Below are 71,931 nucleotides of genomic sequence, written 5' to 3' on the forward strand. Positions count from 1 at the left end.
GCAGAAAGTTATGCAGCTGAATTGGCGCAGTTGAAGGCCTTACTGGATTCAAAACAAGAAACAGAAGCCAGTGATAATAGGCTTATAGTGAAGCTGAAAAAAGAGGTAAAAGCTCTCAAGCAAGAACTTGATAAGGAAATGAGTTATGATGAGAAGTTGACAGAGAAAGAAAATCTTATTGAACAACTTAATGTAGAACTTGAATCCTCGAGGATGGCAGAATCTTATGCTCGCAGTCTGCTAGAGGAGTGGAAGAAGAAGGTTGAGGAACTGAAAATGAGGGTTGAAGAATCAAACAGGTTGGAGAGATCCGCATCAGAATCCTTGGAATCTGTAATGAAACAGCTAGAAGGAAGCAATGATCTGTTGCATGATGCAGAGTCTGTAGTTGGTCCTCTTAAAGAGAAGGTGGGATTGTTAGAAATGACAATTGCGAGACAAAAAACTGATCTTGAGGAATCTGAACGTCGCCTTCTTATCGCTAAGGAAGAAAGTCTCGAAAATTCAAAGAAGATTGAGTCTCTCAAATCTGAACTTGAGACGGTGAAGGAAGAGAAAGACCAGGCTTTGGATAATGAACAACTTGCAGCCTCTAGTGTGCAGACCTTATTAGAAGAGAAAAACAAACTTTTCAATGAATTGAAGAATTCTAGGGAAGAAGAAGAAAAGAGTAAAAAGGCAATGGAAAGCTTAGCTTCTGCATTACATGAAATATCTGCAGAATCTAGAGAAGCCAAAGAGAATCTACTGGGCAATCAAGCTGAAAGGCAAAGCTATGAAAACCAGATTGAAGATTTAAAGTTAGTCTTAAAAGGTACTAATGAAAAATATGAGTCGATGCTTGACGAGGCACGACATGAAATTGATGTTCTTATATTCAGTATTGAAAGCTCGAAGAATGTCTTTGAGAACTCAAAGGCTGAGTGGGAGCAAAGAGAGCTTCATCTAGTCAGCAGCCTGAAGAAAGCTGAAGAAGGGAACGCGACCACGGAAAAAGAAATAAATAGGTTAGTTTATCTGCTTAAAGAAGTTGAGGAAGAAGAAAATTCCAACAGGGAGGAAGAAACTCGGTTGAAAGAAAATCTGAATGAAGTTGAGGCCGAGGCAATCCACCTGCAGGAAGCTCTGAAGGAAGTAACGTCTGAAAACGTGAAATTGAAGGAGAATATATTGGATAAAGAAAATGAAATGCAGAATGTTTTTCAAGAAAACGATGAACTCCGGGCTAGGGAAGCCGAATCTATTAAGAAGGTGGAAGAGTTGTCTAAGTTGCTGGAAGAAGCTGCGACGAGAAACCACAATGACCAAGAAAATGGTGATCTTTCAGACAGTGAGAAGGACTATGATTTGCTTCCTAAAGTAATTGAATTTTCTGAACAGAATGGTCATGGATATGTTGGAGAGGACATTCCAAAGGTTGAGCTTTCCATCAATCAAGGACTCAAACATAGCTTACAAGAAGAAAGTATAACCTTGAATGACAAAACCGATGAGAAAATCGAATCTCCAAAACCTGTGGATGCGAACGGAAAACCAAAGGAAGATGAGAGTAAAGGAAATGATGATCCAGAAGAAGTAGAATTCAAAATGTGGGAGAGTTACAAGATAGAGAAAAAGGAATTCTCTTTCTCGCCAGAAAGAGAAGCAGAGCCTGAATCACTTGAAGAGGAAGTTGAGTCAAAGATAGAAGAAGATGGCGGTCGTGAGAGCTTTGATAAGATAAATGGAACCGCTGTCACAGAGAACATTGACAATGGTGGGAGCTCACCATTAAAAGAACAACAACAGTTGAAGAAGAAGAAGAAACCTTTGCTTGGAAAGTTTGGAAGCCTGCTCAAGAAAAAGGGTGGTAGCAACCAGAAATAGAAACAACATTTTCAACATTTGTGTGCATATTGATTCAACAACATTCATTTGTTTGCACTTGTTTGGTTTATGATTTTTGCTTCTATATAGAAATATAGGAATTTTACGAAATGGGCTTGTAATGTTGTTTAGGATTTCAATTTTCGTGCTTGTGGTTCTCCATGCTATGTTGGTAGCGAAGTGTATGATGATGAAGCAAATCCAGATTTTTTTTTTTACTTGAGAATATATTTTAACATTGGTTCTTTATTTTTTAATTTATGCTTACATTGTTCCTTTGTACTTGTCTCTACAACAAAAGTTTTCTTTTTTTTCTTCCCGAATTACTGGTGTTTTGGCTAGTGGAGGGAGAAAAATATTATTTATTTAAGGGGAACAAAAATATCTATGAAGAATTATAAGTAACTAATACAACACTAATAAATAAAAAAAAAGAGGTGTTTCACAATAATTGTTTTATATATTTAGTCAACTTATTTGCAGATTTATCCTCCTATTTTATCAACTTATGAATTTTGATTTTTCATATTTGTAAATTTGCAATGTTAATCCTTTACTTTTGCAATTTTGAAATTGGATTCAAGATTAAAATTAAAAGTTAAGTGACAATTTTTAAAGCATTTTAACTAAATATTTGAATAGTTTATTTTTGTAATTTATTTATTTTATTAAACTAATTAACAAAGCTATAATATTGTCTATTTAAAGTTATGCTCGACCTCACATATTTTATAAAAGAATCATATTTTTTGAAAGGCATATTCATTTTAAATAGGTTAGATTTAAACTCTGTAAAAAGTTTTTAAATATAGTTGACTATATTGGTCGGGGTGACCACATACCTTAATGAGTTTTAGTAGTTTAGGACTTGTTCACGGTGGTTAAAAGTCATGTTAGGTGGTGTTTTGGTTATAGAGAGAGCAAACTCACGTGAGGTGAGAAATTATGTATTTTTTTATGTATTTCGTGTATATTATTTGAGTTACTTTCCTCATGCTATGGATTATGGATTAGATATTTTAGAGACTCGTGGACCTAGGTTTAGGGAATTCCTAGGAGGTGGTAATCGTTCCACCTTAATTAACTAGGGGAGTCGTTAAAGGCATACTTCTTAAGGAGTCGGGGGCATGATTTTACACATGCAGTTACAGACTAGATAAACCTCACTATACACGTTTACCCTTAGGGTGAGACTCAAGTTACCTGAGGGTTATGCTTCAAGCGATGCATTATGGAGTGGACGCTTGGCGAAGGAAAAACATGTGTCGCCCCATTTGAGGTCCCTTACAAATAGATCACTACATAGTCCCCCAAGAATGAGGGCTTGTAAAGGCGAAGTGTTTTAAGCGTATCGCTTATTTCAGTTGAACCCCGTAGTTACGGGCGAGTTCTTCAGTTAGGGGGCGAGTCCCTCAAATAAGGGATAAGTTTATCAACTTAGGGGCGAGTCCATCAGTTAGGGATGAATCATCACCCCCTTGTCAGTTGTCTCATGAGCAACTTGTGTGTTAGCTTGGGACGTCAAACATTAATCACTAATATCAAAAATACTCGATTTAATGTAAGAAATGATAGTTTATCTAAGAGACATCTAAACAACAACGACCTTCACACGTGTCAAAAACATGCTAAAAGCTCTTTCAAAACTTATAGGGAAGCCGAAAGGGTGTTTTTTGAACACTTGTGCTCCAATTTATTTATAAAAGGCTTCTTTGTTCCCCCTTTTTTCATTTCTTTACTCATTTTGATCACATAACTTCTTCTAGTTTTTCTGCCTGCACAATTGTCTACAAGTTTCTGCCACGGTGCAAAAAAATACCTGAGCGTATCACACACTTGGAATACAATAGAGTCGTCACTGATTTTTATTTGTTCCAAAGGAACAAGAAAATATCAAATAAAACCTACAAAGGAAAAAGGAATGGTCGTCGCAACCAAGAGCGGATTCAGAAGACAGTTATGCAAGGGAAAGGCATTAGCACCCTTTTACTTACTGTGATTTTTGGTAAACAATCGCTAGTCACTTATTTAAGGTTACTTGCAGGATCGGCTAGTGAATCCTGGAACATAATGCTAAGTTTTCGATGTTTATGTGCTCAAATGAACTTGAAATAAGTAAACTATGCACATGATTTTGACAGTGGTCGAAATCTTTATAAAGCAAAAGCGAATGGCTAAATGTAAGAGAACACTGAATTGTAAAGGAAAATAAATTTAAATAAAAAACTTTGCATTAAGTAAAAGAGAACTGTGTTCAAGCATACATTACACTCGTAAAACTCTTTTCTCGCTACGCTGGGTACTTCAAGTTTTGTGAGTTTTTGTAGTAACTTTGACACCCCAAATCCTATCAGTAGAACCCCTATTTATATTAATATGTAGATAACTACCTAGTAACACTCTTCTTTCTACTAAATGACACGAATTTCTTGAATGCAGTTCGACTTCTACTTTCCTTCCACGTGTTTTCATATGCAGATAATTGCATTTATCGACCAACTAGATATTGTCAACGACTAAGTCTTTGGCTTTCTTCAGCTAATGCAGGGTCTTCGACCAACTAGATGCGTCGAAATGATCTTCTGTCGAAATGGCTTCGATGAATGTCCATTTTTTCTTTCATGTACAAGTTATGCTGAGATTTTTTAGAGCTATAAAAAATCTTGGCTAACAAATTGCCCCCAAAAAATGTTTCTTTTCGATCAACGGAAGATAATGATATTTTTTATATTCGACCAACCCCTTATTTCGGTTACGTCGTTGATATCATGGTCATTATGGCATTCTTGATCATTAGTCATATAAAAAATATGCGTCCCCACTAACATCATGGCTCATAGGTTCTAGGACGACGTAGGTTAATGATGCATAACCGCCTGATAACTACGCACGATGATCAACATATGTCATTACTTTGGCGCCAATTGTCAAAAAGTAAGATGATGAAGCATCTCCTCCTATCCTATATAAATATTTCTTAACATCCTTTTCCTTGTTTCAGCTTCCATTTTTTCACACACTTTTTCTTAGCTCTTACGAATCACACTCAAACATTTCACCAGAAGTTTTCAAAAAAAAAACTCTTTCACAATGGCTGCTTAAATATCCAGAAGTTCAAAGGATTCTCAAACCCTAAAAGAATATTTCCCCCAATCAACAGAATCCCCGGTCCAAACGTGGTTGGCAACCATGCATATGTCCTAAAACCCGCGTTGCATGAGGAGAAATGCCGCATCTATCAGTCTCGGGTACTTATACCTTTTTTAATTTCATGGAAAAACATACTCATTTATGGGTCCATTACTTGACCCTAAAGTGAAGTCTGCGACTTTGAAATATTTCTTTCCCTCACATTCTTGTACCAGACCCATAGTCTCCAAAACGGGTTCTGATGATGGAACTGCTGCTGATGCAAAAAACTCATATGGAAAATCCGATGTCGAAGTTCTGAACCTTTTAGATTTAGATTACATGACCAACACCTTTTGTGTTTTTCTTTTTGCTCCTTCGATAAAAAAACTGAAGATTATATCTCATGTCTAGAAAGCCCAAACCTGAAAGGAGATGGGAATTTTCCAGGTGGCTCTTCCTCGCACTATTTCTGATCAGTGTCCGATTATGATGACTATTGACAAAGGGAATTGGGGTCCAAAGCCAACACGAATTATAAAATGTTAGGTATTTATCAGGTTATTGGGAGTTTGTGAAGGATCAATGACTATCATTTTAGGTGTATGGTTGGGGATATTTTGTGTTTAAAGAGAAAATGAAGTTGATAAAGGGTAGTTTGAAACTATGACATTACAATCACTCTCAGAATCTAGAAGGCAAGATTAAAGCAGCAAAAGACCATATTTATTTCGTGGAAGTTAAAGGAGATAAGGTTGATTTAGAGGACAAGGAGATGGGAGAGTTACATTCTTTATCAGCAGAAATCCTTTCTTTATCCAATTAATATTTAAGTATCAAGTGACAAAAATCTAGATTACTTTGGCTAAATGAGGGAGATGCAAACTAAAAATTGTTTCATTGTATTATGTCCTCAATGGAATGATCGAATACTATCATGTCAACTTGAGTTAATAGGGTTTAGGTAGAGGGTGTCAATGGAGTGAGAATGTCGTTTTGGATCATTTTCATAATTATTTTCAGTCGTTAGGGGTTAATCGGCCGAGGATATAAGATCCATCTTTTAAATCTATCTCTACAGAAGAGGGGCCGATATTGACGTTACCTTTTTTCATAAGTTGGAATTAAGTAGGAAATTTGGGATATTGACGGTCTTAAGAGCCCCGGTCTGGATGGAATTAATCTTGGTTTTATAGAATATTTTTGGGATGTCTTAAAAGATGAGTTGATGCCCTTTATAATCTTGTTTCTCATTTATAATTCACTGATGATACGTTATTGGTATGGATTAAAAGTTGGGGTAATGTATGAGCTTTGAAGGAGGAGTTGATTCTTTTTAAAGCTATTTCGAGTTTAAAAGTTAACTTGCATAAAAGCATGTTGTTTGGGGTCAACGTCTTAGAATCATGGTTGCAAGAGGTAGTGAGTGTTATAAACTGTAAGCATGACCCTCCACCTTTTTTGTATTTGGGGATGCCTATCGATGGAGATTCTAGGAAGCTTAATTTTTTGTATCCACTAATTGACCGTATCAAAAGAAGGCTGTCAGGGTGAAAAAGTCACTTTCTCTCTTTCAGGGTCGTCTGATTCTTATAAAATATGCTATGTCTTCCATTCCGGTCTACATTCTTTCTTTCGTTAAGGCACCCTTAAGTATCATATCTTCTCTTAAATCTATTTTAAATGTTTGGGGGGGGGGGGGGTGAAGGAGTGAGAAAAACTTCTTCAATTAATTGGGATACTATTTGTTTGAAAAAAAATAGAGGTGTGGGGGTTCGGAGGTTAAAGGAGTTTAACTTATCCTTACTTGGTAATGTTGTTAGAGGATTCTACATGAGACGAGATGTCTGTGGTATAGGGTTGTGAGTGTTCGATATAAAAAGGAAGGGGCGATTGTGTTTTGGGGGTAGAGGTGGATCTGTTTGGTGAAGGAATTTGAAAAACATAAGGGAGGGTATCAGTTTGGTTGATGGAGGGTGGTTGATTGGTAACATTGATCGGAGAATAGGAGATGGGTATTCTACTCTATTTTGGATAGATCATTGGATAGATGGTATGCCTTTTAAGGATATATTTAGTAGGTTATTTGATTTAGTTAAGAATAAAAGGCGATGTAGCCTAAATGAACGATTTGGGATGGGGAGAAAAAGTGGTGTATGAGGTTGTTTGCTTGGGAAGAAGAGTTAGTGGGTGAGCGTAGTGAGCGGTTAACCTCAGTTGTTTTATATGTGGAATTATAATATTGTTAGGTGTGGACTTTACATCCATGTTCTTGCTACACGGTTATTAGTGCTTATAAATTATGTCTGAAGATAACCTCATCAATAATCAAGCTAATTCCTAATTTTTATGTTTGAAGATTATGCCGCTTAAAGTATCTATTTTTGTCTGGTAGTTATTATTGAACCGTATTCTGATGAAGGACAATCTGTTTAGGCGGCAGATGTTTTCCACAGATGATTATAAATATGTGGCAAATTATAGCGTGGCTGAAGACAGACATTTTTTTGTAACATGTAATTTTTTCGATGGGCAATGGACTATTATTATTAATTGGTTAGGATTCTCAATGACATCTCAAGAAAAGGTTTTGGACCATTGTTTTCAGTTTGGTGGTCTTTATGGGTTCTCGAAAAACTGTCGGTTGGATTATAACACTATCTGGTTTGTTGTGGTTTGGATTATTTAGAAAGAGAAAAAGACGTCTCAAGAAAAGGTTTTGGACCATTGTTTGCAGTTTGGTGGTCTTTATGAGTTCTTGAAAAACTGTCGGTTGACTTGTAACATATTTGGTTTGTTGAGGTTTGGATAATTTGGAAAGAGCGAAAAAGACGTATTTTCTGGAATAAAACGGAGCAGATGCATGCATTATCAGAAAGGATACAACTTCATTCGTTTTGGTGGTTAAAGTCGAAATATGTTACTTTAGATTATGATTACTTGTTCTGAGAGTTAAATTCTTTATCTTGTTTATCAACTGTTATTTAGTCTGCTATTCGCTATTTTTTCAGATTTTGGATTGTAATCTTGAACTCCTTCTTGTAATTTTCGGTACATCTTGTACTTGAGTGACTCGATTTAATTATTAACTAGCAAAATACATGGGCGTCCGCACAGGTAAATTTATTAGTATGATATAAATTTTATTTAGATATACATGTAAATTTGAAATGAGTTTAATTATAAAATGAATAATGATAATATAAACTCAATTGTATTAAATAATCATACAAAAAGGAAAAAATGACCCATGAAATGAGAAATTAAAAAAATAAAAAAATCGACATTTGAAAATAAGAATGTTGCATCTCAAATAAAGACAATTGTTAATTAATATAAAATAGGTATTTTGCTGATAGTGACCCTTGAGAGAAAGAGAAAATTTTAACATTTGAAAATAAGAATTTGTGTCGCAAATAAAGGTAATTGTTAATTAAAATAAAAAATATATTTGGCTGATAGTGATCCGTCATAAAAAGAAAATTTTTGATAATTGAATATAAGAATTTTGTGTCTCAAATAAAGATAATTGTTAATTAAAATAAAATAGATATTTTTGCTAATAATGACTAGTGAGGAAAAAAAAAGAAAATTTGACATTTGAAAATAATTTTTTTGTCTCAAATAAAGATAATTATTAATTAAAATAAAATAGGTATATTGTTGGTAGTGACCCGTAATAAAAAGATAAATTTTGACATTTAAAAATAAAAATTTTATATCTCAAATAATGAATATTATTAATTAAACTTAAATAGGTATATTCTTTTTTGCTTTCGCACTGGTTCCGACCTACATAGTAGATCGACTAATCCGGCTCGTGCTACGGAGGCACGTGCACTAGTCAATCGTTGTTTCTGCCAGGAAACGTACTCGATATTCCCCAAATATCGTCCTTTGCAAAGACTCGTTTGCTACTCGAGCCCAAACGCTTGGTTTAAAAAGGTATTTTTTCTGATAGTGATCTATGAGATGAAAAATTAATTGTGTTTATGATTATTGAGTATTATTTAATTTCATAAAAAAATTCTTAATTTTATTAAAAGTTAAAATAAATAAATTAATATTTAAATAATAAATAAATATCATTGATTAAATTTGTCTTGAAAACAAAATTAAACGCCAACAATGTATATATTTATATGACAAAAAATATTTTATATGATAATATTATACTATAATTATATATTTTTATATATAATTAGAAGAAGATAAAATAATTAGGTAGAAAGCTAAAAAGAATGAAATGAAAAGAGAAAGAAATATAAAAGAAAAATGAATTTAATTTGAAAGAATAATGCGATGGTGAGTAAAAGAGTGAGAAGTGGAAGAAAAAATGAAAGTTGAAAAGCGTCAAATAGTAACTTGACACTCGACAATATTTGGTTGAAAATTGAGAGATTAATTTTTTAACTGTTTTAACCTTTTGTAAGTGTAAAAAATTTAAGATATGTATGCATCTATGTATATTTCATTTTAACTTTTTCAAAAAATAGTATTACGCTTTATTTTTTAACACTAATGAAAAATAAATTATATTAAAAAAGATAAATCACAAAATCAAGACATAGGAAAAGAATGTTATATTAAAAATGTTGTCTAGATCCTTATTTTTAAAATTAATCATTATAGAGTAAGTCTTGATAACTTACTATTGAAGTAATATATATATATATATATATATATATATATATATATATATATATATATATATATATATATATATATATATATATATATATATATATATATATATATATATATATATATATATATATATATATATATATATATATATATATATATATATATAAAGTTTGTTAGTTTTATTAATATTTATAATTTATTTATACTAAAACTAGATTATCTTTTGTATATTAATATGTTTAATATTAAATTACAAAATTTTGAAGACAAATAATATTATTGATAATAGATATATGAGTTAAATATTTTTTTGTCCTTATAAAATTACTAAATTTTATTTTTAGTTCCTACTAAAGAAATGACATATTTTGGTCCCCACAAAATTATTATGCACGTAGTTTAAATTCCTATTGTTAAACCGATGTGTATTTTTAAATGATTATTTTACAGACATATTTAGAAAGCTATAAAAAGTTTTTCGAAAAAAAGAACTCAAAATTTAATTTTTAAGTCGAGAATTGTATTACTTTTTTGAAATTTAAAAAATTCATATTTAATGCTTCACATTTTAATAAAATTTATAATTTGGTAAAGAAATGTTTTATAGTATTCTAAACACGTATGAAAAAAATTATTCAAAAATTTAAAAGTTTAAGGATATTTAAATAGTTTTCAAAATTTTAAAATTACATGCGTACAAATTTTGTACGGACTAAAATATGTCATTTTTTTATAGGGACTAAAAATGAAATTTAAAATATTTATAAGGACCAAAAACACACTTAACCCTAGATATTCAGAGAGAAAAATGTATTTATAAATTTCAGAGTTAAGTATGTTTTTTGTCCCTATTAAAAAAATGACATGTTTTAGTCCTGTTAAAAAAATGACATAAAAAAAAACTCAAAAATTTAAACATGTCAAGATTTTCATTAATTTTTTCATTATATTTTAAAATTTAAATAATTCATATTTAATTCTTCTCATTTTAAAAAAATTCTATAATTCGATAAGTGAGCTTTTTTAACTATCTATTTTTGAGCTTTTTTGTCGCTAAGTGATACACTTTGAAGAGTTAAAAGATTAAAATAACTATGAGATTAACATATGAGACCAAAATAAATATTAAACTTAAAATATTATGTAAAAAGTTATTTTACAAAAGTCAAATAATATACAAAAAATAATATGTTAGAAATTTATTTATTAGAGAAAACCAAAGAAAGTGCATTGAATTCAAATAATTTTGTTTTTCTTCCTTCTATACCCTTATATTTCTTTCTTTAAAGTACAAAACCATAAATGTTAATTAAAATTATTAATTAAAAATTTTAAATAAAAAAATCAAATGTTTGAAATATATGCAACAATGAGTTGTTCTTTTAAAAAAACTATGTATCATTATTTCTTCATGCTTTATTCCAATATTGTGATTGACAATGAATAAAGGGTTACACTAGATAGTCTTTTTATAAAAAAAATTTAATAAAGGGTTGCACTAGATAGTCTTTTTATAACAAAATTTAAGAAAAATATATCTAGAAATTAAATGTTTTTGTCTAAATTTTTGAACTAAATACAGATAACTCATTTGGTTTATATTTTATTGCAAAGATTTATTCGATGTATATAATAAATCCTAAAGTTATATTGACTTTGAACATTATTTTCTTAATCTAAAATTGTTCTATAAAATGTAAACTAAGAATAGAGTCTTTCAGCAAAAGAGGTCTCACTTACACTCCCTAATATCTCTTTTTCTCAATTTTTTTCACTCTAATAGTCATAATTCACATTTTTAATGGAAAATTGGATAGTTAGAAAGAGGAGAACTAGGCGGAGAAGGACACCCGTGTCCTACTTCAACAAACTCCCGATAGAGATTCAATCAAACATTTTTGATAAGTTGCCTTCAAAAGAACAATCAATTTCTATGTGTGTCTCACACCAATGGCGAAATATCATTTTGAACACAACTTTACCAAATGACCTTCTATTACAACCATTTGTGACGGCTCACAATTTCCTGCCAAATCCATATAGGGAATTGGAAAATATATTCAATCAATGTTCATTAGTTATGCATTGTGAAATTACACCCAAAAAACTTTTAGATACATGTAATGGGTTATACTTGTTTTGTCACAACAATGGCAAGGCTCCAAACATCACCCCTGATGTATATTATTACTATGTCATGAATCCCAAAACAAAACAATGTGTGGCTGTTCGAAAGTCGATAGGTCAAAAATCAGGAAGCTATTCCTATGCTGCTCTAGCATACGACCCTGAAGAATCTAGATTCTTTAAGATCGTGCGATTCCAGGGTTATCGTCATATCAACATTTTCTCTTCTAAGACAGGTCTCTGGACTACTTTGACTATTAATTTGCCTCAACATATTAATAAGTCTAAGTGGGTTCAGAAATCAATTTATATAAAAGGATCCATTTATCGTCTCTCTGAATCTGGTCACTTGATCAGAATCAAAGTTGATCCGCAAGAAAATGTTTCGAAACAAGCTGAGGTAATACCATTACATTCTGATTGTCTTTTGGATGGTTGTCGATGGGAAATAAGTTCCAAAGAAGACCAGCTCATGTTAGTCTTATGTAAGGGGGAGAATTTTTGGCTTTATGAACTCATAGAATGTGTTACAAACAATTCTAGCTCTTACATGTGGGACATGATTTTTCACATACAGAATGAAGAGTTCTTGCCTCTTAATACTCATGGTGAATTGTTATCTTATCATCCTTACCATGATTTAGTATTTTTCAAGCGTGGATATCACGTCTATTTTTACTTAGACGAGTTCATTGGAAACTACTACACAAATTTTGGGATTGTTGAGTACGATAAAATTGTTTACGATTACATAAGAAATTGTGGACAACCTTTGCTTGATTGCTGTGTTCCTTTTGCTTGCATCTTGGATAAGAAGGTAATAAATTGCACTTACTTTATTTTGTTTTAATTGCTTTTTTTATTTGACCAAATTATTTATTAGGGTTTAAGTAATTTTAATAAAGTGGTGCATAAATCCATGAGTTATTGCTAGCTTCTCATAAATCCATGAGTTAATATCACCAAAGCTCATTTGCATGATTAGATTTGAAGCTTATTAGAGTAATAGATGTGATTTTAGACTCCAATATCTTCTTTTTTATGATCTATTTAATATAAATATGTATAAAGTTTTGAAAATTACAAACTGAACTTACATCATTTTAAAATATTTGTATTTTTTTGTCACAGAATCCCAAAGATTTTCTGCGACTCTCTGTCCCATAATGAATAATGAAGGTAAACCATTTTATATATTACATATCCTACAATTTTTTTAGTAAAAATAATTTTAAATTTTTTTGAATTCATTGAATAACTTATATATACAACAATAATATATATATATATATATATATATATATATATATATATATATATATATATATATATATATATATATATATATATATATATGTACAACAATAATTTATTATGCATATTTTGTATTTTAGGAATGCAAGGCTCTTTGATGGAAGAAAACAAGTACCCCATGGACTAAAAGCTCCCCTTCATGTTCTGCGCGCAGTTAGAGATTTAAGACTCTTATTTGGCATTAAAAGTATTATGTTTGACAGTTTGAAACATCTTAATTTTTATGTTATTTTTTATTATAAGTTTTTTTATATTTTATGTTACTTCAACTAAGTATTTTGAGTAATTTTTATTGTGGCAAATCCAAAGGAACTTATATTAAAATAATCAATAGCTTTGTCTTTCAATTTTTAAAGTTTAATATACTCTTTGTATTTCAAAATATGTTGGATTTGATAGTTTTTCCAGCGATGTCAAGTCCACACTTCGTCAACCAGATATTATCTTCCTTAAACTTAAAAATTATTTATTGTTCTGTCCTTTATATAGAAAGGCATTGAGTAGAGAATATATATATAATATCTAATTTTAAAAATACTTAAGAGACAAGATATTGAACTATAAAATTCAATATTTAAGGATGAAAATATGAATATTAAAAAAAATTTCATTAAAAATTAATAAATGACATTTAATAATTTTTTATTTGAATAAAACAATATTTTGCAATAGTCATAATTTAATGTATAAATATATTATTTCTATATATATATATATATATATATATATATATATATATATATATATATATATATATATATATAATTTTTATAGTTTTTTTTAAATGTTATTAAAAATTATTCAAATATAATAATGTGGAATAATATATTTGATTAAATTGTAATGTTATTTTAAATAAATATATGAATAGTACATAAAAAATAAATTTAAAGTAAATAAAACATAGCCTTCAATACTTATAAAATAAAATTTATTTTTATAATATTATATATTATTTATTGAGAGTTTGATTGCCATATTGAATACTTATTTTAATAAAATGAAAATTTATCTAGTATTATTTAAAATTGTTAATTTATAAATTATTAATTTATTATTACAACTTATACATACATACATATATATATATATATATATATATATATATATATATATATATATATATATATATATATATATATATATATATATATATATATATATATATATATATCAAAACACAATCCTAATATCTAATTTTTAAAATACTTAAGAGGCAAGATATTGAACTATAAAATTAAATATTTAAGGATGAAAATATGCAGATATTTATTAAAAAAATTTCTGCAATAAAAAGTTAAAAAAAATTAACAAATGACATTTAATAAATTTTTGTTTGAATAAAACAATATTTTGCAATAGTCATAATTTAATGTATAAATATATTATCTCTAACTTAATTTTACACACATTATAAAATATATAATGTTTATAGTAATTTCTTAAAAAATATTATTAAAATTTATTCAAATATATTAATGTGGAATAATATATTTTATTAAGTTGTAATGTTATTTTAAATAAATATATGAATAATATATAAAAATTGGTTTATTTTAAATTAATGTGTTATTCATGTTCTTTTAATAATTCACACTTTATATTAATTCTATTTTAATATTATATTTTTACAATTAATATTAAGATATTTTAAAATATTAAAAAATAGTTAGAGCTTATATTGGAAACATTATTTTATATTTTAAAATAAATTTAAAGTAAATTAAATATATCCTTCAATACTTATAAAATAAAATTTATTTTTATAATATAATATTATTTATTGAGAGTTTGATTGTCATAGTGAATACTTATTTTAATAAAATGAAAATTTATCTAGTATTATTATTATTATTATTTTAAAATTGTTAATTTATAAATTATTAATTTACTATTACAACTTATTTACATTAATATACTATGAAAAATTAGAGAAAAAAAATAGTTTTCATGAACCTTGACTAATAATTTATCTAGCTTAAACTAGTAGTTGATCTAACTCAACTAGTTAAGCTACTCTTCTTCTATTTAATAATACTTTATATAAGTAAAATAAAATTAATACCAAATTTTTAATGTTGAAATTATCTAAAAAAATAAAATGAGGATAGAAAAAATTAACAAAACTATTTTAGACTAGAGTTTGAGATGTATGAAGTGTCATAATCAACAATAAAATCTGCATTAACTAATCTATCAGCACATATTTTTTCTTCTTTAAAAATATGAAATATTTTGAATCTAAAGGAACGAATATTATGTAAAGTATTATTCTACTTAATTAAGAGATGTCAAGACACAATATTCACATTAGAAAATGTAAGAATGATCATCATTAAGTTATTTTCAAGTCAAAGATTTCTCAAATTCCTCTTATTAACATATTTGGTAGCAAGTATGATTCAATGCAAATAAACTTGAAAGGAGGTATAAAATCTAAGCTCAGGTGAGAAAGGTATTCCACTACAAGCTGATATTCCAAGTCCACATGTATTGCACTTAATAAAATTATATGACTATGAAAACACCAAATAATTTGTATGATTTTAGGTGTGGGAGGAAGTTAACATTTTATGTCAAAGAAATTGTTAACTAATGAATTAAAGAATGCATGTGCCATTTGAAAGTAGTAAATGTCGTATAGTCTCATTTTTTACATGAACAATGTCAATATCAAAGTAAATTCTACCACTTTGGAAATATGATATAATTTCTAGTGCGTCAAGTTTTCTAAAGAATTATTATGGTGAGACTCTTGATCATATTGTGAATTTGAGAGCTCCAACTTCTACCAATAAATTTGAGTAATCTTTCATAACTAGTTTTAAGGTATACTTGCATACAATGCCAAACAATCACTTCATCCATTTTCATAAAATTAATGTGTACTTGCATATAACAAATAAGCGGTCTATAATTTCTACATCATGATTGCAGATAAAGCACCTCAAAACCAAGTGCATTTCCCTTCAAATTAAGTTGTCTTTCGCACCTTCAAATTAAGTTGTCTTTCGTTGCAATAACATATGCATCAACTTCCAAGTCACTAATGACTTAGAAAGAGATAAGTGGAGAAATCAAATGAATTTTGTCTAAGAAGGCTCAATGTGATCCCTCCTGATACCTTTGTAGGCATATTTATAAGATATATCACCTTGATATCTTACTCAAATGAGTTCATAAGTAGTAATATTATCATATGACAAAAATAATAGTATGTGGTTTAAATGGAATGGTGTTGTTGCGGTAAAGCAGAAAGCAAAAGATTTCAAAGTATTTCGAGTTTTATTGCATCCACAGGGATCAATGCGAGGGAAAGAATTTCGTTCAATAGTCACTAAGTTTCAAAGCTTGGTTTTAAATAGTTAAAACGTAAAATGAAAAAAGTAAAATATACGAACAAGTAACGAATACTTTCTTTTAAGAAGGGGGAACTCATTGGAATTGAATTTCATCTACCCGTCAAAAACTTAAACCTATTGATCAATTATATGCGACCTAAATCACTCGTCAATATCATCATGTATCACCCACAACCAGGTTATGTCTAACGCAGAGTTGAGAGAACAATCGTATTGTCTCGGAGGCGATGTCGCACGCAACTCAACAACATAGAGGCATTAAGAACTGATACCCACTGTGAATATTAGACCTAAATCTATATCTAGAGTCTAGAATCTAACAGGTAACCATCCAAGAATTAGATTTGAACCGCGTATGTCTATAGCAACCCAAACCCCAAACACAGAGTAAAAACAAGGATAACATCGATATTGATTTGAGAAATAGATATTATACAATGCCATAATCAGTACATATACATAAAATTAGAGTAAACTTACATACAAGCCCCATAAATGGAACTACAAAAGGAATAAATGGGAAGAATTAAAATCTCTTGTGGTTTCAAATACGATCAAAGAATCTTCGATCCCGAATCATCGAGTTAAAACCTCCATCGATGTTGTCAAAGCTCAAAAATCTTAAAGAATGTTTGTGATGAAGTTGGGACAAAAAATCCCAAAACCATTACCTAAAAATATGTTTTAAATCTATTTATACAAGTTTCAAAGTCACAGACCGCACAGAGGGCGCTTAGCGCGGAACCTGCTGCACCAATTTGTTGTTTTCGCCATAACTTGAGAACCATAACTCCGATTTACGTACGATCAGAAGCGTTGGAAAATTTATTTAATGCTCTATCTAACAATGACTAAATACCATATTTTTACAAATATTTTAAATATGCGATAAACTTATTCTTTGCTTTGTGCATTCTCTTTTATTATTCAAAATCGCATCTTTGAAGTTGTGCCTTCGGCTCTTATTACTCAATGCTCCAACAATGCAATAAATACCTACAAAACAGATGAAAAATGATCAAACGATACAATATTTACACGACTATACTATTATTTACACAAAAGTCAGGGTTTTACTTATTTGCACACAAAAATAGAATGATAAGTGCCACAAAATACAACTGAAAATAACGATATTTTGATACTTATCAAATAAAAAGAAGGTAATTATGCATGGACTTATATAAGGAAGGATCAATGATGGAGCTTAAAGTTGGGATTCCATGTGCTAGGAGATGTGCAAGTTCATTATCATCAAACTTCTTCTAAATCTCAGGTGGGTTTCCTTCCCTTAGGTTATTATTATGGTTAATTTAGTGTGAAATTTCCGCATATTATAGTATAGGAGTTTGATCAATATATGTTAGGAATCATATTAGAAGTTAGGATCTTTGATGTTTCATGTTGTGTACTTTGTTGTAATTTTTCTGTGCGTTGAGGACATCATGTTGCTTGGATGATCCATGAGGATCGGGAGACTCAATATTATTTGATTCGAATCAGGATTGATTTCATACATGTCATAAGTGGTTTGATTTCAATCAGGACTAGTTGGATTCGATTCAAACAACATGGATTTACCCCTAGGTTTTGTGACTTAAACCACGTAATCTCAAAACTCCTTGTTTCATGTTCTAAACCTACTTTAATATGGATAATGATCCTTGAGACCAAGGGAGTAATTCAAGAATTGATTATCTTTATGAATTAACTTAGAATAAGGTAACGTAAGTTTATGAATGGATTAAATCAGGAGAAAGTGAATATGTAAAAGTATGACTTATAAATTACTATTGACTTGCATAGCAAGGTGAGAGTGGTACTTATACTATGGTTGATTTAGTATGTAAAATACGAGTAAGGATCCACTCCATTTCTTACCCTCCATTTCTTTTCCATTACTATAATTTTGTGTACATAAAGTTAAATAAATAATAAATATGTGTCACATGTCTTAAAATACGTGTAATATATATACAAAAACTATGGTAATGGAAAAGAAATGGAGTGTAAGAAATGGAGTGGATTCTTACTCGTAAAATACGACGAAAATGGAGTAGCATTTATGGTAGATGTCTCGTGTGACTTTGAATTATCATGAGCATGTGAATTGTCTTGGTGATCCAATTGGAGGATATATGATTTATCTTAGTGACTTAATTGGATGATATGTAATTTATCCCGATAACTTCATTGGAGGATATATGATTTATTCCAACAATCCAATATAGGTATAAGTGATTTATTTCAATATTCTTATTACTGGATATGTGAGCTATCCAAGTGAGGATATGTGAGTTATCCTGGTCATTTGATCATACTAGTATGTGATTTATTCCATGATTCAATTATAAGGCAAGTGAGTTTCCTGATGTCCGTCAGGATTTCTTTCTTATTATTATTTCCCTGCCATGTTCTCAATTCAATGGTGAGTTGCATACTAAGACCTAATAGAACTACATGGAAAAGGAAATATAAGTTCTTCTTCAATAAGATACCAATAGAGCTTCAATCAAAATTAATTTGTAGGTTGCCTTTGGGGAATCAATCAAATTCCATGGGTTTCACATACAAATGACACCATCTACTCCTAAGGACTACATACAAAATTAAGCATCCAAAATTGAAGTAATTTAAGCACATGTGGTAAGGTCGTTTATATGATTAGACTGCAACTTGTGTGTAAAACATACAACGAATTTGATTGATCCCCCAATAGAAACGTGTACAATATTTGTAATGAAGCTCTATGGGGAGACTTTGATAAATTAACTTGCCACCCCCAAAATTATACCTGACATCCCCCCAAAATGAATGAAATGATCTAAATGTCCAACAAAAATTCATTATCATATTTTCTGAAATTTGCGCGAAACACCGGATTTTTCAAATCTTTGGGCGATACCGAAAATTTGAGGAGCGTATCGGAAATTTGGCGAAAACAAGTAAGTTTCAGGTAGACTTATGAAATTTCCGGTATTTTTTACCGAAAATTGTGAAATTTCTGGTATTTTGTACCGGAAATTTCAAAACTTTCGGTATATTTATAAAATTCTAAAAATACCGAAAATTTTGAAATTTCCGGTATTTTTTCCCATACCGGAAATTTTGAAAAATTCCAGTATTTTTATTTTATTTATAAAAATTCTATTTTTCTTATATTTTTTATTTTTTTCAATGAGGACTAGAGGCAGAGATGGTACTGTTGCGGATCGGGCCATTGATAGAGCCGATGCTCGTGCTTGGGCGGCTGCTGATGAGGTTGGTACCTGCGTCTTACGTGCTGGACGCGTTCCCCCGATCGGTTCTAACCGGAAACGAAGGTCTGAGCAGGCGGGTAGGTAGTTCCGTGCACCTCGCTGCCGAAGTGGTAGAGCATCCATTACTGTGGATGAGCAGGTGCATGAGGATGAGGTTGATGAGGTTGAGGAGGTGGCTGTTGTTTGGGAGCCGACTGTTGCTGAGGATCCGGTGGCTGTTGTTGAGGAGCAGGTACCTGTTGCTGATGAGGAGGTGCCTAGAGTTGAGGAGCGGGTGGCTCTGGTTGAGGAGGGGGTTGCTGAGGTGCGGGTGGCTCATGATACGGACACCACCACAGGTGCATCTACAAAGGCATCAGTACACATTGATGGGGGTTTTCCAGGAGGACCTTCTGACAGGTCCGTTTTGACAGGATATTTGGACCATGTCGCTTATAGGATATGGCAGGGCGAGGTATGTAACATTGCTTAAGTGCTTAATTTTTATTATGCAATTTGATTTATACTATTGTGTTTTAATTGTATTTTTTTAATTGTATTTTTTTTTGTTACAGGAGCGTCTAGTGCTGAAGCTCACTTCGTACAGGTCGAAGTTGAAGAACTTCCCCGAAAGACCGATGCCTGAGCAGGTGGTGAGGATAGTTTGGGACTTTCATTTATTGGACTTTGCTGGATGCTCCCTGACGATGCTGGAAACCCCTCTATTATCAGCTTTTGTTGAGAGATGGCACCCGGAGACATCATCATTTCATCTTCCATTTGGGGAGATGACGGTGACTCTGGATGATGTGCATTCCCTATTTCACCTTCCGATAGCAGGTACGTTTTTAACACCAGTTCATAGGGAACAGGCGACGGCGGTGCACATGGTGATGGATGCTTTAGAGGTTGATGAGCTGGCTGTGCTCAAGGAGTTTGATGACACTCGGGGCTTTCACCTTAGGATGTCTTGGTTGAGGAGGGTTTATCAAGAGCTTGTCGATGCAGGGAGGTACCAGGCTGCCGCTATGGCGTACAAGCTACATCTAGTGGCATGTACTCTCTTTGCGGACAAGTATGGAGTTTACATAGATGTCTGTTATCTTACTCTCTTCAGCGACCTTGAGACCCCATGTATGGCTTGGGGAGTGGCTGCATTGACGATGCTATAAACGACGCTTGATGTTGCATCTCGTCTTGACACCAGATAGCTAGCTAGTTATTTGAGCTTGTTACAGGTATATATTCTTACATGGTTTTTTGTGTTTTATTATAATTTACATGGGCTTGATTGTTTTTATTTATGCAGTGTTGGATTTACGAGCACTTCCCTCGCATCTGTGAGCGGAATACCCAGTGTTGTACGGCTGCTAACCCTTGTGCGAGAAGGTGGAAGGCCAGACAGACCCTTCCAGGAGACAGACCCTTGATGGAGTATAGGCGGAGGCTGGATGCTCTGACGCTGGATGATGTCATATGGATACCGTATATAGGTCACCGCGAGCATCTTCCTTTTGATGTATCTTCTTGATATTTAGGGTATGTCAGATGGGAGAGCCATGTGGCTAGACACTTGCCTGAGAGGTGTCTACGCCAGTTTGGTTATATACAGGGCATCCCACGACCAGTCTCAGAGGCTCCAGCTGGTGACATTGATCGGTGGTTTCAGAGTCACATTCTCAGCTCCCCCCGTGAGATCATTGATACATCCGTTGCGGTTCAGCAGCCTGGACAGTGTCAGGATGGATACCTGGAGTGTTTCCTCAGTGTGTCACACCCTAGGGTCAGCCCATCTGCCGCAGCATCTGATGTTCCAGGGCCTTCGAGTACCAGGGCTTCTTCACCGCCACCACCACCACCTCCCGCTGGTGACCAGGACAGCCGCCTGGAGTACATCGCAGTTCACTTGGATAGCCTCATGGGTTTGGTGAACCCTGATGGTGAGGTTCATAGTATTTTAGCTAGGTTGGCGGATGTTGCCCGTGGAGGACCTATGTAGATTTATTTTGTTATGATTGTATTATTTGTATATTTGTATATTTTGTACGAACATCTTATGTATGAACATCTTTTTTATTACATAATCTTTTTGGCTAGTACATCTTTCGAGGAGATAAAGAAAATAACATCAATAACAAATAAACATAGTTAACAAACATCAGATGGCAAACAACAAACAAGCATAAACAGTTATTTGAAACATGAAAACCTAGGCACTACCAGAAGACTCTGGACGAATCACACACTTCATTATGTCGTCAACGAATCTTTGGATCTGCGCATCCAATTCGATCGGACCTTTAGTTATCCTACGGAGAAATGATTTCCATATGGCCTTCACATCTTCGTCATTCTTCAACTCGATTAAGTTGTATTTTACCCTTCCATTTGTATCAATCCAGTCCTCCCGAAACTTGATCTTTGTCACCCTTCTGTTATCAGAATCAGGCTACAAATTGTTCAACGTTTCTTTCAAGGTGGCAAAGGATTCAAGCCCATCTGGAATCTTGGTTTGAACACCAGGGTTGCGGCCATTGAAATATACTTCTACATTAATAAAATACTGAGGAAGATGCATTTTGTTGAAATGATGTGTTATCCGATAACCCTAAGATCCTTATTTATACAAATGGTGGTGCATTCTAGACCACGCAAATGTATCGGTGCAATCAGGACCCTCCAAAATTGTCGGCAAAATCTCAACCGTTTAAAAAACCAAAAATTGAAACACACCAAAAATTTAATTAATTTGAAATTTCTGGTATACCGGAAATTTGAAAATTCCGGTATACCTGAAATTTCAAATAAACTAAATTTTCGGTGTGGTGTACCAGAAATTTAAAAATAATTGAATTTCCGGTATTTAATACCGGAAATTTTGTGGTGTTTACCGGAAATTTACTTCAAAATTTTTTTGTTTTTCATATTTTTTTAACAGGGGTAAAATTGAATTAAAAAAAATTGGAGGGTGGCAGGTATAAAAAAGGATGACAAGTTAATTGTTCGAGGAGTTGTGTTGATAATGGTCTACTAGTAACAAACCCGTGCGTTGTAACACCCCATTATCCGCTGCACGCATCAACCGTGTCGGCCAACCGAGCATGTTACCGGCTTAATCAATAATCCCCCTAGGTCCGCTTATCGGCTGCCCAGGAAATATTGTTTTTGCCTCCCGCAGGAATCGAACCATGTACCTAGGGGTTAAATACATATTCATAGCAATTCCTGCTACCACTTGAGCTACTAGCTCAAGTGGTAGCAGGAATTGCTATGAATATGTACTTAACCCCTAGGTACATGGTTCGATTCCTGCGGGAGGCAAAAACAATATTTCCTGGGCAGCCGATAAGCGGACCTAGGGGGATTATTGATTAAGCCGGTAACATGCTCGGTTGGCCGACACGGTTGATGCGTGCAGCCCAGGAAATATTGTTTTTGCCTCCCGCAGGAATCGAACCATGTACCTTGGGGTTAAGTACATATTCATAGCAATTCCTGCTACCACTTGAGCTTATTGATTAAGCCGGTAACATGCTCGGTTGGCCGACACAGTTGATGCGTGCAGCGGATATCGGGGTGTTACATGCGTTCGCACGGGTTCTGGTATGTCACGCGAATTTGTTTTTCATGTATAATTTTGTTTTTAAGATATATATTTTTTAAAAATAGATTGTGGTTTATATTACATAGAAAATTATATAAAAATTAGCAGCATCCAAGAGAATAAATATTCGTGAAAAAACATATTTTAAAAGCAGTTATAATATATATTTTTGAAGAGTAAATATAGAGTCAAAAAAGCATGATTGATTATCATCAAAAGACAGGTATTATGCCACAATTATTTTGATAATGAGCATTTTAATTAGCAATAGTTAAATAGTTAGAGTTTATTTTAATTTTAAAGAAATTATTATGATAAGATAAGCCTAAAGATGGAGAGGAAGACTAAAAAGAAACAATAATTAAAAAGTAGAACTACTAATATAAATGAATAGGAATGAGCATTATCAAAACCATTAAAAAATGAAATTAATAAAATAGTGAAGCTGTTAAGAAACTGATTTAATATGTATTTGTAAAAAGGGACTGACCGTAAGTATGGAATGAACTACATAAAGAAAAAAAGTTGGAAATAAATTTGAGTAATGGAAAGGACGTAATAAATTTACAATATTAAATATATTTGGAAACCTAAACATTTGTACTTGGAAAACGTAACTTTCTAGAGGAAACGTAAATAGCAATTGCGCTGCCTCTGTCTCTGGGTCTTTGTGTTATAGTTACTTGGAAAGTTGATTTTGTTGCAGATAGCAGCACCCGTACCAAGCATCGCAAGTCATCGAAGTTTATCTGTGGCACAGAATGGAAGGAAGTTCACTCAAGCGATCCCAAACAACCGGTTCAAGGTAATATCTTCTTAAAATGTTGTTGTCCTTGAACCAACCTCTTCTCCAAAACCATAAAGTAACAGACGATCTGTTGTTGGAGATATTCTTGCATGTAGTTGTAGTGGCCATAGGATTGTATTAACCTTTTTGTAATTTGATTTCCATGCATGTATATTGATGAACCTTCAAACCCTGGATCTGACATTAGAAAACATATATGGTTTAAAAAAGTTATATGTAATGATTAAAGATGATGCCGATTTTTTATCAATAGAAAAACTCTCTTTGTGCAGATGTGAGGAAGAACATGTTGAAATCCAGGCCATTTCGAAACGCACTCGGAGTTGTGTTCTCAAGCAAATGTTGGAAGAGTTACGTGTTGTGAAAAAAGAAAGCATGGATGCGATTGAAGAAATCGAGGCATGGTTGGTTAAAAGAGAACCAGAGGTTGAGGAAGAACTTCATGGTGGATTGGCAAGACATGGTTTGGAGCGTGAAGAGATTGCAGTAGGCTGTAAGAAAGGGAAAGGGAAAGAACAGGCCCCAGTCATTGCTGCCGGGCATGGAAGAAAAACCTATCATGCAGCTGTTTACCGCGCGTCATTTCAACCCTCTGCAACCCGAAGGTACTTGTTTCTTCGTATTTAATAGTTAAAACCAAGTTTTTTAGTAACAAAGTTTAATTTTTTTCTAAACCCTAGTCTGTCACTAAGCATGATTTATTTGTTGGGACATTGTGTGGCAGAACTAAATCTTATTCGGGGTCAGGCAAACAAAACGGAAAGGCAGCCGCCGTTGCAATGAGCAATGATGGCGGAAGAATGCGGCGTGAAGTTAAGGAGAAAGCCTCAATATCTGGAACTGCTGGCAATGGTGAAAGGCGAACCCGGCAAAGAAAGGATCATGGAGCAACCAACGCTTCAAGGTAACTTTGTTGTATAATATTTTAGACATAGTCGTGTAATACTCAATTAGTCGCTGAAGTATTAGTTACAAAGGTAAAAAGTAGGACATTAAGGACTCATATTTCGTATTGAATCGGTGTAGGAATGGAGGAGCTGAAACATATTTGGAGAAGGTGAAAGGGAAAGCAAAAGTTGTTGGAAACAGTGTTGAAAAGTCGGCCATGAAGCAGAAAGACAAAGCCAAAGTCAAAGTTTCCCGTAAGGGTTTCAATCGTTCTAATTTTGTTAGGTATAAATTCATTGTGTTTGTTATTAGCTGGTTTGATAAGAAGATATGAATATTACGAAAGTTACAGTGTGTTAATGGATCATGTTATCATGTTGTGTTTAATTAATGTAGGAAATCCACTGCAGAAACATTGGCTGTGAAAAAGCAATGCTGGACCAGGGTCGTTGACAATCCTCTTAAGCTGAGAAACAATGTGCTGGTAAGTTACAATAACACAAAGTAAGATTAAATGTAAAGATTGATTATAGAAAGTAGTCATCTAAAATTCGAGTTTCATGTTATGTTTCAGCATATTCCAAGAGGTGTGATTCGTGCATGTATATCTGGCAAGATTCCCAGAATTACCTTGATTGATCGCAACACTGATGTTCCATACTACTACGAGATGATCAAGAGGGCAGACACTGTGGATAGGTACTTATACGGTGGATGGTCTGACTTTTGTAAAGAACGCAACCTACAGAAGGGAGACACATAGCGGTTCTGCATTAGATATCCTCCTGTGGATTCGATCTTGGTGACCGTAGAGCGTGGAAAAGCTGAGTGAAAGACCTGTTAAGTGATTTGACGTGTGGTGTGTCATAGCTAAATTAGTAATCTACAATTATGAATGTTTTATTTATAAATTGTCTGGACTGATGTCTTTCTGTTTTGGTAGTTAGTTTTGTTGGATATTGCTTCAGTTTGAAATCCTGGTTATTTTGTTGTATTGACTTGCTTAATCAAATGGTTTGTAACAAATTCTGTCAATGGCAGAATGAGTTATTATGTTTTTGGTTACATGTTTGCAATCCAAAACAGAAACAAAGCTTTATTATATGTTCATCTATTTATGGTAGTTATAATGTTTGCATGGTAATTCTATCATTGTGTTTGATACAATTAGATGGTTATCATATTGTAGATTTAGATACTGTTTGGCCAACTCACTAAACATTGTGGTTATTTCTTGTAAATAACTTCCTAATTATCCATTAAATATTGTGGTTAAACTAAAACGGCAATCCTATTTTGCTATTATATCACATCCTTACATTAGTTCATACATATATATTAAATAAAATATTTCACAACTATCTACCAAACAACTTTTAACTTCATATAAAAAGCTCTTATATTCAACTTTAATTTTAAAGTAACTTTTAGAACAAAAAAAGGTTGGCCAAACTTTACCTCAGAGGACATGTATGCAAAGATAAAATATTAATTTTTGTCACAAAAAATATAGAAAGGCAATATTGGACATTTAGCATCAGTAGAGGACATGTATGTCAAGATAAAATAATAATAGATAAAAACAAAGGAGAAGACATAAAAAAAATATTCTTTATTTCCAAAAAAATTGTAACAATAAAATATAGTTATCAATAGATCCACAGACCGTAAATGGATTTAAAAAATTACATTTCTCTGTATATAAATATGTTTGTTAAATTAAATAGTTGTTGTCGTCTAATAGTTTGGCTGGGAGTCAAAGTTGTTAATAAAACTATAACACAATAGATAGAGAATCATAAAAAAAAAATACAATGCAAGAAAAAAAAAGTTCGCTTCATTTATTTCCATAATAACCTTTTTTGTATGTTTAAATTATTTAGGTAGGTATTTATTAGTTGTTATTAAATGCAAAAAGTATTGCAACATCCCCATGTTTTTTTGAATGAAATGGATCTATTTTAAAATGGGTTAGTAAAATGGGCCTTGCTAAGAATAAGTGCAATGGTAATGTCCATTCAGCCCAATAATAAGTAGGGTAAATCAAAAGGAAGCTTTTCCTTGGACATTCACTCCCTATTCTGTAGATTGTTAGGGAAAACGCATGAAACCTATTGAACTACCAAAGAAGAATATGTCATTCGATCCCGAAAACATGATTCCTCAACCAAACTTCGGCTCATTTCCAGTCGATGTTTATCAATATCTGAGCAAAACGGCTACAGGGCAAAGTCACAGCTTGGACGATAGAAGGGCTACGGTGGACATGCAAAGATTGAAAAAATCTGAAGGACCAATGGAATCTTCGTCCAAGCGTAAGGGAAAAGAGAAGGTATTCCAAACTTCAAGTTCTTCTGGTACGGACCTTTCGAACGGAAAAAAAGGGTAAGTACATGCAAATAGGTTTCGTACCATATATATCAATGTCTTAGTTAAAATAGATTGATAGTAGGAACAGATTGAAATTGAAAATGATTTACCATAGGCTGAAAATCGACGTTTGGATGTTGCGGACGCACGCTTTTCATCTGTTGTCGTCTCCTACCACTATTGAAATATAAAACAATTGAATTTGTGTTATAACTGTGTTGTTATTATATGAATTAATCTTTGCAATCAGCACCAAAAAAAGTATTAGTAGAGATAGTTAACAATGTGATTTTATATGTTTCAGTTCTGATAAGGTGAATATTGACAAACAAACGAAGGACATTTGGGATGACCTTGAGGTTAGGGAAGTTGATCTTGGTCCAGTTGGTAAGAGAATTGTATGGCGAAGGAAGATCAAGTCTAGCAGAGTTGCAAGAAGGAATGTCCTTGTAAGTCATATAGTGTAATCATACATCTTTCATTTTCTACATCTGTCTTGGATATACATTGTAATTTTCTACTTTTGTGTCAATGCAACAATTCCCTCAGAAGGTGGTTCAAGAGCATCTCATGGTCGGCCATGAGTCAATTGTGCTTTATGATTCAGATCGTAGAAAGTCCTACAATTGTGTTTTGCACAGGGCAGACCAAAAAACATTGACGGAGCGTTATATATGCAAGGAATGGTATACATTTGTAAGGAACCGGAAGATAAAAGTTGGTGACAGGATTGGATTCAGTTTGAGACCCCCTGACTGTGACCAATTGTTGGTTACAGTGAAGCGCAAGAAGTCTCCAAGTTGAAACATTATGCTTTTGTCCTCCGCAATCCTATGACGAAGACGTCCATTTTGTAACTGTTATGCATGTTTTATATTAGGCGGGTGTAGGACTGTATTAGTTTTGATAAGTCAGGTTGTGATGAAGAATGTTAAAGTTTTATGTAGTTGTGTCCAAACTGTCTCCCATGGTGAAATGTTGAAGTTTAACAACATTTGAATGGGTTATAATGTAATATTAAACTATATAACCTTTTGATATATGCAAGTATGATGTTAAAGTTTGTGTTAATGTATGTGTAAAACATGCATACCTCAAAAAGGCACAATCCAAATCGTTGAACTTAAAATTGGATGTTATAGTACCTTACATTGGATGTTTTTATTAAAATTGCCACTGTTTTTTAGTAAGCCCAATACAATTGATAGAATTATCATGCAACCATTAGAACTAATATGATTACCATGCAACCATTAGAACTAATTGATAAAATATGATAACCATCTAATTGATAAAATATGATAACCATCTAATTGTAGCAAACACAATGATAGAATTACCATGCAACCATTAGAACTACCATAAATAGATGAACATATAATAAAATTGGCATGTAAGCATTAAAAGCATTATTGTTGCATAGGGTGAAACGAAAATAGATAACATAAAATAAGTATATTAAAAGGTGGGTCCTTGGATAAAACAAAAAGCAGGTGTAAGTTAACAATGCATGTGCAAATTATATGGTATTATATGGTATTGTATATAAGTATGAAACACGTGACATATTTTTGGAAGTATCCAACCAGAACCCATGTGACTGAGGAATATATTCCTTTCTTTTGCAGCATAAGGACAAAAGAATCTCTGCATAACTATTCTTTTTTCTTGGTAAGGCGTGAAAGTATGAGGGTTGCATTGCAGTGAGTTTCATTGTTAAATAGACCACAATGTATGCAATTCAAACATAGTGAAACCTCATAGAGTCATCTACCATCACCTCTCAAACTTCATTAATTTTTTGCTTCTCAGATTGTGTACATCATAATTTTCGAAATGGAGCTATGCAGCATTCTCAAACATTCAGAAATGAAAGATTACTTTATGATCGCAAAGATATCATCACAGGTGTAGTTAAATATATTTGTTTAAATTAATTTGTTTTCAAGATAGTTATAGATATAAATTTTTATTGTTTAGTCAATGCCACACATGCAAGTGTATTTTTTGATAACATATTGTGTTTGTATTTGAAATTTGCAGTCCTTCCCGGAGATTCAACCGTCATTTGTGAAAAACAGCGGCAATGAAATTTGTAAATGTTGGGCCATAATGAATAACCAAGGTGTACATCATGAACTGATTTATAACCAGATTGAAATGCATCCACTGGTTCTAAGTGGATGGCCTTGTATGGAATCGTATTACAATCTACCATCGGATGTAGTTTTGACGATTGGATATTATGGTAACAACAACTTTTCAATTTTATCATTTAAGGAGGTACGGAGACCCCAAGATTTACCGCATTTTCATAGCAGAAACGTGTTTTCCAATGACATATATTTTTTCGACGTAGATCTCCATCCGTTCATTGTTGATATTCCAAAATTAGTTGAGTTGTCTCTACTCTTTGTAGTTTCAAAGTTATCTGTCCACAACCATATAGAATGAATCACTTATTGTTAATTTTTTTTTGTAGAAATTGCAGGAGGATTTCGCAACCTTCCTTAGAGACTATGCATATGAATACATTGTGTTGTGCGGTGACAACGGGAAGAATAAATTCATGTCTACCTTAAAAATTGAAGATCCTCGCCGCACAAAGATAGGATATGGATGGAATGATTTTTGCAAGTCCAACAACTTCAAATGCGGAGATAGGATCCGATTTAGGTTAGATGTTACTTCCTTAGACAAAACTTGTTATGTGTATTTAATTGCATGAGGTGAATGTCCTCGTCTGAACTAAAAAACATGATTTTATGCTACTGATGCTACTTGTTGAATGTGTATTTCAATTATGAAGTTATATATATATATATATATATATATATTTAAATTTGCTATACGTATGATCTCTTAATGGTAGTGCAATAAGAGAGATTGGATTATCTTAATATAGTGTGCAAAGAAAAGTTACAGTAGCATAGAAGTAACAATACATGGTAGCTTAGAAGTATTGTTACACAGACCACTCAAAAAAAAGTGAAAATACATGGTGGAAATGTGATCAGTTATATTTTGGTTCCTCTTTTGCATGGGTGGGGAATTCCTTTCAGTGTTTTCCCATGGCACAGTAAGCAATAAGTCTGCAGAAAACATTTCACACAATTAGCAGCATAGATAAAATAAGTGTAATAATTATCTCAGAGCTAAAGCCATATTAGAATTACCTTATATATTGTGGAAAACCTCTTTATACACAACATTTGTAGTAGTAGACTTCGATTTTTCGCTTTCGTCGTATATCAAAATTTTGATTCCTTGCTTCGTCGTTACCCTTGACAATGCCACGTAGATTTGGCCATGAGTAAATACGTCTCTTGGCAAATAAAGTCCTACTGTGTCCAGAGATTGTCCTTGAGATTTATTGATCGTCATCGCATATGAGACAATTATTGGAAATTGACGCCGTTTGAGTTTGAAGGGCCAAGGAGACTGCGAGGGAGACATATCCATTCGAGGGATGTAGACCAAGTTTCCACAACCTTTTCCCGCCATTATTTTCGCCTCGATGACATGGTTCCCCATCTTAGTTATCATTACCCTTGTACCGTTACACAGACCCTCTGACTGATCTATGTTACGCATAAGCATAACAGGTGTTCCTACCTTCAACCTAATGAGGTGGTTAGGTAAACCTGAAGTAGTTAGCGAACTGAGAAACTCTGGTGTGAGTATATCGACTACATTGGTGTCGTGAATTTCAGACCTGTCGACAGTGTTTGAGCTGTAGTAATCCTTGGTGACCCCTAAATATCATAGAAATATGGATGTTAGTTAGTGTAATAAATGAAAAATACATTTTGAAGGTATAGGAATATGACGACAACCTGGCATCAGATCAAGGACGTGATTGTTGATTTGATCAACAACTTCCAACGTAGAAGCAAGTATCGCCTTACTTTTGAGGTAGTCGTTAGACTGATAATTTTCGGTAAAATCAGGATAAGTACTATTAACGATGGCAACGATTGGGTCTGTGTAATCTGTGATCAATAGTTCTGGTGGCATTTGAATGTCGGCGAAGCCATCATTTGGCTCAGAAAGTTTGCCTTCACCAATTTGCAACAGCCACTTTGAGAAGTCGGCAATTTCCTTTTTTTCAGCTTCATTTGGCCCGGATTGCAGTCGCATGTTATGTGTTAAAGTTAAAACTTCGACGGAACGCCATATGTAAGAAGCATTTATGGCAGAATGTACGATATCAGAACGACTACCTCTAGGAACAACGGGCAAAATTTGTCTAAAATCACCTCCGAAAACAACAACCTTTCCACCAAAGATTTCCTTCGAATTACCATACTTAGACATTGTCGCGGGGAAAAATCGTTGTCCTTTTTCGGGATGAGACACCTGATGCCTTCTTTGGGCTCGAGTGCTCAAAAAATGATTTTTCTTTTGTACCGACCAAACTTTTTATTGTTTCCAAAAGAAGAAAAGGAAAAAAGCTGCAATAACCTAAAAGTGGGGGGAGAGATCTTGGGTAAGAGGGTTGGTTATACGAAGGGAAGGTATTAGCACCCAACGTATCTATAGTACTCTATAGGTTTCTTTGTTTTGTTTATTCCATTCTTGTTATGGTGGAGGTTCTTGTGAGAAAGAGGTGGGACCTAAGGTGTTTGTTTGATTATGCTCGCAAAGATCATCGCGATCCTCTGCATACATATCCCTTAGAGGGAATCAGAGCATCTGTAGCTCGGGGTCTACGGGTGCTAAGGTTTGAGTGGTTTGAGAGAGAAGTTTTTGCTCGCCAAGGATACGACCTTGTGCCTACGTATTCTCAAAGGGATGTTGAGAAAGTCAGAGCAATCGTAGTTCCCACTTATGCTAGTGGAAGCAAAGGAAAAGAAACAAATGTCATCTAAATGCTCGATGTATCTAATCTATATCATCACATACATCTGTTTGATTTTTGTTTGAAAATCTTTTCATTATAAGCCCTGGGCCATGCCACTTATGGTGCTTAGAATGATAAAGATGCTTTTTAGCCAGCCTTGTGGCAAAAACTTTCAATGAAGTCAGCCTTGTGACAAAAAGTTTTGATTAATCAGCCAGCCTTGTGGCAAAAGTTTCAATGAAGTCAGCCTTGTGACAAAAACTTTGATTAATCAGCCAGTATGGTGGCAAAAAGAGTTTAATTGATTAGCCAGCCTTGTGGCAAAAAAAGGTTTGATTGATTGATTGATTGATTGATTGATTGTTTGTGATGATATAGAAGAGATACTCCTATCATAGAGATGATAAATGTCTAATCTCCTAGGGTATTTGATTTGGATATTGGGGATGCTTATAAGAAGCCCGTGGGTCCTTGTACGAAGCCCAAGAGGAGGCTATCCGAGGGTCCTTGCATTGTAAGCCCAAGAGGAGGCTATGGGAGGGACAATCCAGGGTCCTTGCATTGTAAGCCCAAGAGGAGGCTATGGGAGGGACAAGTCGTTTGTACAAAGCCCAAGGGGAGGCATGGTATAGTTGGTTTGAGCTCTTAGAGCGATTTCACCGGGAAACCATACTCTATGTCCTAACCTAAACTAGGGAGATTCTTTGCACGAAGCCCAATAGGAGGCTATGGGGAACCTAGTGTTGTACTAAGTTGAACAAACATATATAACACAATCACAAGTATGAACAAGTACGAACAAATATGAACAAGTACATGAACAAATATGAACAATTATATACATGACAAAGTGTGTGTATATAATGGAGTTTATGAAGGAAATATACCTGTAAGCATGATCCATTTGTATACACCGGGGCTCGGGACTCATTTTCGGGGAGAGGCCCATTTGAGTTTATTCAAAGCTATATAAACAAGTATTTACAAAGGGGCTTTGGGACTTATACCTACATGGAGGCCCATGGTATTTTTGGGAAGATTTAAAGAAAACCTTCATTTTTGAGTTGTTGTTCGAAGTTAAAAACAAATTGACCGAGGTATGTACAAAAAGGTGTGTGTACAATGAAATACCTAATTTCATGTACTGGAATGGGACTTATACCTATGTGGAGGCCCATGTTTTATTTTATAAAACATGGTTGATTGTTTTTTGAAAAAAGATGCGAGGTTTGAAAAACTGTTTGAAAGTTTTTTGTTCTGAAAGAAGTTTATTGTTTAAAGAAGAAAAAAACTGTATAAAAGGAAAAAGGAGTGGGTCTTATACTCTCTAATATTCGAGAGGCCCCACATCGTTTTTGAAAATCAATTGATCGATTAAAAAGATTTAATCAATAGTTTCAAAAAGAAATGGTTTATCGTCTTTGAAAAGAATCGCGATCGCTTGTTTTAAAATGATTTGAATTTGACAAAAGTCAACTTAATTAAGTTTAAATCAAATTTTAATGCTTAATTAAGACCTAAGTGATTTAGGTTTTGATCACAAAAATATTTACAAGTGATTAGGTTTGAAAATTAAATGAAAAACAAATATTTAAAGTATTTAAAAACACTTAAAAATGTATCATTTTAAACCTAATTAAAAACATATTAAATAAATCTTTTTTTGTGATTTTTTTTGATATTGTCAAAATATGTATATTAAATAAGAAGTGTTTAAAAAATGAAGAAAAAATAAGTTGATTTGATTGGTTAAATTAAATGATGAAGTTGTGAAGAAAATGAAGAAAAATAGTGTCAAAAAATAAGGTTTGGTCCTGCCAGGGTTTGAACCCACGCCTTAAGGTTCACCACTCAAAACAACAACCAACTGAGCTGCGCGTGCAGCTTGTTTATGATACGCGTTCAACACATTATATTTTAAAACAATTATTTGAATTCTTTGAACGAAAATCTGGCGCCAAGAACACACCCTAACTGAAATTCAAAAATCTTCAAAACTGTGTTGTTTTGATCGATCAAAGGGTCTATCTCACTCGGTTTTTCACGAGGAACATGATGATGCCCTCATAATTCATTTATTTTCACTCTAAGGGGGTCAATTTTCTGATGAACACGAAGAACCCTAATTCTGAGATTGATCATGAAATCGTGTATGTGCAAGATAAATAGCAATTGATTGAGGGTTAATGATCCTCATAGGTGCAGAAACAAGATGGTATGCTCACATTTCATTTATGATGCGTGCAAGTATGAATTTGAAGTTCATGAGCACTTACCTTAAAAAACGGCACACCTGAGAATCGAATTCTTGCTTGGAGGTGTTACAGAAGTTGTTTGATGATCTGGATAGCTTCAATGGACCTTATGGAAGGTGTCTGGATGCTTGGAACCATCTGAATTCATCTGGGCATGGCCATGGTACCCGATCTGCATAAGCTTCAAGAGTGAATCGAATTTGATGATTCTGAGGTTATTGGCTATATGTGATGGATTGGATAGTTCATATGTGATATATGGATGATGTTAGAAGTGATAGTTTGGACAGAATTGAGCCTGAATGAAAATTGGCATGATAAGTCTCATGTTATGCATATTTGAGAAGTGAGGTAGTGATTTTGAGTTTTAGGTGTTTTTGGGGTGTATGGATGGATCAAACACATCCCATATGATGTTTATGAGTTGTGGGAAGCATCATTTTGCTCAGAACTTGCAAGGGATGGAACTTGCACTTTCTCCTCTTTGAAACTCATGAAACTTGCAATTCAAGAAAGAAGAGAGAAAACCTATAATTGTGAGGTTTTGGTGTGAATTGAAGAGTGGAAATGACCTCTATTTATAGGCCATGAGTTCTGAATGCAGAGCCTTGCAACTTGCTTCTTCTTTGGTGATTTGGCATTTGGAGATAAAGTGGAATCTTTACATTTAATGCAAATGGTTAAAGTAACTAAACCATGGTTATTTTGGCCAAGCTTCTTATCCTCTTCCATTCTAATCTCAAATCAGAAAATATCTACCAATTATTGCATCTATGCATCATTACTTGGATCATTTAGTAGAATAATGCATAACTTTGGTAAAAATGGCTTATAATTTCATGCATAAGGACCTCTAATGACAAAATTCAAAACCATAGCTATGCTCCATGTTTTTTCATGCTCTTGGACATTTTGGAAAGCTCATATTACACACTTCAAAACCCTAGTTGAAAGTTTCTTCAAGACCTTTAAGGAAGTGGGTGAAAAAGATCCATGAACTTTGAAGAAAATGAGATTTTAAGTGAAATTTTCATAAAGTTCCAACTTTGAAGCTCCATATCTCTTAAATGGTTGATCTTATGGAAAAAAATTATATGTGTCAAAGTTGTTTATTGGATCAAAATCTACAACTTTCATGTTGGAAGTTTTTTTCAGTTTGTAGGTGAAATTTTGAGAAATTCCCTTCCAAAGTTTGGAAAAAACCATGAAAAATACTTAGAAATTTTTCTAAGTATGAAAAGTCAAACTTTTGACTTTTTGATTCTTGATTGATTTTCTTGATTTTTCTTGATCAAATGACTTCATATATCATATATTGATGATTCAAAACTTCAAAAGTCATGGTTGACCAAAATTCCCCAAAAGTCAATGGTGATCTTGTACAGTTGACTTTTTCAGACGAATCGCGTTTCTGGAGATTTCAAATGAAACAGGCTATCCTCACCATATGAATGGTATGAATGGATCATATTGAAGCATTAGAGGATATTGAGCCATGGTTTGAGTTGTGGCACCATGTCCTGATTAAAAAGTCAGTGGTTTAGTGAATTAGGTCAAAAACCCTAATTGTCGACCTGATGAAATTGATGACTGTGGATCTTGAATTGAGACACAATTTTCATTGGATATTGTCATAGGGATTATTTGAAGATGATTGAAACCTTTGATTGACTTCCTGGGGATTTTTAGGGTTTCCCAAATGTGATCCCTGATTTTGGTCCCTAATAGTTCAAAACCCTAATCTGATGATTTGCGATTTCACTGTTGATCATTCCTTGTGTAAGAGATGTTATGAGCCAATGGATTAGGTCAAAATGATGCACTTGGGGTCTTGATATCATGTCCCAAGTTATTATGTCAAATTCTGAGTAAAAGTCAAGAGTATGTTGTCTTCAGTCAAAACCCGAATTCAGTCGATTCAGAGCCTTTGAGCTTGTTGAAATGAATCTCTGAGGACCAAATATTGATTGTAGATGAAGATGATTCATTTGAGATGAAGGGAGAACAAAACCCTAATTGACTGTTTCTTGCACTGATGAGTGATCTCTTGATTAAACCCTGCTGAGCACAAGTAACAAACACAAGCTATGCAATTTGTTAGAGATGCAAATGATGCATATGCAAATGATATGAGGTGGTATCTTAGGTCAAAAATTGGGGTATGACAGACATGACGTCCTTCAAAGTTCGATCGAGTGCTTCAAAAGCGTGTTTGTGTGCCATTGGTGCTTCATCCCAGATAATAAGCTTTGTCTGTCGTAAAAGCTCTGCTACGTCATCATTATAGTCAATCTTGCATGTTGAATTCTCCATTGTTGGGACCGGTATCTTGAATTTAGAATGTGCCGTTCTACCACCGGGCAATAATAAAGAAGCTATACCACTCGTTGCCACGGTAAGACATATATCATGTTTGGACCTCAATGCACTTGCTAGTGTTCGCCACATGTAAGTTTTACCAGTTCCACCGTAACCATGTAAGAAGTACACAACACCCTTTTGATCTCGAACAGACGCCATAATTTTATCAAATATTGACCTTTGCTCACCTACAATGATTGGCAGGAACATTAAATTAAGAGACTAATATAAAATGAGAGGCAAGTGATATTATTGTATTGCCAACGAACCTGTCAGAGCATTGAAAAGTGACGTGAATTGGGTTCTCATTGTAGGCACATCATAACTCCATTCATCATAAATCAGCCTATTCCCTAATTGTTGTAGAACGTATCCATCAGGATATGGAATTGGTTTAAAGTCGGTGAGGCTTCTTCGATTTTCTTGTAGTATCTTTTCAATTTCCGTTAATGTCAAATTCTTCAACTCCTCTTCTGTTAGCACCAAATCTGTCCCAATTGATAAACAACAAATTTTTAGCAGATGAAAACTGTGACATACAACAACATAACTAAAAGAAGTGACAACATGTTATAAATTGGCCGGCCTCATTGAAAAGCCTACTCAGTGTGATAAAAGAGATGCAAACAATTATCTTTGTATCTGCTCAGGATCAACCGACTTAAGTAATGAAGTTATGTAAGTTCATAATTCGGTTAAACCTGCATTGTGAGCTAGCTGTCTTTGCTGATGCAGCAGACCATCAGATAGTAGACTCCATGTCTCATCCCAAAGATGACCAGGCTTATTAACAGCGGAGGACAAAAGCATTACTACAAAAAAGCTTGCGGAGAAAATGCCCCGAACCCCATTCACTCGCCTCGCGTATTGCCCCAATGTATTCTCGGTCATCTTCTAGGAATCCCATGGCAAAGCAGGCATCCCTGAAAGTATCTAATTGCGTCCCACCAACTTTGCGAATTTCTTCAAAAGTTAAGGGTCCCTTAACCATAGTCAACATCAGTCGCAAGTAAAACAACTCTCCAGTGGTTGGGGGAACCCAAATTAAACGACCAATGGTGAAGCCCTTTTTCCGCGGTTTCCATGTTCTGCTCTTTTTCTCGTAAACAAACTTAGTGACAAATTGACCATATGTCAGTGACCTTGCCTCCTCGTATTTCGCGTTAGCAACAAACCAAGCAGTAAACATAGACTCCGTCACACTTGCCTTTTCCAAAATATTTTCCATTCTCGCGTGATCCGGGTAGTAAACTGCTTGCTCACCTACTAAATGATAATACATACGTTCGACCGCCGGTTTCCTGCCATGAATGTTGTAGGAATAAATCCTCCAACACGCCTCACTCGGGGAGACATATCTACAATCCAGATACTGTTTAATTTCATCAACAGGCTCTCGGTCGTTTCCCGATCCGTTGTTAGAAGTTGAAATTGTTGCTCCGATTCTATCAAATCCCTTGTGAATATATTTGAATAGATATTTGATTGATGTAATTTGGTTACACCACTCCATGTTAATATGTGCATGATATTTCAATAGGAATCTTGTATTGTAAGGTACAACGTGTCGATTGTCCAAAGAGACACCATTTTTTTGGATGACATGGGAATTAGCCCGTCTTCTGTATAGGGGATAGCCATCTGCATCAACGACAGTATCTTCTTGGAAACGCTTCGGGAAGAATTTGGAGCATTTTCGGTTTTTCATGCAGGGTGAATTCATCCGCGCTGCACCGCAAGGGCCGTGGATCATGTGGGCCGAGACCAATTTGTACAATGTTGGATGTACATTTGGGTCAGGAATTTCTGCAGATATGATTTTGTCTAAATCAGCTGGTGTTGGATATTTATTCTGAAGGTGTAAAAAAATCAATATGTGAGCATGTGGCAATCCTCGTTTTTGAAACTCAATTATGTACATAACTGTAAGGAAACCACAGATGAAAAATTAGTTGGCATTGTAAATTAACCAAGTAGTGTGTATATTCAAATAAACATTAGTCAATCAAGAAGTATTATATGCAATAACCTTGCCAAGCACGTGACGTTTCGTTATATTAGTCATGAGCTCGTCAAACTTGATTTTGAATACTTTCGTTATGAGACCAGGTCTATCATGTGGCTTTAAGTCAGTCCCCGACAAAGCGCGTTCTATCTCCGGCCAAGCAGGATTGCAAGTAAACGTAACAAAAAAATCTGGGAAGCCTAATTGACTTGAAATGGCCATTCCATCAAAATATAACTGATCCATGTACCTCTTGCTCCCAACAAAAGTGGATGGCAAAACCACCCTTTTTCCTCGCTTTGGTGCTGAATTCTCCTGAGCGCCGTTAGTTTGATCGTTCAATTGATTATATTTTCTAACTCGTAACTTGGATTGGTTGGTCCTTAACCATTGAGACGTTCAGACTCCATCATAGCAAATCCATCAACCAAAAACTGTTGAAAAAGCCGTCTTGAGTGAAGCAACGTCATTGCCTCTAATTTACGTTCCTGCAACCGGAAACACAACCAATCTTTGATGGATTGACGATTTTTCCTAGTAACCTCAGACTCATGCTCATACCTGTGCAGTATATTTTTCCTATATCCATCCTCCCCATAAACAAAAATGAGAGGGTATTGGTAGGCTAAGTAGGCAGGATGAAATTCAGTTATTTGTTGCAAATGGCCATCGCGTGCATGGACGATAATGTCTCTCGGTGTTGTAGGATCGATATCTCCAACAATCAGAGCAGCCACTTCTGACACAGTAGGCGTATTGTAAACACGGCCATCTTCAGCCCTATCACTGATCAATCGTATCTTCAAGTCTAAGAATGCATTTCCTCTCAAAATATCTCTTGCCATTCGAAATGCCTTTGCATGAGGATTGCATTCGTCCAACATATCCTTTAAATCACGAACAATATCCCTACTGAGAGCATCATTGTCCCTGCAAAAATGTATCCATGTTACTACATTGCAAGTGATATAAAGTTGGTAATATCTCATTTTCAGAATCAGTACAATTACTTGAAACATTTCATTCTGTTATTGACTTCATTGTCAGTGTCAAATATATATAGTTGAGCATATTGGGGATCATTTCCAGCATCCGGCATCAACGTCCCAATTCGATGACATGTTTGACCGTGCAGGCGTAAAGTAGGTGGTCCTCCTCCATCAGCAACGCTGTTGTCAAATTTCATACCAGGAGAAGTAAATGAAAACATGGCGTTGTAAGTGCGAAGGTTGCTCTGGTAGTTTTTACTCTATGGACTTGTTCCACTATGCAAAAGATGCTGCAGCAGTTGGGGGGGATGTTGAAGTAACGGCAATACAACTTTTCCAGTCCTACAACACCGGTGGAACTTAGGAACAGTTGTATGCCTTGATTTGTCTTTGCGTTCCTGATACCACATGGAGGCATGACAAAATGGGCAATCCCAAACTCGATCTCCTATGTCTGAGTATTCTGTACAGAGAATTAGTAATATGTCAAATATAGATATCGGTAAATTTAGCTATAGTCAATCAATAAGACAAACACCATACGTTCTAAAAGTGAGTCCACATGATCATTATTGGGAATGCTTTGATCATCATCAGAAGAAGAATATCCCAAGTTTACGTCATCTTCGGAGTTAGAGTCTGAATCATCCGCAAAATTAGCCGATCTGTCAATACGCTGTGTTACATTGAGTGTCTCGTTGCATGCATTGGAAGTAGAAGCATGGTCAGCGTTGGTAGTACGGGGAATGGTTTGGTTAAAAGTTGCCAACAGGTTATTGGCAGCAGTGGGAATTGTTCTCCTCCTTTTTTGCGGCAATTGTCGATGTAAATGTGTATCGGAGGGTGCAGTGTTAATATGGTTAGACAGGTTGGCAGAAAGAGGGAGCCGGTGAGATGATGTCGGTGTTTGAGTGGTTCTTACAACATATTGTAAGCTGTCCGAAAAATTTTCTTTGTTTGGGTGATTAGAAACATGGTTTCTGTTAGACAATATTTCTCTCCTCCTTTTTCTAGCAACTGAGTCAGCATTTGAAGATTGACCAGTTGGGACAGCCTCAGTAGTAAAAGCATTTCCAGGTGAGAAATGTGTTGGACCCATTGAACTACCACACCCATGTGAATGTGTTTGGTTATGCATGGGGGATGAACCATGGTGTACCACGACAGTTTGTGGTTTCCCAGACAAATTTTTACGCAGGCGTCGCCTATGAGCTAATATTAGTTTTCTCTGCCGTCTAGCATTCTTTGCAGTAGCATTAGTTGATGAAGTGGAGTTTGCTTCCATGGTTAAAGAAGCAAGCCAAGACTGTGATAAATTAGACTTATTGTTACCAGTTTAGAAAGATGCTGATAATGCAGCTCAGTCCAAGGAGGAGGTAGGAGAAGATAATTCTAATGATTCAATTGCCTATGTGATTTCAAAAGTTGCATGGTCCTATGTGAAAGAGTAATAAAAAAAGAGGGTAATTTGAAATTTTAAAGTTTCCCGCAAAAATTCAAATGTCATTATAATATGTATTTAAAAAATGATTGTCACTGTTTGAGTGACATTCAAACAACAATATCCAATAAAGTATATCAGCATATCAATGGGTGTTTTCACGCAACAATGAGTGTTAAGTTGTAGTGACATTGCATTGTGAAGAGTCATTGGAAAGAGAAAAAGTAGGTGTCATGATAACTAAGTGGTGTATAGGATGCAGCAGACAGCTGAGTGGTGTATAGGTTGCGGCAAGAAGGATGCGGCAGACATCATGTGAGCTTTTTGTTCAGAGTTTTGGAAAGGTGGTGTTGATATGTTTAAAAGATTAATCCAAAAACTCAATGAAAGTAGATATCTACAATATATAAATATATGTAAAAGGTTTTGATATTTTTATTTTCATATGTTTAATTATTCTTAGTTAAAGTTGAGAGTGATTGTGAATTAATTATTCTTAGTTAAAGTTGAGAGTGATTTTGAATAATTCACAGAGTGCCATATCTTAATAGATAATGATTTGTTATTACTTGTTATGTATATATAATAATATGCAGTTTGTGTCATAGTAATATAACTGTGGTATGTCTTTTTCGGAGTTATTTATTGCTATTATAAAGGAAATTGGGTGACATATAATAAGCAACCAAAATATTTATAAGAAAATAATCATTCTCCCAAAATGGAATATCCAATATAAAATGCTACAATTAACATTTGTAACCTTATTAGCAGATATTGATTTAGATGGAAAGTATAATTTTTTAAATATTCAGGACCAAATATTACATCAGACACAATTAGAATAAAGTCATAAGATAACCAAAATGAAACATCCAAAAGACTACTAATTAGCATTGTAACCTTAGTAACAGCTATGGATTTAGAAGGAAAAATTAATTCTTTAAATATTCAGGAACAAATATTACATCAGACATGCTGGAATAAAGTCATAAGTTAACCAAAATGAAACATCCAAAAGACTCCTAATATTATATAGTACTGAGTAGACAAAACAGAATCGTTATGCTTGCGTTGTTTCAAAATAGTAGCGGCACGGCTACTTGTTTTTCTCCAACTTGATGATCTTTTTAAATTTGGTCGAAGATAGTTCACCATCACAAAAAGATGTCGACTCGCTGGAACCACCATGATTCTGTCTTTTTGCGGTGGGAGTTAGAGGCTCTGGGTTGTGTTTGGATGTTATCTCTAAGTCCTGTAAAGATAACATAAACTATCAGTTATTCACATGTATAGGACATCAATTTATATAACTGATAATGTTTTGGTTTTCCACTTTGAATATCGTTGGAACGTCACAATCATCTGCAGCATCAGTTTTGGCTTCATCGACGCTCTCTTTAATCTTCAGATAACAAACCGAAGATGCAAATTGTTTATAAAAATCACTAACACACAACAGAATTAGCAATATAGATGCATTTATCAAGAGTAGTATTGAAGTGTATACCTGCGGTAGGAGTGGTGTTATAGATGGTTCAGAACTCACGACCTTGAACACATAAACAGAATTAGCTATTGCTGTATCAACATAGATGATGCAAAATTGAAGAAAATGCTAGCTGTGAGTTCAGTGATACCTTTGTATCCCCCCATTGATCCTTCAATTGATCTGCAAGCTCAACATCTTTGACTAACATTATAACTGAGGCGCTGTCCCAACTGGGCTGCCATTTAACCCTCAAAGCAAGATTCAAGTCCAACATAGCATCAAGATCTAATGGGAATTCTAATGGATCTGTGATACCAGCCTACAAAAAACAAATATAACATGTTATTAATGCTCACGCAGAACAGCCAGATATTATAGATATGAATATTCTTAGACGTAAAATACCTTTATCATTGTATCCCGCATATGAGCAGCAGAGACGTGCAAGATTTCGGTACATTCTCTATCCCAAAAAATGAACTTGCAAGAAGTATTCAAATATAAACCTTCCACTTCAATCTTATACCTATTTTTGGTTTATTGGATTAGATACAAATGTTAAAAAACCATAATGCTAAGAAACAATATCGAACTGCAATTAATTTTTCACAAATGTCCCAGACGTATCGTACTTATAGATCTCCGCCTCAGTAAAATGTCCATTATCACATTTGTGCGGAGGTTTGTCACCGCGAGCCGATTTAGTGCATTCATGGCAGCACTGATAGTACCATCTGTGGGAAGACGCAATGAGTTTGCTTGTTTTTGCAACAGTAGCACAGAAAGCAATCTGCATGAGCAAATGAATATGTATTTTAAGATAGCACACACATCCTTAAATAGCCTATACGTTATAATTCAGATTTGCGTAACGACACCTCGCGGATTTTCTTCATCTCACTGAGTGGTACAACAATAGCCCCTTTGAGCAACTTATGCAGATGACTTTGTCCAACATTATCATTTGTCGATGTGCGGGAGTATTGTTGAGACTGAGAGGTCAATTGCGTGGAAACGACACGCAACGATTCCTTTGGGAATCTGCATGACAAAATCTGAATCAATATTGTCCATGAGAGGAATAAAAAATGAGATGACTTTAAACACAAATATATAATGGAAACCACCTGTTAAGGAAGTCCTTGACAGTCGGCAAATCTGCATTGATAAGGAGCTTGGTAACATGGAACGTGTTGGTAACGGAGAGAGGGTATTGACCTACAATAAAAAGTAACAATACAAACACATTAATTTCCAGAATCGAAAATAACAATGCACTAAAAGAAACCGTTGCTTGTTTTTTCCACGAAAAAAACAACATACCAGCTTCTTTCACTTTTGCATACTGAATCATAATAACAACCGGTCCAGTTGTCGCAGAGTTGTCCTCGTTAAACTTAAAAAACTGTTTTGCATAGTCTTCCCAGAGGGTGCAATTTATGGTGTTGTTGGTGTAATACATGAAAAATGTTGTCATTATAAGACATGATACAGATGAAAAAGTCCAAAGTAAGAAGCCAAAAGCAGATGGTTGAACGACATACCTTGCATCTCGGAGTAGGAAATTAGCCTGAAATTTTTTACCACCAATTTGTGTCTGTTGATACCCAACACTCTCGAGCATACCAATAACATCTGATGGATTATTGAAAACGAAGAACATAAGTAATTGAGCTACTATATAATGCAAAAGGAAATGGTATCGCGATGCAGTTTTACCAATGAGTACATTCTTCTGAAATTTCCCGTTAATGATGTCAGGGAAACTGGTGAAGGGGCATGGTTTGGGGGGTATGTCATGTTTGTCAACATCACCAACAGCAGTTCCTCCAGTAAATTTGACTAAGAACTTGTGGGAGCTTGGTTTGAAAACTAAGTTATTAGGCTGCACAGAAAAATTTGACACAGTATAGGTCCGGTCCACCTCAAACTTCTCAGTGTATGCGGCCATGCATGCAGTTGGAACAACCACGTGGATATCAGAACCCTGGAAATATACAAAAGGTTAAATGCAGAACACAACCTCGTAGATGGAAATATCACAGACTATGTAAATTAGTTTCAAAACATGAAAAACATGAACATCATAGATATAGAAATCCAACATGCTTCAAAACCATAAAAAAGGAATAGATTTTGGAAACACATGAAACAACATCAACGGTAAATCGAAAATGTTCAAAAGGTAAAGATGAATAAGCAAAAAACAATATAGACGACAACATATGAACAATGAGACACACTAACAGAAGTTAAAAAACCATGTGAACATTCACACGCACAAACAGAAACATCACTTACCTCTTTGTCTTGAAAGATCATCTCAAAGTGCTCCTTGTTGTTGGAGACTACCTTCCATTTATGGGAAACTCTCACCGCCACTTTCCACAACTCCTTGGTGTCGTTGATGTCCTTAATTTTTTCCATCGGACGAGCCATGCAGAGGTTGAAGATAGAAGATGGAGAGGTTGAAGATGGATGAAGATGGAAGCTGGGGAAGATTTCAAATCGCCCGTGAGTTGGAGAAAGAGGAAAAAGCTTGAGGTAGATAGAAAGAGAGTAACAAAACCTAATGAAAAGACTTTGAGAAAGACTTTGAGTATGGAAGAGGTTATATTTGTGTTTACCAAGAAACATAACAATATAAAATGATTATTATTATATTCAAAAATTTTGAAAAGGCTTTCTTTGGATTGTTTTGAAATCAGACACGGTGGTTTAGAAAAGGAGAGCAAGTAAGGTGTCCATGTGGAAGCTTGGGGAAGCAAAGGGGCAGAATCGTATTTTCCAGATCAGTTAACTTTCTTATATTGTAGATTTGTCGGCCGGTACAAGAGCAGTTAAAGAAGATGATTATAATAAATCTATCATTTTAATCACAATTATGTCAAGCAATAGGAAAAAATTGTGATGTATGATGTATCAATAACTTTTACAGTAGTTTTTAATTCCGATAAATACTTAGTGACTACAAATTTTCTATCAATATCTCTTCCCGTCTGCTAAGAAGATGCGTTTGTAGTACATTTTTTAATGAATCATGTTTTTCCAATTTCAGCCCTTTCAGAATTAACATCATCAATAGTCTATTGATGCCCTTTTCCAATTGAGTGTTTGCAAAACATTATTTTTATCACATTTTTTTGATTATTAACGCCAAGCATATATTTTGAAGATAAATTGGAGAAGAGATAGAGTGAAATTGTATGTGGAAAGATACAATTGTTTTTTATATTTTAATAATAAATCTAACCCATCAATTAGATTTAATGGTGTTTTTTTTAATGTTTCATCGATGAAGAATTTAATTGAACTCTCACCTAAGAATTCACCTTAATAAATATGAGCAATAAATTTATATTATAACAATTTATTTTAAATTATAATTGAGACAATAATATGAATTAATCATAAATAAAAAAGTATATTTGTAAGTTGAAAGTGACATACAAAATTTTATTTTGCAAATTTAAATAATTTTAGAAAATATTACTAACATTTATTTTTTATCTTGATTCTAATATACTTTTTTGTATTTTTTTCTCTTTAGATATTTAATTATAAGTTGTTAAAGATATGTATTTATTTTTAGTCTTAATTTATTTTTACTTATTATCAAATAAAGCACTCAATAGCTTTACAAATTTATATTTATGACATCCAAATTTAGTTATATGTGTGAAATTAACAATTTTTTTATTTATCTTTAATTTATTCGTATTAAGTAAAGCGTGTTGCATTTTCTATTAAATTTCTAGGTCAATTGAGAGTAATTTAATCCTGAAAAATTGCGGAATACATACTTTAACATCAAAAGTATTTTTCAAGTGTTTCTTTTGTTTCTATGATTTTAAGAGAGTAAAAAATATTTTAAAGAGTGTGGATCTGAGCATGTACTTTATATTTGAAAATTTGAAGAATATATTTAGTTGGAGTAATTGTAAAGGGTTGAACCCCAAACTATTTATCAATATGCAATAAAAGAATATATGTATTATCATATTTAAAATTTTACAATGTGATTTTAAAATTGAAATATAAAAAAATACATACAATTTTTAAAATATATTTTAATAATTTAAATAGTATATATTTAATTTATATAATTTCTATCTTTTATGTTAAAGATACTTTTTAAAAATATATCAAATATAATTTAATTTTATCTCTTTTTATTATTAATTTTATTTTATCTCTTTTTTTATGCACTTTCTCTTTTATTTTTATTATAATATAAATTATTTTATCTCTTTTTTATTTTATTTTAATTTATTTAACATTTATTTTAAAATTAAATGTTAAATCAAACAAAGTATCTAATTGTTAGTATGCTTTATTGTAAAATATGTGATGAAGAAATACGATATCATTTATTTTTTTTAAAATTGAAAGATTCTGAAATAATTTGAGAGTCACTAACTAAAAAATATTAACATTTTTTTATTTTTATAATTAAGAAATTATTGTAAGACAAATATGAATAGTATTCTATAAAGTTTATAAATAATATATATGAGTAAATTATTGTATGTTGAAAAACGAGTCCTTTCGATTTAATAAAAATTTAATTATATTTGTCTTATAATATATTTTATTAAAATAATAATAATAATAATAAGTTTATTGTAAGTTAATTAGTTTGATATTTTTTGAAATAAACAAATTTAATAATATTAGATTATTGTATTTTGTATTTATCAAAATTTAAACTCATGACCGTTTATAGAGAATAACAATATGTTTTAATTTTTTGAAAATTAAAAATGAATTTTGAGAGATGCCACGTAAAAAAAATAATTATGTGGTACAAACGAATTTGCAGTGTCATAAGATAATTTGATGCACTAAAACTAATTTATATAAATAGATAGATTCTTTTATAAGAAAAATCCATTATGAAATAGTGACTTCACTTATACTCCTATATCTCTATTTAATTTTATTTCTTTCCAATAATAACAATCACCCTTTAAATGGAGAGTTAAGTAGTTTGAAAGAAAATGAATACGAGAATACGCAAATGAATTTTTAAATTTTCGGTATATCGGAAATTTCAAATTAACTAAATTTTTAGTATGTTTCAATTTTTGGTTTTTTAAATGGTTGAGATTTTGCCGTCACTTTTGGAGGGTCCTGATTGGACCGATACATTTGCGTGGTCTCGAATGCACCGTCATTTGTATAAATAGGGGTCTTAGGGTTATCGGATAACACATCATTTCAACAAAATGCATCTTCCTCAGTATTTTATTAATGTAGAAGTGTATTTCAATGGCCGCAACCCTGATAATTTAAACCAAGATTCCAGATGGGCCTGAATCCTTTGCCACCTTGAAAGAAACGTTGAACAATTTGTTGCTTGATTCTGATAACAGAAGGGTTGTCAGAGATCGAGTTTCGGGAGGACTGAATTGATACAAATGGAAGGGTGAAATACAACTTAATCGAGTTGAAGAATGATGAAGATGTGAAGGCCATGTGAAAATCATTTCTCCGTAGGATAACTAAAGGTCCGATCGAATTGGATGCGCAGATCCAAAGATCCGTTGACGACATAATGAAGTGTCTGATTCGTCCAGAGTCTTCCGGTAGTGCCTAGGTTTTCATGTTTCACATAACTGTTTATGCTTGTTTGTTGTTTGTCATCTGATGTTTGTTAACTATGTTTATTTGTTATTGATGTTATTTTCTTTATCTACTCGAAACATGAACTAGCCAAAAAGATTATGCAATAAAAAAGATGTTCATACATAAGATGTTTGTACAAAATATACAAATATATAAATAATACAATCATAACAAAATAAATCTACATAGGTCCTCCACGGGCAACATCCGTCAACCTAGCTAAAATACTATGAACCTCACCGTCAGGGTTCGCCAAACCCATGAGGCTATCCAAGTGAACTGCGATGTACTCCAGGCGGCTGTCCTGGTCACCAGCGGGAGGTGGAGGTAGTGGTGATGGTGGTGGTGAAGAAGCCCTGGTACTCGAAGGCCCTGGAACATCAGATGCTGCGGCAGATGGGCTGACCCTAGGGTGTGACACACTGAGGAACCACTCCAGGTATCCATCTTGACACTGCCCAGGCCGTGAACTGCAACGGCTGTATCAAGGATCTCACGTGGGGAGCTGAGGATGTGACTCTGAAACCAGAAATCAATGCCACTAGCTAGAGCCTCTGGGACCGGCCGTGGGATGCCCTGTATATAACCATACTGGCGTAGACACCTCTCAGGCAAGTGTCTAGCCACATGGCTCTCCCATCTGGCATACCCTGAATATAAAGAAGATACTGTTAGAACAAGAAATGTTCTGATCAATATTCTTAGTTTTGATGATAACATTATGTATGAATTTTGTATAAGACAATGTGGTACTCTAATGCTTTACATTTTCCATTTCAGGAAATATTTAAAGAGTATGCACAAATCAGCGCTCAGAATTACTGACTCGGAAAGTTTTGGATGGCTTCATCTGAACATGCTTTGGCAAGACATTAGAAGATGGTCATGCAGAATCAGAACATGAAATGGAAAGCATCAGAAGAATGGAAGTCAGAAGTAGAAGCTCTGAAGTTCTGATGGTATCACGCTCAAAGCTCTTCAAAGTCAGAAGACAGAAGATGCTCTGCACCAAAGCTGATGACTCTGATATTCAAACGTTGTTATCTACAAATCTGAGTCCAGAAGAAAGTACAAGATGAAAGGCTGTAACGTAAAATCTCTGACTGACAAAAGGAACGTTTGAAGCTACAAAAGGCAAAGTCAGTAAAAGCAGCAAAAGCAAGGCTTGAGGTAGTTGACAAAAGTGTGAAACATTAAATGCAGCGTTGTACTATTCACGCAAAGCATTAAATGCATCCCAACGGTCATTTCCTCTCAAGCGCCTATATATAGAAGTTCTTATCAGAAGCTGAATACAACACTTGCGCAAAACATACAGAAACGCTGTCAAGTTCAAAAGCTAAAGAACTTCATCTTCAACCTCACAAATCTTTGTAATATTTAGTGAGTGTTAAGAATAGAACTTAAGAGAAATATCACAGTTGTGATTACAGCTTTATTAGAAGCATTCAAACTCTGGTAAACTTTATTTTACATTGATTGTAAAAGGATTCCTAGAGTGATCAAGTTGTGATCTGTAGACTCTAGAAGACTTAGAGGTTATCTAAGTGGAAAACCATTGTAATCAGTTGGATTAGTGGAGTAAATCATCAGTTGAGGTAAATCACCTTGTTAGGGGTGGACTGGAGTAGTTTGGTTAACAACGAACCAGGATAAAAATAATTGTGTTCATTGTTTTTATCTTCCAAGTTTTTGAAGTTACACTTATTCAACCCCCCCCCCCTTTCTAAGTGTTTTTCACTCCTTTAATTGGCATCAGAGGGCCGGTTCTAGGTGCAAGCACTTAACCGTGTTAGACAAAATATTCAGGGAGAAAAACACTAAATCAAAATGGTTGAAACAATTTCATCTACTCCTACTCCTGAACAAAACAACAATGGTAACAATGGAAGCAGTAGCTTCAATGGTTACAATAGACCACCAGTCTTTGATGGTGAAAATTTTGAGTATTGGAAGGATAGACTTGAAAGTTACTTTCTTTGTCAAGATGGTGACTTATGGGATCTAGTGTTGGATGGTTACATACATTTTGTAAATGCTAGTGGAGTCAAGATCTCAAGACAAGCTATGAGTGATGACCAAAAGAAAGAATTCAAGAATCATCACAAGTCAAGGACCATATTGCTAATTGCCAGGGCCGGCCCGAACATTTCAGAGGCCCTGTTCTAATTTTAAATTTTGTTTATATAAATAGTAATATACTTGGTATTTTTTTAACATATTATCAAGAAAAATGAATAATATATTCTTTTATAAAAAAAACTTACATAATAAATCAAATAAAATATCATAAAATATTTAATAATAATATTTTGTTAAAAGGTCATTACTTAAAGTTTTTATTAAAAAAAAAGAAATTAAACTCAAATTAAAAGTGTACGGACAAAACTTTTTAAAAAAAAATATTAGAAGTTACTTTCAATTATATTTTATAAATTAAATAGAATAATATTGACATCTATTTATTTAAAATTTTACTATTAAAATTTTAATATAATCTAAATCACATTATTTTTTAAAACAATACAACTCAAAAATAACTTTTCTTTAGAAAAATCTGTTTTAAAATAACATAAAATGTAAGTGATGTTTTAAAATTTAAGAAATTAAAACGAATAATAAAATACTTAAAGTAATATTTAAAAAAATGAAATAAACTTATACTTTAGTTATTATAGTTTCACATATTTCTAAAACATAATTTTAAACCCTAAATTGTTTTGTAGGTTAATTTGTTGTTTTGAAATAGGGATATTGGGCCACCTTTGTTGTTGAACTAAAAAGGTGCAAAATTTTGATATGCCAGAATCGAACTAATGACTCTAATCCCCCTCCATTAAGCATGAAGCTGCTTTGTCTACCGCTGCACTACTTTACATTCTTAAAGGTATAACTAAATGTTGTATATTTAATATATACATGAGTATTTTTTTAGTTAGGCCCAAATATAATTTTGAGGCCCCAAAACATTTTAGGCCCTGTGCGATGGCTCTTCTTGCACCCCCACAGGGCCGGCCCTGCTAATTGCTATCTCTCATGCTGAGTATGAGAAGATAACAAACAGAGAAACAACTCATGACATCTTTGAGTCTCTAAAGATGACTCATGGGGGTAATGCTCAAGTAAAGGAGACCAAAGCTCTTGCTCTAATCCAGAAATATGAAGCATTCAAGATGGAGGAAGATGAGAACATTGAAGCAATGTTTTCAAGGTTCCAGACTCTGACTGCTGGATTGAGAGTGCTTGATAAAGGCTACACCAAAGCTGATCATGTAAAGAAGATCATCAGAAGCTTACCCAGAAGATGAGGACCGATGGTGACTGCATTCAAGATTGCTAAGAATCTGAATGAAGTGTCTCTTGAGGAGCTGATCAGTGCCCTGAGGAGTCATGAAATTGAGCTGGATGCAAATGAACCTCAGAAGAAAGGTAAGTCCATTGCATTAAAATCTAATTATAAAAAATGCACTAACGCTTTTCAGGCTGAAGAAGAAGATTCTGAAGAGTCAGAATCAGAAGAAGAAGAAGAAGATGAACTATCTCTGATATCCAGAAGAGTAAATCAACTCTGGAAAAGCAAGCAGAGAAAGTTCAAGAATTTCAAGAACTTCAAAAGACCTAAGAAGGGAGAATCTTCTGAACACAGAAGATCTAACAAGAAGAAGGTGACGTGCTATGAATGTAAAGAGCCTGGAGATTACAAGAATGAATGTCCAAAGCTTCAGAGGGAAAAACCCAAGAAAAAGTTTGAAAAGAAGAAAGGTTTAATGGCTACTTGGGATGACTCAGATTCTTCTGATCAAGAGTCAGACTCTGAAGATGAGCAGGCAAACATAGAACTGATGGCCACTGTTGATGAAGAATCAGAATCTACATCAGACTCAGATTCTGAAGAGGTATTTTCTGAACTTTCTAGAGATGAGTTAGTTTCCAGCTTAACTGAACTTCTGGAAATCAAGGCTAAACTTAGTATCAAATACGAAAAGCTGAAAAGCTCTTTGCATCTGAAACTAAGAAACTTAAAATAGAAAATTCTGAACTGAAAGAAAAAGTTTTAAAACAATCTAAAGATGTTGAATCATCTTCAAGTTCAGAAAAGTCTATTCCAAGTGTGAACAATATTCTTAAGGAATATGACTTGAGTTTCAGAAAGTTTCTATCTAGAGGTATAGGCAGAAGTCATCTAGCCTCTATGATATATGGTGTAAGTGGAAACAAGAGAATAGGCATAGGCTATGAGGGTGAAACCCCATATAAACTTGAACCTGTCGATGAGATGATTATCACATACAAACCTTTGTATGATTAGTTCAAGTATGGCCATTCTCATGATATTAGGCACACATCACATGCTAAGAGTTTCCACATAACACACACCAAGAAATATGTTGCACACACCAGAAAATCTTATGATAAATCCTGTGTTAAACCTCAGTTCAATCAGAACTTAAGGAGAACTAACCCAAAAGGACCCAAAAGAATGTGGGTACCTAAGGAAAAGATAATTCCTGTTGCAGATCTCCTTCAAGGCTCAAAAGACAAAGGCAAACATGTCATGGTACCTGGACTCTGGGTGCTCACGACACATGACGGGAAGAAGGTCTATATTCCAAGACCTGGAACTTAAATCTGCTGGAGAAGTAAAGTTTGGAGGGAACCATAAGGGCAAGATCATTAGCTCTGGAACCATATGCATTGGTAACTCTCCCTCTATAACTAATGTTCTTTTAGTAGATGGATTAGCTCATAACTTATTGTCCATAAGTTAATTAAGTGACAATGGTTATGACATTATCTTCAATCAAAAGTCTTGTAAAGCTATTAGTCAGAAGGATGGCTCAATCCTATTTATAGGCAAGAGAAAGAACAACATTTACAAGATTGATCTTTTAGATTTTAAGAATCAAAAGGTTACTTGCCTTATGTCTGTTAGTAAAGAGCAGTGGGTCTGGCACAGAAGATTAGGTCATGCTAGTTTGAGAAAGATTTCTCAGATTAACAAACTTAATCTGGTCAGAGGACTCCCTAATCTGAAATATAAATCAGATGCTCTTTGCGAAGCATGTAAGAAAGGAAAGTTTTCAAAACCTGCATTCAAGTCTAAAAATGTTGTCTCTTCCTCTAGGCCGCTAGAACTTCTGCACATTGATCTTTTTGGCCCAGTCAAAACAGCATCAATCAGAGGGAAGAAATATGGATTAGTCATCGTAGACGACTATAGCAGATGGACGTGGGTAAAGTTCTTGAAACACAAGGATGAGTCACATACTGTGTTCTTTGACTTCTACACTCAGATTCAATCTGAGAAGGAATGCAAAATCATAAAGGTCAGAAGTGATCGTGGTGGCGAATTTGAGAACAGATTCTTTGAAATTTATTTCAAAGAAAATGGTATTGCCCATGATTTCTCTTGTCCTAGAACTCCACAGCAAAATGGAGTTATAGTACGAAAGAATAGGACTCTACAAGAAATGGCCAGAACCATGATCAATGAAACCAATATGACCAAGCATTTCTGGGCATAAGCAATTAACACACCTTGTTATATTCAGAATAGAATCTCTATAAGACTTATTCTTAATAAGACTCCTTATGAATTGTGGAAGAACAGAAAGCCCAACATTTCTTATTTCCATCCATTTGGATGTGTATGCTATAATCTGAATACTAAAGATCATCTGCATAAGTTTGATTCTAAAGCTCAGAAGTGTTTTCTACTTGGATATTATGAACGCTCAAAAGGCTACAGAGTATACAATACTAAAACTCTGGTAGTTGAAGAATCAATCAATATCAGATTTGATGATAAGCTTGGTCTTGAAAAGCCAAAGCAGTTTGAGAATTTTGCAGATATAGAAATCTCTAACTCAGACCATGAAGAACCCAAGAGTAAAGAGGTAACAGAAGATCAAGTTGCAGCATCTTTGGAGAATCTCAGAATATCTGAAGAGCCAACACTCAGAAGATCTTCTAGACTCAACTCTGCTCATTCATAAGATGTCATCATTGGAAAGAAAGATGATCCCATCAGAACAAGTGCATTCCTTAAGAACAATGCAAAATGTTAATTTGGTCTAGTATATTTGATTGAGCCAACTTCTGTTGATCAAGCTCTGGAAGATGCTGACTGGATAATTGCCATGCAAGAAGAGCTTAATCAGTTTACAAGGAATGATGTTTGGGATCTGGTTCCAAGACCAAAAGGATTTAACATCATTGGAACTAAGTGGGTCTTCAGAAATAAGCTAAGTGAGAAAGGTGAAGTCGTCAGAAACAAAGCCAGACTGGTTGCTCATGGCTATAGTCAGCAAGAAGGCATTGACTATACAGAAACCTTTGTATCAGTGGCCAGGTTAGAATCTATTTGTCTATTAATTTCTTTTGCCACTCAGAATAACATCACTCTATATCAGATGGATGTTAAGAGTGCCTTTCTAAGTGGTTATATAGATGAAGAAGTTTATGTCCACCAACCTCCTGGTTTTGAAGACTCTAAGTCTCCAAAACATGTTTTCAAACTTAAGAAATCATTATACGGCTTGAAGCAAGCTCCTAGAGCTTGGTGTGAAAGATTAAGTTATTTCCTTCTGGATAATGGTTTCACTAGAGGAAAAGTGGATACAACTCTCTTTTGTAAAACCTTTAAAAAGGATATTTTAATTTGCCAAATTTATGTTGATGATATCATATTTGGAACATCTAATGCTACACTTGGAAAGGAGTTTGCTAAGTCTATGCAGGCAGAGTTTGAAATGAGCATGATGGGAGAACTCAAGTATTTCCTTGGGATCCAGATTAATCAAACTTCTGAAGGAACTTATGTTCATCAAACCAAGTATGTGAAAGAACTTCTCAAGAAGTTTAATCTTTCAGAAAGCAAAGAAGCAAAGACTCCAATGCATCCAACGTGTGTATTAGGTAAGGATGAGGTAAGCAAGAAGGTTTATCAAAAACTCTACAGAGGTATGATTGGATCTCTTCTATATCTTACTGCTTCTAGACCTGATATTTATTCAGTGTATGCTTGTGTGCTAGATTCCAATCAGATCCTAGAGATTCTCACTTAACTGTTGTTAAGAGAATTCTGAGGTATCTGAAAGGTACTACTAATGTTGGTTTAATCTACAGAAGATCTGAAGAATACAACTTAGTAGGATATTGTGATGCTGATGACGCTGGAGATAGAGTTGAAAGGAAAAGTACTTCTGGAAGCTGTCAGTTTCTGGGTAGTCATATAATCTCTTGGTACAGCAAGAAACAAGCCACAATTTCCCTCTCTATAATAGAAGCAGAATATGTTGCTACTGCTGGTTGTAGTACACAGATGCTCTGGATGAAGAGTCAGCTAGAAGATTATCAGATATATGAGAGTAACATTCCTATATTCTGTGATAATACTTCTGCTATTTGTTTATCTAAGAATCCCATCTTACATTCTATAGCTAAACATATTGAGATTAAACATCACTTCATTAGGGACGATGTTCAGAAGGGTGTTCTTTCTTTAAACTTTATGGATACAGAACATCAGTGGGCTGATATCTTCATAAAACCCCTTGCTGAAGATAGGTTTAAGTTCATTCTGAAGAATATCAGTATGGATTTATGCCCAGAATGAAAGGATGAGAAGATCTGATATATGGATTAGATTTGAAATGCTTATTTATTTTCTTATCAGATGTTCTGGATATGTTGATCATCTAGATATTATGAATTTGTTATTGCTAACGTTTCATATGGGTAAGTTGATTCATAATTTCTGTTAAAGCAAAACAGCTGTCACCAGCTATTCCAGATGATGAACACGTGTTTATTCTGATGGGATAAGCATGCGTGCAGTTGATGAGACGCCGCCCTAGATAACTGTGCAAATCATTTCAAATTTCACGTTATCTCTCCTAACGTCATTTAACATTAAATGCATTTGATTCTCTGCATTCTGTAACTGTTCATTCTCAGAATTTCATTGCATTTTGTTTCACGTCCGTGGCTATTTAAACACATCTCATATTCATTTTCCCTCTTTTCACCATCATCTTGTTTATGCATTTCTGCCTCTTCTTCTCCCTTTTCAAAAACCCTAAAAAGAAACCAAGAAATCTCAGTAGTGCTTCAATGGCTTCTTCTTCAAAACAAAATGTTGGTTCATCCTCTCAACAACAAAATCAAGATCAACAACAACAACTTGTTGCACATAAGACTTGTTCTATTCCTTTGAATGAATTAGAGGTTATCTGCAAAATGATGGTTGATTTTGATAACCTGGAAGCACATGATATTCATCTAAAGGATGCTATGACCTTTCAAGGATGGCAAATGTTCTTCTATGGTTTGTGTGGACCAGTCTATCCAGATCTGGTGAAAGAATTCTGGGTTCATGCAACTGTTATGCCAAAGACCATTCTCTCTATTATTCATGGTGAACGTATCTCCATTACAGAAAACCTTCTAAGGAAGTTGTTTGGGTTGGAAACCGTTGAAGGTGTTTCTGAAGCTGTTCCGAGAAGAACAGAGTGGGAGGTTGTGTATAAAGAAATTTACCCGGATGGGAAAGAGTCTACAGAAATCAAAACAATGAAGCCTTCTTACAAAATCTTGGCTAAGATTCTTCTGGGTTGCATCTACCACAGAAAGGCAACTGTTTCCTCAAACTATGTTAGCAAGAACCAACAATACATTTTGTATTGTATTGGTAAACAGGAAAAGGTGGATCTTCCGTTCATCATCTTCAACCACATGTGGCAGCATGTGAAGGAATCTAGAGATGAATCCAGAAAGAAGAATCCCAAGTACAAGAGAAACATTATTCCTTTTGGAAGAATTATCTCAGATCTTCTGGTTCAAACAAAGATTGTTGAGGATCTGGAGAAAGCTGGTATTGTCAAGGATCCTTATACAGTAATTGGAAGTACCATGAATGCTCGTTCTCTGAAGAAGATGGGCTTAATGCAATCTATTGGTACTTCTCCCCAAGTGAACACTGAAGTTCGATCCAGAAGAGGTCCTGCTCTGGCTGACTTTGAGCTGTTCTTCAGAAATGAACTCCCAAAAGTTATTGTCCAATACATTGCTATGCACAAGGCAGATGGTTCTGACTGTGACCCTATATGGATAAGCAAGCAAAAACTTGCCACTACTGCTAATCAAGTTCCAGAAGTAGTGCAAGAGAAAGAAAGAAGGTTAAAAAGAAGGCTAGATCTACCAGAAATGAGAAAAGAAGAGCAGAAGGAAAAGAAAGAAGAAGAAAAGAAAGAAGAGAAGAAAGAACAAAAGGAAGAGAAGAAGAAGGAAGACAAGAAGAAGGATGAAAAGAAAGATAAGAAAAAGGAAGAGGAGAAAGGAAAGAAGAAAGTTGAACATAAGGAGAAGCAGAAGGAGAAGAAAAGGACAACTGTTGGAGAAGGTCCTGCTAGGCCTCAGAAGAAGAAAAGACCTACATGTATTGTAATTTCTGAACCTGGTTCTGCTCCTTTTTTAAATTCAAATATTGTATCAACAAAAGCTCCACCAAAAATATCACCATAAAAGCCCCAGCTAAACCACCTCCAACCACCAAAGTTCCTACCCCTCCTTCTTCACCCAAGTCTAAAGGCAAATCGCCTATTCTTGTTTCTGAACCTATCTTTGAAGCCACACCTCTAAACACCATTATTCCTCCTCACGCCACTATATCCACTTCTCAACCTCCTCCACATTCCAACTATGATCATGTAAACACTGCTGTGTTCTGCCATTTTCCCTCATCAGAATCCTCTCTTTCTGATTCATTCATCCACCGTATGCAAGCTTATAACCGTAAAAACAAACCATCTTCTGTTCCTGTTGTCGTAGTCTTAGACTCAGACAATGAAGCTGAATCCTCTCAACAACCATCCTCTTCAGAAACATTATTTGTTCTTGATAGAGTCTCTCAACCATATGCCTTCTCTCACCCAGAAACACCAATCGTTTCTCTCAAATCACAAACTCCAATATCACCTCCTAGAACAAAAGCTCCAAAAACTTCTGTTGATGCACGTTTTGAGTTGTTAAATAACAAGGTCAGGACAGATTTAGAAGTTATGAAGGTTGCTCATGACTCCAAGATGGATCATGTAGCTGCTGGGAAGCTCTGGAGAGCTTTTTGTAGGGAAATTCAAGAAGACTTTCTGGATCTCCAGAAAGATTGTTTGGCTGCTGCTCCTGGTCCTTCTGGATTCTTCTTTGAGTATGATGATGGAAGATACTATCATCCCATTACCAGCTGTAAGCCTCTGGAAGAGAATCCGTTTGTTGATGAGCTAGAAGAAGAAAATCCTCTGGCAATCGTTGTGTGGAAGCCACATTCATACAAAGTTCTGACTGGAGATTTTCAGGCTTTGTTCAACTGGTTTAGGGAGAACCCTTCGGAAAAGGCCCCTAACATGGTTTACCCAGAAGTTGAGTACCCTCAAGAACCTGAAATTCCTGTTTTCAAAGGGCTACCGTCTGAAGAAAATTCTGCTGAAGATATTCATGTAGAGGAAAATCATGAAGATGTTATAATGGTTGAAGCTGATGCTGCTCATCCTGCTCTGGACAATAGTTTTGATGCTTCTTCTGCTGGTCCTTCTGTTCTGCTGAACACTTTGAAGGAACTCCAACAGAATCAAGCTGCCTTGACTAGTCGTCTGGACAAGCAAGATAACACAAATACTGAGATCAGAACTTGGATGAAGAACCAAGAAGAAACCTCCAAGAAGCAAGCTGAAGACACTTCTAAGATTAAGAACCTTCTAGCCGCCTTAGCCTCTAGGTTTACCCAGTAGTAATCTGTCTTGTGTCTTAGTTAGTTTTCTTTGTTTCTGCATCTGTTTGCTTGCATATGCTTCTGTAATATCTTCTCTTCTGATTCTAATCAATGAAATATCTTTTTCTTTCTTCACTATGTGTGTCTTTCATCTGAATCTTTTCTGCTTTTTGATGTTATGACAAAAAGGGGGAGAAACGTGATAATTGAATTGATTTATAATATCAGTTGTTGGGCTTAAGTCTCAACATTCCTAACAATTATTTGCAAGTTTCTGTCTTTGATAGTTTTTGCAGGAATGAGACATTCTGGACAAGCTAAATATGAGAAGCAAATACATGGGGAAAAGCAATTCTAAAGATCTTAAAGAAATGAAGCAAGCTTAGTGCTCTGAAGCTTCAAGATCAGAAGCAAACATTGCTTTGTTAAACCAGAAGCTCTAATACAAGAAGTCTCAAGTTCTGATGGATAGATACATAGAAGACTGAAGACATAAGAGCTCTGATACTAGTGATCATAAAGAGAAATTCAAAGCTCTGAAGCTGTCCAATGGAAGCTTTGAAGAGAAGCTATGAATGTTCTGCAGTTCTAAGTTCAACGTGAAAGTCTCAACTAAAATGGAAAAACACTCAGGGAAGTCTTTTATTTATAAATTCTTCTAGTATTAATTTCAGGGGGAGATTGTTAATCTCAGGGGGAGACATATTCACACACTTCGATTATATGCTTATGCTATATCTATGTAATTGTCTTTGTTCATCTGATATTCTAGATACAAATTCATATCAATTATATATGTTTTTGTCATCATCAAAAAGGGGGAGATTGTTAGAACAAGAAATGTTCTGATCAATATTCTTAATTTTGATGATAACATTATGTATGAATTTTGTATAAGACAATGTAGTACTCTAATCCTTTACATTTTCCATTTAAGGAAATATTTAAAGAGTATGCACAAATCAGCGCTCAGAAGCACTGACTCAGAAAGTTCTGGATGACTTCATCAGAACATGCTCTAGCAAGACATCAGAAGATAGTCATGTAGAATCAGAACATGAAATGGGAAGCATCAGAAGAATGGAAGTCAGAAGTAGAAGCTCTGAAGTTCTGATGGTATCACGCTCAAAGCTCTTCAAAGTCAGAAGATAGAAGATGCTCTGCACCAAAGCCGATGACTCTGATATTCAAACGTTGTTATCTACAAATCTGAGTCCAGAAGAAAGTACAAGATGAAAGGCTATAATGTCAAATCTCTGACTGACAAAAGGAACGTTAGAAGCTACAAAAGGCAACGTCAGTAAAAGCAGCAAAAGCAAGGCTCGAGGTAGTTGACAAAAGTGTGAAACATTAAATGCAGCGTTGTACTATTCACTCAAAGCATTAAATTCATCCCAACAGTCATTTCCTCTCAAGCGCCTATATATAGAAGTTCTGATCAGAAGCTGAATACAACACTTGTGCAAAACATACAGAAACGCTGTCAAATTTAAAAGCTAAAGAACTTCATCTTCAACCTCACAACTCTTTGTAATATTTAGTGAGTGTTAAGAATAGAACTTAAGAGAAATATCACATTTGTTATTACAGCTTTATTAGAAGCATTCAAACTCTTGTAAACTTTATTTTACATTGATTGTAAAAGGATTCCTAGAGTGATCAAGTTGTGATCTGTAGACTCTAGAAGACTTAGAGGTTATCTAAGTGGAAAACCATTGTAATAAGTTGGATTAGTGGATTAAATCCTCAGTTGAGGTAAATCACCTTGTCAGGGGTGGACTGGAGTAGTTTGGTTAACAACGAACCAGGATAAAAATAATTGTGTTCATTGTTTTTATCTTCCAAGTTTTTGAAGTTACACTTATTCAATCCCCTCCTTTCTAAGTGTTTTTTACTCCTTTAGATACATCAAAAGGAAGATGCTCGCGGTGACCTGTATACGGTTTCCAGATGACATCATCCAGCGTCAGAGCATCAAGCCTCCGCCTATACTCCATCTAGGGTCTGTCTCCTGGAAGGGTCTGTCTGGCCTTCCACCTCCTCGCACAAGGGTCAACAGCCGCACAATGTTGGGTATTCCGCTCACATATGTGAGGGAAGTGCTCGTAGATACCGGAAATTTTAAAATTTTCGGTACAAGATACTAAAAATTTTAAAATTTCCAGTACAAGATACCGGAATTTCACAATTTCCGATAAAAAATACCGGAAATTTCATAAATCTACCGGAAACTTACTTGTTTTTGCCAAATTTCCAGTATCGCCCAAAGATTTGAAAAATCTGATATTTCACACAAATTTAAGAAAATGTGTTAATGAATTTTGTTGGACATTTTATTCATTTCATTCATTTTGGGGGTGGCAAATGAATTTCTCCTACCTATTATAACAGAGAGGCATGTTGGTATTTTTTTAGAACCGTTTATTTTCTTATATTGTAGATGTTATAAATGTAAGTAATTTCTTCACTGTCTATCACAAGTCACAACGTAAAGCAACGAGAAACCATGGTAAACTATTTTTATATGAGTCATGCTAGTTCAAAATCTATATTTCAACTCCGTATCGACATCATATGTATTTGAATGCAAACTTAATCTTCCATGGAAACCAAAGCATTATTTATATTAATTAAAAATTAAAAGTGTGGCCAATATATATAAAAATACAGTGTAGTGTTTCAACTTGGGTGTCCATAAATCATAATTGTCTTTTTATAAAGGAACAATTTAATATTACGGGCATGTTTGTTTCATCTTAAAAAAATAAACTAATAATAAATCCGTGCATACGCACGAGTTCTGTTCTGTTATGCGCATTTGAATATATCATCTATTTTAAATATAATGTTAAGAAAGAAAAAATATTTAAATAAATAATTAATTATTTTGTATATAAAAATATTTAGATCAATAATAGATTTTTTCCCGTATATCATTTTTGGATAAAATTTTTTTGATCATAAATAACATTTCTCATATATAAAACTATTTAGATCAATAATAAATTTTTTCTCATATACAAATTTCATTTTTGTTTAGGTATCATTTACAAAAATATTTGCATCAATAGTAAATGTCGGGTGCAGTTACCGTGCATAGATAAAAATCTATGCACCATGCATAGATTATTATGGACCCTTGGATCATTGGATCAAATTCTAGACATCAATTGTTATTACTCAATACTCAATACTCACCACTCAATACTCAATACTCAATACTCAATACTGGATTAAAAACATGATCCAATGACTTATGTAGGCTTATGCATGGTGCATAAGTAAAATCCTTATGCATATTAGCCAAAGCCGTAAATGTCGTATATAAAAATATTTAGATCAGTAGTAGCTTTATTTTTCGTATGCTATTTTTGAATAAAAAATATTTGGATCATAAATATCATTTTTCGTAAATAATAGATTTTTTTCGTATACAAATATTATTTTTTTAGGTATCATTTACAAAAATATTTGGATCAATATTAAATTTTCGTATATAAAAATATTTAGATCAATAATAAATTTTTTCCCGGATACCATTTTTGGATCAAAAATATTTGATCATAAATACCATTTCTCGTATATAAAAATATTTATATCAATAATAGATTTTTTCGCGTATACAGACTTCATTTTTGTTTAGGTATCATTTATAAAAATATTTAGATCAATAGTAGATTTTTTTTCCCGTATACTATTTTTAAATAAAAAATATTTGGATTATAAATACCATTTTTTTAAATAATAGATTTTTTCCGTATACAAATATTATTTTTCTTTAGGTATCATTTAGAAAAATATTTTGATCAATATTAAATTTCCGTATATAAAAATATTTAGATCAATAATAATTTTTTTCCCGTATACCATTTTTGGATCAAAAATATGTAGGGGTGTTCAAAACCAAACCGACCCAATAGAAAACCGCAAAACCGAACCAAACCAAACTGAAACCGCAAAAAACTGCATTTGGTTCGGATGTGTTTGGGCCATTTTTTAACAAACCGCGCGGTTCGGTTCGATTTGCGGTTTGTATTTTACAAACCGAACCAAACCGAACCATACCGCATTATGTTAAAAACCCCTCAAACTTCAATTAACTTATATCCAACCCAAACTCAAACTTATTATGCCTTAGCCTTACGATTACGAATGATTTTCTCTTCCTCGCACTTAAGGTTTCAATTTAAGTCTTCTCAAATCTCTCCTAGTGGTATTGCACATTCTTCTCATCTTCTTTTCCAAATACATATCACATATTCTTTTCAAGTCTTTCATCTCTTAAGTTTTTTCTTTTTCATCTTATTATTTTAATTTTACTGTTCTCTCTTCCAATTACGTTTTTAATGTTCCTATTCTTATCTAATCACATCTCTTCTGCTCTTTCTTTTTCATCTTCTCTAATATTTCATCTGCTCTTTTTTTTCTATTTCATTATAATGTTTTTGATATTATTTTATGTTACTATTTATATTTTTTATTCCACTTTTATCTAATATTATTTTTGTATATTAAATGGAAAGTTGTTATCTAAATATGATGAATTTTGTTATTATTTGATAACGCATAAATGACTAAATACAAAGTATGTTGTCATCAATATGTGTATGTAAGGCTCAATAAATTTTTGTAAAAAAAAAACCGAACCAACCGAACCAATCCAAACCGCATTGGTTTGATTCGATTTTATTTCTAAAAGCCAACCGAACCACACACTTTTTCATCTTGTGGTTCGGATGAATTTTTACGTCAAATCCGCCCAAACCGCACCGTGAACACCCCTAAAAATATGTAATCATAAATACCATTTCATGTATATAAAAATATTTAGAATGATAATAGATTTTTTTCCCGTATACGAACTTCATTTTTGGTTAGGTATCATTTATAAAAATATTTGGATCAATAGTAAATTTCGTATATAAAAATATTTAGATCAATAGTAAATTTTTTTCCGTATACCATTTTTCGTTTATAAAAATATTTTGAACATAAATACCATTTTTCGTTTATAAAAATATATAGATCAATAATAAAAAAAAATCGTGTACTAATTTTAATTTGATTCAGGTATCATTTATAAACGTATTTGGATGAATAATAGATTTTTTCCCGTATACAGACTTCATTTTTGTGTATGTATCATTTACAAAAATATTTAGATCAATAATAAATTTCGTATATAAAAATATTTAGATCAATAGTAGATTTTTTCCCGTATACCATTTTTGTATAAAAAATATTTGGATCATAAATACTATTTTTCGTATATAAAAATATATAGATCAATAATAAATTTTTTTTCGTGTACTAATTTTAATTTGGTTTAGGTATCATTTACAAAAATATTTGGATTAATAGTAAATTTTCGTATATAAAAATATTTAAATCAATTATAGATTTTTTCCCGTATACCATTTTTTAATAAAAATTATTTGGATTATAAATATTATTTTTCGTATATAAAAATATATAGATCAATAATAGGATTTTCCCGTATAAAAAAAATTATTTTTGTTTAAGTATTATTTACAAAAATATTTGTTCAATAGTAAATTTTCTTATACAAAAATATTTACAAAGAAAATTGTGGAAGAAAGTGATGAAAGAGAAGATTTGATAAGTTTGATAAAATATGAGGGTTGTATTATTTTAATAATATATTTAAAAACTTTATTGTACAAAGATCAAATAAAGACAATTTTAATATGGTGGCAAAAAAAGCAAATAAGGGTATTGTAGACTTTTCCACAGCCATTAATTTTTTTATATTATAGATTTTTTTATATTTATAAAAATCGTTTTTTTAAAATGTTATAAATTTTTTTATATTCGTTTTTTCTAAAATGAAACACTAATTTTGACATTCTATAATATAAATATGCATTATTGATGACCAAAACTTAGTCAAAATTACGATTTTTTAAAAAAGTGTTATTTCAAAAGTGATTTTAATGAAAATTTATTTGAAATATCTTTAAAATTAAGTGATTTTTTTTTAAATTTTAATATCTAATTTTTTTTCCATAAATAGATTAAATACATTTGAAGAATAAATGTTCAAAGTAAATTTTCATTTGAAGTTTTTATAAAAAAAATTTATGTAAAATATTTTTACACAAAATTATATAATATTATAAAAATCATTTTAAAAAAAACTCGAAATAAATGGGCCTTACATTTAGTTTAAATAATTGATTTTTTATCATTAAAATAATACTTTATTTTTACTATTATTTTTTAAAATAAAAACAATTCAGACAAGTAGATGTATTGAACGAAAAAATTATTTCAATTTCAATTTAATGCATTGGAGAGGGAAAAAGGAGCAATTTGAAGGTTAGATATTTTTGTTTTCTAATAAATTTCAAAACATTAGCGGTTCCAAATTCATTAGTAGTTGGATTAAGGTGATTTTTGGATATAAGTATAGTAAGACAGAAAATTATACCCCGTACCCCTACATTTATCCCAATACCCCTACAATTTTAAAAAAATCCCAATTTTGTCCTTATTAAATTTTTAACTTTTCTTTTTTATTTTTTTTTCAATTTTACTGAACCGGATAACCCAGGGGTGGGTGTTCCGGTTCTTTTTTTTTTTCAATTTTGCTGAACCGGATATCCCAGGGGTGGGTGTTCCGGTTCCTTTTTTTTTTCAATTTTACTGAACCGGATATCCCAAAATTGGGTGTTCCGGTTCTTTTTTTCAAGGGTATACACAATACACCACTAATCTTGATGATGCACTAAATGAGGCTCTACAAAAGCTGTGTTCTGGAGAATGTGTTCTGGAGAAAGACTTGTTTCTTGAACACAAAACTAGCCCTAAACACAAAACTAGCCCTAAAGGCTCAGTTTCCTCTTTGTAACAACAACAAACAGCCGCTCTCCTAACTTCTCTATTCTCTCTCGGTACTCTCTTTCTCAGTCGGTCTCTCTTTGCGATTTCACTCTACTTCCATGAAAATAAACCTGTAGATCTCTCTCAATTGCTCCGTGTTCAAGGCTTTGGCATAGTGTAGCAGGGTGGTGAAGAGGTGGAGCAGAACAGCTCTTTTTTTTGTTGTTTTGTACAGGTTGGTGGTGGTGATGCCCTGCGGTTCAGGAAGAAACAACAACAACTTCTCTTAAAATTGAAAAAAAAGGAACCGGAACACCCACCCCTGGGATATCCGGTTCAGTAAAATTGAAAAAAAAAAAAGAACCGGAACACCCACCCCTGGGTTATCCGGTTCAGTAAAATTGAAAAAAAAAAAATAAAAAAGAAAAGTTAAAAATTTAATAAGGACAAAATTGGGATTTTTTTAAAATTGTAGGGGTATTGGGATAAATGTAGGGGTACGGGGTATAATTTTCAGTAAGACACCGTGCTACACTTTAATTGTTCGGATCGTCGGAAAAAAAGTATGTGGAAGAAGATATTGCATGGAACCATGTTTTTTGGATGCTCTACTAGGGTTTAAAATAAAATCTAATTGGCATGGACTCTTTCAGAAAATTATGAAGTCCAATTACTAACTAGAATTTAATTCCTTTAGGTTGTGACTATTTAAATTTTAATTTAAATTAAAGAAGGATCTCAACAAAATTTGGAGTGTAGGGATATGAAATGTTAATCCCCTACTACCATGTTTGTATGTGTGGATAGAACTGTCAAATAAGCCATATATTTAAAAGTTCCATTTATTTAGCCCCATCAAAGTTTTAATATAAATTTTTTTTTTATCCACCTCCCTATGGGGTGACCCCCAGCGAAAACCCCAACTTGCCCCTGCTTCGGAGATGTATCTCCGAAGCATTTTTTTTATAGATTTTTCCAGACTTCGGAAATGCACTTCTGAATTATGCAAATGAGGGTGTTTTCGGAGATGCACTTCCGAAAACACATTTTTCACAGTTTTTGGGGATTTTCGGAAGTGCATTTCTGAATTATACAGAAATTCTCTTTTTTTAAATGTTTTTCTTTACAGTCCCGTATTTTTAATTAAACGAAAAACTCCGAATAAAATAAACGACATATTAACATAAAATACTAATATAATAAATAAAATCCGAATAATATATACAAACCGAATAATAGTGTGCAAAATACAAGTCGAATACAAGAAAAATAAACCCGAACCCCTACTGGGTATGCCTAACCGTCATTCCCTGGGACCTCGTCTGCCTCCTACATGCTGCCGCATGGCTCGCATCACCGACCATCCTCTCCACCACGGCGACTGCCTCTGGACCTCCCAGATCAATGATACCCCGCTCTAACGCGTCGCGCCCGAGCATCTCTATCCGCTGGCAGATCGGAAGGAGATCAATCACATGGTCATCCTCGGCCTGCTGGTTCTCCAAGACCTCCTCGTATGCTGATCTAGGAGTGCCAGGAGCGTCGGGTGTCATCAGAGGATGTGACACTCGATAGAACCATGTGACATACCCCTTCACACTGTGCCAGTCCTGGGTGACCTGCATGCGACGATACTCCTCCAGGACCACATGACGCTCCTAATCAGCAAATATGGCAGTGAGCTCCACTCGGGTAACTGTGTCAGGAGCAGCCTCAAACGGTAACCTGGGTATCATCTGCACAAATCCAAACTGCCGCAGGCACCGCTCAGGGAGATACCTCACCATGGTGTTGGTCCCGCATGTCAATCAGCCAGAATATAACGCGATGCGGTCAAATGAGACAACAGTAGTGTAGTCACTGACTGGCCTCCAACGGATGTCATCGTGAGCTGTGCGGTCGAGGTACCCGCAATATGGTCCCACTGTATTGTCCCCCCTTTGGAGAACGTATCGGGCGGCCCTGGGCATGGCGTCCTGGTACGCAGGATCAATGGTGAAGCCGTGGATGCGGGGGAAGTAGGAGATGATCCATCCTTGAAACACAAACACGATAATGTATTAAAAATAAATACGAACCATGAATAAATGTAATAAATGTGAAAAAATTAAAATGAAACGTACCGTCAGGAGTGTGGCGGATCTGGTCATCTTCCTGGTCCTCCAGTTGGAGGCTTCATTCAGCTTCTGGTATAGGTATACCAGAATAGCTGACCCCCAGTTCCACTGGTGAATGGTAGTCACGTCCATGAAGTAGCGGAGGTAGGTCACGTCGACGTATCTTGCACTCTTGTCCACAAAGAGTGCAGTGCCTACCAAAAACATGAACCAGCACCGGAGAGCAAAGGCACGGTGATACTCCATAAATAGGCCGTTGCCCGCATCCTCGGATTCGGCCGCCGCCACCAAGTGGTGTCATAATAATCGCTCAATATGGAGAACTGGATATGAGGCCCATTTGTCGTCCGGCACTCAAAATCAGCCATATCTGGGTCCATACCCAAATATATCGTCATCTAGTCGATCGCATCGACCCTCTGGATCCGGGAATGGTCCAGCAGCATCCCCCGAATCGGCAAGTGGAGAAGACAATGCACATCGTGCAAGGTGATCGTCATCTCCCCAACCGGTAAGTGGAAAGAAGACGTCTCCCTGTGCCACCGCTCCATAAAAGCCCCCTGCATGCCGTGGCTGATGGTGGTATACCCGGTCATGCACAACCCACCTAGCCCTGAAGCAGTCACCGCCTCGTTAAACCACTGCGTCTCTGGTTTAAAGAGACAAAAAATCTTCCGGGCGTGGTTCACCATGTTTAAAGTTTGTCTTTCCTGTTACAACAAAAAAAAATTGTTAATTAGACCATTAAGAAAATGTGGAATAAAAAGCTAACTAAAAAATGGTTAAATAATAAAGTCGGATAAATTATAAAAAATACCTCTCCTTCCCAGACACGTCGAGCGACGTGCTCTGTAACACCCGAGGCCGAATAAGGCGAGTGGTGGTTGCACCGCATGTAACACCTGAGGCCTGAGATGGCAAGGCTGGTCGCCACATCGGAATGAGAGGAATCCTAAGGCTATGCAGGTATGAGATTGCATGGTCGAAGGAAAGCTTATAAGGATTGATGGGTACTACCTATACCAACAAGATGCATCTTCTTTTCGGTAGCTCATTCCATAAGAACTCCACAGTTAAGCGTGCTTAACTTGGAGTAGTATTGGGATGGGTGACCTTTTGGGAAGTTTCCCGGAAAGCGTGCGAGTGAGGTCAAAGCATGCTGAAAAGACCCGTGTTGGTTTGTGGGGTCAGTCGATCATCCCGAAAGCAATCTGGGGCGTTACAAATGGTATCAGAGCCAGACCTCTCCCAGTACGATGTGGTTCGAGGACGAACCATGCGGAAGCTGGTGGGCATGTAACACCCGAGGCCGAATAAGGCGAGTGGTGGTTGCACCGCATGTAACACCTGAGGCCTGAGATGGCAAGGATGGTCGCCACATCGGAATGAGAGGAATCCTAAGGCTGTGCAGGTATGAGATTGCATGGTCGAAGGAAAGCTTATAAGGATTGATGGGTACTACCTATACCAACAAGATGCATCTTCTTTTCGGTAGCTCATTCCATAAGAACTCCACAGTTAAGCGTGCTTAACTTGGAGTAGTATTGGGATGGGTGACCTTCTGGGAAGTTTCCCGGAAAGCGTGCGAGTGAGGTCAAAGCATGCTGAAAAGACCCGTGTTGGTTTGTGGGATCAGTCGATCATCCCGAAAGCAGTCTGGGGCGTTACATGCTCGTGGTAGGAAATCAGCACGGACGTGTCATTGGGCCCTCCCGGGTAGCCCTCCTCCTTCTCCTCCTCCTCCCCGTGCGGAGGGTCAACATCCGGTACCTCCTCTTCCTCCTGGTATCTCACCTCCCCCTCCTCCTCTCGTACCTCCTCCTGACGGGAAGAAGACACCCGAGCCAGACGACTCCTCGATCCAGATGAGGAACCAGCCTCGTCCATCTACACGAATACTCGCACACGACCCTGTCCCTGCGTCGATGCCAGCTGCACCGCCCGCTCGCGTCTAGCCGACGCTGTCTGTGTCTCTCTCCCCTGTCTGATGCGTGCTGGGTTGCCTGCCATATTCCCGAAACAACTGAAATCCATAAGAATGCGAAACAATTCAAAAAAAATCAATTCTGGACACATTTCGGAAGTTCATTTCCGAAACTGGTGAGGGAGGTGTTTTCGGAAATGAACTTCCGAAACACCCTTACGAACACAACTTCTGCAACTTCCATGGCAGACCCCAAAATCCAAACTTGAAACAGTTTCTATGCTTCTAAACAACCCTAAAGACTACTAACAACCTACCCCTATATCATTTTTCTAATTTCTAACAACCCTAACATGCATTTTAATTATAGATCTAAAGTTTTAGAAACTTACAAATTGAAGGTGATTGAGATGCTTTTGAATGTAGTAGAACAAGTAGATAGAGCCTTTGAAGTAGCCTTAGAAGTTGGTTTGCAGAAAATCGCTATGAGGTTGAGTTTGCAATTGATTTAGGGTAAAAATGAATTGGGGGAGGGGTTGTTTTGTTTAATCTGCAAAACGCGCAGTATTTTGGAAATGCACTTCCGAAATGCTGTTTTCGAAAATGCATTTCCGAAATAAGAAAAAATTTGAAAAAAATGTTTTCGAAGATGCATATCCGAAAACATCATTTTTTTACACTTCGGAAATGCATTTCCGAAGTATAGGGGCGTTTTGGGTTTTCCACCAGGGATCACCAAGAAGATAGGGGGTGGATAAAGAAACTCTCTTAATATATTAAACCCCTGTTATTGGAGATTTATTTTAGGCCCTAAAATGTTAGGCCCTTTACATAATACTTTTTTTTGCCCCCATTGAGAAGGCCTTATTTTATTCCAAAAACTTGCACAAGATTTTATTTGCACCAAGACTCCATTGTTTTGTTCAACAAATAATTGTAATTATTCTTTAGCATGGTAGGAATTCAATCAATCATTTGCTTAGACTCGTAGGAGTAATGAAAACTTAAACTTGTTTATTAGAATAATTATCTCTATATATGACTGCACTAGCTATTGCTTGAAATCGAGAGGTCCTTCCTTGGCTCTTTTTGTTTCTTCTGTGCCAATATTTTAACTGCATGCTATTCAATGTTTTCCTTGATTTTATTCACTTTGATGATCTAAATGATCTTTAAAGTTCTGATTTTTCCTCTTGTGCTATCATGGCACCCAACACATTTAATGATTTTTAAGCACTTGATTTGATTTGGCATAGCTACATGGTTTGAAACTAGAACTGTTTCAAGAGACAAACTTGCTTCTGCTGTTAGTTTAACTGTACTAAATTTGTCTTTTTAAGGAGTGCATGTTGTGGCCTTTTTAAAAAGTTGTTAGTTAGTGAAGTTTTTTATTGATAAGATAATAGTGACATTATCTAAGTTGATAATAAATAAGTGTTTAGTAAGTACATACAAAATTATAACATTAGGGTTAGTGATAATCTATAAAACATGAGCTTTATTTTTATTATTTACAAAATCTTTTTTAAAATGTTGTTTAATTTTGAAATTTTTAACAATTTTTTTTTTATTTATAAAAAATTATTAAAATTTATTTTTTATTTTTCCATTTTTTTAATTTTATTTTTCATAATTATGTTTTTTTTTAAATTTTATTTGGGCCTTAGGCCCCTTTTGAATTTTAGGACCTTCTAACTTTAGGCCCTATGTATTTGAGGGCTTATTATTATTAAACTATTTTAGGTCTTCTTAATATTGGGGCTGGGGCCCAAATTAATTGGCCCCTTAAATTGACATCTATATGTGTGGACACCAAATTTTAGACCTGAAAATTTGAAGGTTAAACATGTTGTAGTGTTGTTGAGGATGCATGATTTTCTATTAGAGTATTGGAAACCAACTACTTTATTT

At 34.2% G+C, this 71,931-nt stretch overlaps 6 protein-coding genes and 1 long non-coding RNA gene across 8 annotated transcripts in view; 4 read left to right on the forward strand and 3 right to left on the reverse strand.

The window, feature by feature from the left end:
* Positions 1-2,123, forward strand: part of LOC131635902 (WEB family protein At3g02930, chloroplastic-like) — a 4,260-nt gene extending 2,137 nt beyond the window's left edge. The window contains exon 3 of the mRNA XM_058906539.1: positions 1-2,123. This exon is cut by the window's left edge and continues 468 nt beyond it. Coding sequence (XP_058762522.1) covers positions 1-1,866 — 1,866 coding nt within the window. The 3' untranslated portion in view covers positions 1,867-2,123.
* A 10,330-nt stretch (positions 2,124-12,453) lies between these two features.
* Positions 12,454-13,376, forward strand: LOC131635900 (uncharacterized). Its single transcript, XR_009293899.1, has 3 exons — positions 12,454-12,586; positions 12,901-12,948; positions 13,164-13,376. It is a non-coding gene; the product is annotated as an uncharacterized LOC131635900 (long non-coding RNA).
* A 6,246-nt stretch (positions 13,377-19,622) lies between these two features.
* On the forward strand, positions 19,623-21,683 carry LOC131635890 (protein MAIN-LIKE 1-like). Its single transcript, XM_058906529.1, has 5 exons — positions 19,623-19,706; positions 19,845-20,159; positions 20,260-20,778; positions 20,994-21,169; positions 21,233-21,683. Exons 1-5 carry the CDS (start codon positions 19,623-19,625, stop codon positions 21,681-21,683), a joined length of 1,545 nt encoding a protein of 514 aa, XP_058762512.1.
* Positions 21,684-26,734: 5,051 nt separating this feature from the next.
* Positions 26,735-28,417, forward strand: LOC131635901 (uncharacterized). Of its 2 annotated transcripts, none has more exons than XM_058906537.1 (3): positions 26,735-27,369; positions 27,659-27,803; positions 27,904-28,417. In XM_058906537.1, exons 1-3 carry the CDS (start codon positions 27,089-27,091, stop codon positions 28,156-28,158), a joined length of 681 nt encoding a protein of 226 aa, XP_058762520.1. In that variant the 5' UTR covers positions 26,735-27,088; the 3' UTR covers positions 28,159-28,417. The 2 variants fall into 2 exon arrangements, with proteins under 2 accessions (XP_058762520.1, XP_058762521.1); XM_058906538.1 differs by having other exon boundaries at positions 27,907-28,417.
* A 1,995-nt stretch (positions 28,418-30,412) lies between these two features.
* LOC131635891 (uncharacterized) lies at positions 30,413-39,064 on the reverse strand. Its single transcript, XM_058906530.1, has 7 exons — positions 38,843-39,064; positions 37,606-38,665; positions 37,083-37,301; positions 36,673-37,001; positions 31,191-31,647; positions 30,560-31,109; positions 30,413-30,446 (listed from the first exon to the last, which is right to left on the reverse strand). Exons 1-7 carry the CDS (start codon positions 39,062-39,064, stop codon positions 30,413-30,415), a joined length of 2,871 nt encoding a protein of 956 aa, XP_058762513.1.
* Positions 39,065-39,201: 137 nt separating this feature from the next.
* LOC131635892 (uncharacterized) lies at positions 39,202-41,092 on the reverse strand. The gene is made up of 4 exons (XM_058906531.1): positions 40,351-41,092; positions 40,213-40,270; positions 39,829-39,987; positions 39,202-39,748 (listed from the first exon to the last, which is right to left on the reverse strand). The coding sequence occupies exons 1-4, from the start codon at positions 41,090-41,092 to the stop codon at positions 39,202-39,204; spliced, it is 1,506 nt and encodes a 501-aa protein (XP_058762514.1).
* Positions 41,093-42,347: 1,255 nt separating this feature from the next.
* On the reverse strand, positions 42,348-43,536 carry LOC131635893 (uncharacterized). The gene is made up of 6 exons (XM_058906532.1): positions 43,373-43,536; positions 43,146-43,266; positions 42,889-43,059; positions 42,759-42,800; positions 42,603-42,653; positions 42,348-42,503 (listed from the first exon to the last, which is right to left on the reverse strand). The coding sequence occupies exons 1-6, from the start codon at positions 43,534-43,536 to the stop codon at positions 42,348-42,350; spliced, it is 705 nt and encodes a 234-aa protein (XP_058762515.1).
* Positions 43,537-71,931: the final 28,395 nt, after the last annotated feature.

This window comes from Vicia villosa, unplaced genomic scaffold (assembly GCF_029867415.1).
Source record: "Vicia villosa cultivar HV-30 ecotype Madison, WI unplaced genomic scaffold, Vvil1.0 ctg.001584F_1_1, whole genome shotgun sequence".
Lineage (NCBI taxonomy): Eukaryota > Viridiplantae > Streptophyta > Magnoliopsida > Fabales > Fabaceae > Vicia > Vicia villosa.

What these genes read in the sequence shown, in the direction of transcription:
- LOC131635901 (XM_058906537.1), top strand. Translation starts at nt 27,089, where the DNA reads ATGAAACCTATTGAACTACCAAAGAAGAATATGTCATTCGATCCCGAA. An exon ending in CTTTCGAACGGAAAAAAAGG is followed by an intron (nt 27,370 to 27,658) that starts GTAAGTACATGC and finishes TATATGTTTCAG; the next exon opens with TTCTGATAAGGTGAATATTG. An exon ending in TTGCAAGAAGGAATGTCCTT is followed by an intron (nt 27,804 to 27,903) that starts GTAAGTCATATA and finishes CAATTCCCTCAG; the next exon opens with AAGGTGGTTCAAGAGCATCT.
- LOC131635892 (XM_058906531.1), bottom strand. Translation starts at nt 41,092, where the DNA reads ATGGAAGCAAACTCCACTTCATCAACTAATGCTACTGCAAAGAATGCT. An exon ending in TGTGGACTCACTTTTAGAAC is followed by an intron (nt 40,271 to 40,350) that starts GTATGGTGTTTG and finishes TTCTCTGTACAG; the next exon opens with AATACTCAGACATAGGAGAT. An exon ending in AACAGAATGAAATGTTTCAA is followed by an intron (nt 39,749 to 39,828) that starts GTAATTGTACTG and finishes ACATTTTTGCAG; the next exon opens with GGACAATGATGCTCTCAGTA.
- LOC131635890 (XM_058906529.1), top strand. Translation starts at nt 19,623, where the DNA reads ATGAGGACTAGAGGCAGAGATGGTACTGTTGCGGATCGGGCCATTGAT. An exon ending in CTTGGGCGGCTGCTGATGAG is followed by an intron (nt 19,707 to 19,844) that starts GTTGGTACCTGC and finishes GTGGATGAGCAG; the next exon opens with GTGCATGAGGATGAGGTTGA. An exon ending in GATGATGTCATATGGATACC is followed by an intron (nt 21,170 to 21,232) that starts GTATATAGGTCA and finishes AGGGTATGTCAG; the next exon opens with ATGGGAGAGCCATGTGGCTA.
- LOC131635893 (XM_058906532.1), bottom strand. Translation starts at nt 43,536, where the DNA reads ATGCAGATTGCTTTCTGTGCTACTGTTGCAAAAACAAGCAAACTCATT. An exon ending in ACTGAGGCGGAGATCTATAA is followed by an intron (nt 43,267 to 43,372) that starts GTACGATACGTC and finishes AACCAAAAATAG; the next exon opens with GTATAAGATTGAAGTGGAAG. An exon ending in ATCAATGGGGGGATACAAAG is followed by an intron (nt 42,801 to 42,888) that starts GTATCACTGAAC and finishes TATGTGTTCAAG; the next exon opens with GTCGTGAGTTCTGAACCATC.
- LOC131635891 (XM_058906530.1), bottom strand. Translation starts at nt 39,064, where the DNA reads ATGGATCAGTTATATTTTGATGGAATGGCCATTTCAAGTCAATTAGGC. An exon ending in AACGTCACGTGCTTGGCAAG is followed by an intron (nt 38,666 to 38,842) that starts GTTATTGCATAT and finishes TTACACCTTCAG; the next exon opens with AATAAATATCCAACACCAGC. An exon ending in TCTGGGATGAAGCACCAATG is followed by an intron (nt 31,648 to 36,672) that starts GCACACAAACAC and finishes GGTAATTCGAAG; the next exon opens with GAAATCTTTGGTGGAAAGGT.